Source organism: Melospiza georgiana, chromosome 1 (genome assembly GCF_028018845.1).
Source record: "Melospiza georgiana isolate bMelGeo1 chromosome 1, bMelGeo1.pri, whole genome shotgun sequence".
Lineage (NCBI taxonomy): Eukaryota > Metazoa > Chordata > Aves > Passeriformes > Passerellidae > Melospiza > Melospiza georgiana.
In genome coordinates this window covers 15,139,418-15,200,365 of record NC_080430.1, presented here as the reverse complement: position 1 = coordinate 15,200,365, position 60,948 = coordinate 15,139,418, and the positions used below count along the sequence as shown (strand labels likewise).

Sequence of the window (60,948 nt, the reverse complement as noted above, 5' to 3'; positions counted from 1 at the left end):
CAGGGAGTGCAGTATGCCCCAGGCAGGAGCTGAAATAGCTGCCGAGGAGGGTAGAGTCCACCCCTGCTCCTCATGAGAGCTTAAGCAATTGTGTTTTGCAAATATTCTTTCTAAACTCAGCTTTAAAATATTTTTAAAAGGGAGGAGGGTTTTTACAGTTCTTTGAAGGTATATGGGAAGTGGGAATGGGAAATTCTGTGGAGACCCATACACCATAAATGAGTCATGACTTTCTGTTTCAGTTCATTTAGCTCCTGGGTTTGGTTTTCATTGCTGCTGCATTCACCCTCTGGTTTAGGAGTTTTTTGTGGTTAAAACAGCCAAGACATGGGAACTCCTGGTCTGGCCCTTCCTCTGCCCAAGGGCAGTGTCAAGCTCCTGTTGCCCTCTCAGCTCCACTGGTGGAAGTTCTCCACTGCTGCATGGAGTCCATAAATATTCCTTGGATCAAGCCAGTGTGAGTCCCTGGCCTAGAGGCCACCACTCATCAGCAGATGTTGAAAAGCCCTTTCCCATCCTCACTCCTGAAAATGCTGAATGTCAAATAATGTAACCTGTAATTGCCTGCAGCACATTCTGGGACACTGAGCCCCAATCTGGGTGTGGGTGTCAGCACCTCCCCTCTCCCCAGCTGTGTCCCAGGGGTGACAGACATGCAGGGAGTTTGATGTCTGCAGGTGTGGAACAGGAGGAGGTAACAGAACTAGAACCTCTTGGATTCTAGTTGTGTTGCACCTAAATTTTGGGTTATGGTTTTGTCTGAGGCTCTCTAAGATGTGGGTGGCATGCAATGTGCACAGCTATAAAGACACAATGGGAATTAAAACAAAAGGTGGCCTCATTAATCTTTTCTAAAATATCCAAGGTCTGTATGAGTTCAAAACTCCCCAGTGGGTGCTCGGTTCTCTGCTGATGATCCTGTCAGTGATGCTGCCCACTGCCTGCAGCAGCACCAGGCAAATTCTTCCAGCACTGATGTGCCAGAGCCCCTCAGCTGTGCTAATGCAGCAAAACCTCTGCTTGAGGCTGTGGGGGCCTCTCGCTGCTCAGAGTGACCCCTAGAAAAGTTGGAAGGTCTCTTTTCCCAGCCTGGGCTTGAAGAAGGAGTCACAGCTCTTCATTTCTCAGTCTCAAGATTGTTTATTGTTATTTGTCTATAAAATTCTTTCTCCTGTCCAGCTGAGGTCTGTTCAGCACGACAGTCCAGGCACTCTCCCTGCCCCCGGGGTGGTGTTATGTCTTTATACTAAAAACTACATATACAATATTTACAATTACTTTCCAATACCTATCACCTACGTTAGACAGTGAGCTTCTACTCTAAACCAATCCAAAAGTGCCAACATCACAGCAGAAGATGGAGGCCAAGAAGAAGAAGAAGAAAGGCTGGACACGCCCACATTCCTCCATCTTGCCCCCTGAACCCCCATTGTAAAACCCCAAAATCTACTTTTTCACCTTGTGATAAATTCACTATCATTCTACTTAATTTGTCGTGGCTTGCATATCTTCATCTAAGGCTGGTAATTTGCTCCATGGGTCATAATCAAAACCACACTGGAATTTGGGCTCTGTGCCAGGGTCTCTGAGCCCCCTGGCAGGGGTCCTGGCAATCCAGGACAGCCAGAGGGATGTCCTGGGTCCTGACATAAGGTGAAAGACTTTTGCTGGAATAGCATTCAGGAAATGTAAAGGCAGGAGAAGAAATTGAATTGAGCAAACTCTGTACCCCTTTATTCCTTTCAAGTACAACACCACACTCATTTTCTGAAGTCCCCTCAACTTTCCCCAACCACATGAGTAATTTTGCCTTTGAAATTCTCTCCAGGCACATTGGTTTTGTGTGCTTTTATGGACCTGTTTAATTCTTCCATGTTCAATCTCGCCATATAAAGCACAGACTCTTCACAGTGCTGCACTTGACTGATCAGCAAGCAAAGCCCCACAGGGCCGACCCTTGACCATGGGGCAGATTGGTTGTGGTGTGTCCTCATCTTCCAGAATCCGGGGTGTGAAAGCAGCAGGGACCTGTCCCGGCAGGGATGTGCTCTCCGGGCAGCACAACACTGTGCTGTGTCAAACCCCGGCAGCGCTCACTGCGTGTTTCCCAATGGTTATCTGTTATCTGCTCTCCCAGGGCGCAGCTCGGGGGAGACGGGTTCCACCAAGCCAGCGCCAGCCGTGCCAAGCCACCCTTGCGTTCGGCACAGCCAGGTCTCGGCACGGATTCGGGCATCCTTCCCTGCAGCATCCGTCCCTGCAGCATCCATCCCTGCAGCATCCGTCCCTGCAGCATCCGTCCCTGCAGCATCCATCCCTGCAGCATCCAGCCCTGCAGCATCCATCCCTGCAGCATCCATCCCTGCAGCATCTGTCCCTGGCAACATCCGTCCCTGCAGCATCCATCCCTGCAGCATCCAGGCCTGCATTCCCCGCGGGCGAGGGAAGCGCGGCTCGCCCTGTGCCGTGCCGGGATGGGCGGCGCGGCTCTCCCGGCCCGCCCCGTGCCCGCCGCTCCTGCCTTAGCCCGGCTCGGGAACAATCCTCGCCTTGTTCCCGCTCGGTGACCTGGGCCTGGATCAGCGGCCTGAGCGCCCGCACCGTGCGGGAAACGCCGGGGCGGCCGCGGATCCGGGTGCGGGGGGTTTAGCACAGCCCTGGAGAGATGATGGGGGCAAAAACAACAAAAAACCTCAGTCAAACAAACAAAGCCCAACAAACCAAAACCCAAGCCCCATTGGGTTTTGAGAGGGTGATCTGTGCAGTTCCTTGAAAGGGCACCTGCAGGGACAGCCTTGGGCTGCGCTGCTGTAGAGGACAGCACTGCAAAGAAGGGGCTCAAACAGGCGACATTTAGAGCAGCAGAGCCCCTGAATGGTTTGCCTGTCAGCTGTGAGTTTGACTTCACCACCATCATCATCACCACCAGCATCATCACCATCATCATCATCACCACCTAGGCCCTTTGTAGGGGGCTGCCAAGAACCTCAGCCCTGCCCGAGGCTGTGTGGCCCAGGGAAATTCCCCCACTGGGAGCAGGATTGGGAGAATGCAGTCACCATCTGAGGGAACAAGTTAAGGACACCCAAGTGTTTCGCCATGGAGCTGGTGGGAACATTTTCCAGCCCCTAACTGGAAGCATTTGCAGCCCCTAGGGAAGGTGTCTGCCCTTCACCCTCTGCAATTTTCTCAGGGCTGTGCTCTCCAGCACTTCCAAAGACCTGGGTTTTTTTTCAATTGCTGAGAAGATGATGTGAAGGTTTGAATGTCTAGAAATCTCTTGGAAGTATTGGTTATAACCCTATGCAGCTTCTTGCAGACCTGAAGAAGTCAGGCAGCCACAGCTGGATCTGACTTTCAGCTCTGGCTGGAGGCTAAGGGTGGTTCTCCACTTGCCTTGCTGGGAAGCCCCAAGGGAAAGCAGGGAGGCAACAGCATCCACCCACTGCTGTACTTGGCTGTCCCAGCATCACCATTTTCAAGTGCTAGCAGGATGCTGCTGTAAGGCAGGATGAAGAAACACTGCTGGCTCCCAGAGCCAAGCACTGGAGCTGGAGGCAGAGGAAGGAGCCACCCACAGTGCAGGCCAGGTCACCTGCAGGTCCCACTTGTGCCTGAGCAGACATGGCTGAAAAATCTCTGATGAGAAAACTCAGTGGTGCCAACCTCATAGGGGTCTTTGGGCACCAGAGCACACTCACAGGTAATGATTTCAGTCTGTATCATTTAATCTTAGCTCCCAGGCACGTTTTGGGAGTGCTTCTTGCCCCCAAGAGCAGGAGTGAGCCCTGCTGCTGTGGGCAGTGCTTGGGACCCCTCCTTCACTGGGTATTAGATGTAGGGCTACAATTGCATCCTTTGTACTCTTGTTCCTCCTCCGTGGTCTGTGCCCACAGCCTGCTCATGATCCCTGCAGCCTGGCAGAGGATGGGAGTAATGGGCAATCAGCAAAAAAAGACTCTTGAGACAGCACATCCATGCATTTCACAAGCTTCCACAGCAGAGGTAGTCATTGAAAGATTTAGTTCCTATTCAGTATTTACTGTATCAAACCAGAAATCTCAGAACTGGTTACAGAAGAAGGAGTTATTACAGAAGAAGGTGTTATTAGCTGTCTAGCAATTTAAATTATCTGCTCCCCCTTACTCCACTTTTTGTGGAGCTATGTTGACGTTTGAAAAAAAAAATCTGTTGCTATAGCTACCAAGATGAGCTTCCAACCATGAGATTATGATCAATAAAATATGCCAGATGTGTCTCCAAAAGCTTCCATTAATAAAAAACCAAGTGTGATGAGAATCTTCAGACTAATTCTAGGGGACACAAATGAGATGCTTTTAAATATCTCATCTGATGAAAAGTAAAAAGCAGCCAGCACCCCTAAGATTTGATGCCAAGCACTAACTGAAGCACTGCTCTCACTGAGAATGCATGCACCAAAATAGCCTTTCAGAAACACACAGCCCAGAAAGCTGAGCACAAGTGAAAGGGGAACCCTGTGTTTTCCAAGGCTGCCACCGGTCCTTTCCCTCCTGCAGAACTGCTGATGTGCAGAACAAAACCCCGGGGCATGCTGTAAAAGTGAAGGCTGAGTTTCCTGTCCTTGCAAAATCTCTGCTTCTCTGCAAGTTGTCTCAAAAAGCTCAGTATCCACTTCCCCCCGGAGTGCTTTCCCACGTGTGCTGTGGCTCCAAGGGGAAGATGCACCAGGCAAGCACCAGCAGGAAGGAGCAAGGGCAGCAGGGGGGGAGCAGAGAGGAGCCCCAGGGTCAGGTCCTGCCTGAGGACCAGCATCTCCCTGGTGCTGGGGGGCTCTGCTCGCCCCTCACTGGCCCCTGGAGTCTCCCTGCAGTGGGTCTCTGCTCCTCTCTACTGCAGATCTTTGGTGCAACAGTTCCCAGATGCCTCTGGGTCTCCTCCTCCACAGCCTTGCTCTGTCCTGGCTCTCCAAACTCTGACCAAGAACACGACAAAGCCAAGCTCCATCCTTTCCCAGGCTGGCAGTGCAATTGCTACCAGCTGTATCAGCCCAGCATATGAACCAAGGATCCTTTTCTTCGTGTCCACATGTGCTTACACTCCTGCAGTCAGTTGTGGAAACAGTTCTCCTCCCCTGACAGCTCCTGCATAGGTTTCAGTTAGAACTACATGAAGAGTAGAAATAAAATTTTATTAGATTTGACTCATGCTTTTATGCTTATTTTTATGCATTTTGGCTCTTTTTTATTATTATGCATATTCTCACATTTTGCGCTTCCCAGCTCATTTTCACCAGCTAATAAAGGTTAATAAACTCACTCCAAGTTATGTGGATGCTTTGAGTCCAAATTGAACTCTGCATCACTGATTTAGCCCATAACAGGCGAGGTACATGTCTGCTGAATATTGTTACTGAATTATCCTGTGCTGGAATTGGATGCCACTGTTTGTCACAGTGGGAATGAAACGTTAATTTAATGCCATCTGCATTTATTAGAGAGCAAGCCCATTGTACAGGCTGCCAAGGGAAACTGAGAGTCCTCTACAATAATGAGCGCAGGAGGAAAAAATCCATTTCTCATCAGGAATGACTCTTCCCACCTCTCCTGTGCTGCTCAAGTGCCTGTGGATCAATGGAGACAAGTCAGCTGGAAAAGAGAGAAAAATACAAAAATGTCTCAAGCCTCACCTATGAGTGGATTTGATAATGATTCACCCACTGCACAGGTCTGACTTTCTGCCATAAATTCATACCAGTCATTTTGCAGTTCAAATAAAGTAACCAAATTTTGCGACATTTCCAAGCATCTTCCTGTAAAAAAAAAAAAAAAAGTGGTTTAAACAAAGAGTGGAAAATGCCTAGCACAATATTCTGGTGCTTATTCGGAAACATAACGCGCGTCTCTTCCCGGTGTTTTAACGCCGGGATTCAATCCTGGGCAGCTCGGGGGAAAGGAGCAGCACGGCCGAGGACAGAGGGACCCAGGGTGGGCAGCGGTGCCCAGAGCCCCGGGCCGTGAGGACACCGGGAACCGAGGGCGATCCCGGGAATGCACGGGGAGCCCCGGACACCGGGAACCGAGGGCGATCCTGTGAATGCACGGGGAGCCCCGGACACCGGGAACCGAGGGCGATCCCGGACATGCACGGGGAGCCCCGGACACCGGGAACCCAGGGCGATCCCGGGAATGCACGGGGAGCCCCGGACACCGGGAACAGACGGCGATCCCGGGAATGCACGGGGAGCCCCGGACACCGGGAACAGACGGCGATCCCGGGAATGCACGGGGAGCCCCGGACACCGGGAACCGAGGGCGATCCCGGGAATGCACGGGGAGCCCCGGACACCGGGAACCGAGGGCGATCCCGGGAATGCACGGGGAGCCCCGGACACCGGGAACCGAGGGCGATCCCGGGAATGCACGGGGAGCCCCGGACACCGGGAACCGAGGGCGATCCTGTGAATGCACGGGGAGCCCCGGACACCGGGAACCGAGGGCGATCCCGGGAATGCACGGGGAGCCCGAGCGCCCCCTGGCGCTGAGCGGGCGCCGCGTCCCGGGCGGGTCCGGGCCCGGCTGAGGCCGGGGCTCCGGCCTGAGGGCAGAGGCAGAGCAGAGCGGGGCCCGGCCCGAGGGACGGAGCAATGGATCCTTGGATCGCTGACCCGGCCGTGCCCGGCACACGAGGCCACATCGCCCCCGTGCTCGCTCACGGCCGGGAGGTCTCGGGCAGATTCCTGCAGGGGCCAGGTTAGGGCCGGCTGTCCCTCACTAGCTCGGCACGGCTGGACAATTCTCGGTTTAGTGCCCCGAGCAGGGAGATCACAAGAGCGGCTCACACTTCATCACCACCTTGCAGGCTCATCAACAAAACAGCTCTTTACTGGGCAGGGAGGATGACAGCCCAGGAACTCATTATTTGGCCTGAAGTCAAGCTGAACCTCAGACCTAGAAAGTGTCACAGACCAAACTTAAAACCTTTATTACCCCACCACAGCCTGGCCTGAATTCCTTCCTCTCCATGACCTGTGGCTCAGTTCCTCTCCTGTTGTGTAACCCTGAGCACACGGCCTCGTGTCTGAGAGGAAAGCAGGCCTGGAGGAGCAGCAATACCAAATACCAGCACCTTACAGGAGAGCAGCAATACCAGCACCTTACAGGAGAGCAGCAATACCAGCACCTTTGAGGAGAGCAGCAATACCAGCGCCTTTCAGGAGGAGCAGCAATACCAGCACCTTACAGGAGAGCAGCAATACCAGCACCTTTGAGGAGAGCAGCAATACCAGCGCCTTTCAGGAGGAGCAGCAATGCTAGCACCTTTCAGGAGAGCAGCAATACCAGCACCTTTCAGGAGAGCAGCAATACCAGCGCCTTTCAGGAGGAGCAGCAATACCAGCGCTTTTCAGGAGAAGCAGCAATATCAGCACCTTCCAGGAAAAGGAGGCAGCTCGTCCCTTCCCCCAGCACAGGGACAAGTCACTCACACCCGAGGTGGGCAAAGGGGAGCTCTGCAGCGGCTGAGCCCGGTGTGACAGGACCAGGGCTCTGTTCCCGCGTGTGAGCAGCAGGAGCTGCGCTGCCCCTGCAAGCCAAGACACGGCCAAGTGTGAGAGCACATCCTCTCCTGCAGGAGCAGCAGGAAGGAGGCTCACCCTGCTGCCGCCCCCCGCAAACCAGCCCCGGGCACTGCGGTGACCAGGCTGCTGCAGGCACAGAGAGGCTCGCAGAGCTGTGGCTCAAACGAGCCTTCCTGGGCAGCAGACAAAGCTCTGTCCTGGTTTCTGCTGAAGGGTATTTCCTGTAGAAAAAGCATTCAAAGAATCATTTACACCCTCTCAGGGAAGATCATTACAAAACATCCTCCAAATACTCGCTTGTTTATCGGATGATGAGTGATCACTTAAAACATCTGTCCCGGACGCACAACACGCCCCTGGTCTGTTGATGAGGGCGATAAGCAGACAGGATAACGCCCGACATTTACACTTTGTTGAGCTAATTTACCTTTCCTTTTTAACGCTGCTCCTGACAAAAGCAAAATCAAGAATCCACTGAAAGAGCAAGGGGAGTCACAGGTATCTTCAATACACTGTTATAAGCTGTGAAGTGTATTTGTCTTCAACTGAGGAAACAATCTAGCTGACTTACAGGACAGGGCTTTTCAGGCATTTACACAAGAGCAGCCGTGGAAATAGCTGTAACACACACCCGGGGGCACCTCCGAGTTATTTCCACGCCCAGTTTTGTGGATTCAGGAACGCGGAGAATGTGGGTTATGCTGCTCTCCTTGCTGCAGGTACACATCAAACTTCCCTCGGTACCGGAGGTGGAGACACTCCATGGATTTAGCTCTGTTCCCCAACACCGCCGTGCCCACACCACGCAGAGCACAGCCTGCAGGACATCCCTGGGGGCGGATATGCCCCACCACGCTATGCAACGCCTCAGCTTTCCCTTTATAACCATTAGCCTCTTACTTTCCTTTTCAAATGCAAATAGGCTAAACAGGCTCTTTCTTTTGTGCTGTATTTTCCTTCTTTTCTTCTCCTCTCCCCATTACCCCCGACAGCGCAGCTGACTGATGGCACCCTCTGCCCCTTCAGCTTTGGCAGTGAAACACCCCAAGGAGGCAGCGGCTCCAACTGCCCTGCCCGCACTGCCCCCAGCAAGGGCTGGCTAAAGATAGAACAATGAACAGCCCCGTGCGGAGTTCAGGAAGACTCGGGAGCTCAAAAGTCCCCAGGCAAAAAATGAGCTCAAAACTCCCCAGGCAAAAACTCTGACGTGCCCATCAGTTCACAGTGATCATCTTCCAGAGGTGTTTCCTTCGTCATTTATTTCCTTAATACGTACTTAAGTGGCAGTTTTGCACATAGCACACGTTAAACAGTGATTCATTTTGACACTTCCTAAACGGGTGTTACAACTCCTCGGTGCATTCAAGGGGGAAGGACCTAGGCCGGCCAATGAACTCCTCACCAGTTTGACAGTGCAGGGAACAACAGCTTTCCCCTGGCAGAGATGCAGTCATATTTTCTGCTCACTTTTGAAAGTGATTTTGGACCATTCCATTGCTCATAAGAAACTTCAGAGTGAAAGATTTTCTTTCCTTTCTGAGCATCCCTTAGTGGCTGTCTGCAATTAAAGAGGTCTGAGCTGATCATCCCCTAGCAGATTCAGAGATTTATTCAAAAAGGGAGCTCTGTGACTGAGCCATCTTCTGTTAACAGGGCACACTAGGACATATTTTACAGTCTAGATCAGTTCACTGCTGAACAGTTTTACAGATGGCAATTTCTTCCTCCTGAGATCTTTGCTTTTACAGTAACTGTACAGGCAGACTTAAATCATCACCTCCTTTCTGCTTTTTATATATATATTTATAGATCAAGGCTATACATCTAGCTAAATCTTTTTCTGTGGAAATTATCCAGAAGTTGTTTGCAGCCTTGCATAACCACACTGCTCCATAAAAAACATCAGTTCAATAGCACTAAGAAAAAGCAGAATCAGCTATCACAGATACTGGTAAAGGAAAATGAGTCCCTGGAAAGGAAAACAAGCCTACAAAAATCTAGATGGCACAGAAATACTGGAAACTGATTAATCTGTCTCAACCAGAATGAGGGGTCACCAAATCAGCAAGTTTAAGAAAAGAGAGGCTCACAGAGCAAGTGATAACTCATGGTAATTCCTTTCCAACCAAGTTTACATGGATTCTGGAAACAGCTGTCCAAGCATGTGGATAAAAAGAGAGCTTTGAGCACCACCATACAGACAAGTGACACCACACTCAGGAGAGCCCCAAGCACAACTCAACACGCCTGGAGAAGATTGTTGCACCAACATATTTGAGCACTTGTAGAGATAATAAATGGAATAAATGCACAAAAGTTCAAAGATTTTTCTCCTCTTTATTTAAACACAAATACATTTACAGCATGCAGGTAAGTTAAAACTATATGGCGTCTTCCCCAAACCAATTGTTTTAATGCATCTTAAGTGTACTGAAGTTAAATCAGATTCCACAGGTAGACTTGTCCTCATGTCAAATTTAGAGTTACACACAGTAGTGAGTCAGCATTTAAGTTATGTAAATAATTTAGTTGTTCACCAGAAATAAATATTATTTCACCAAGTTCCTATCCTAAACCATCTTTTAAAAATATGATCTAGAGGAACATAAAAATAAGAACCACTCAAAAACTGCAAGTCGAAATAGCAGTGTTGAACATTCCCTGTATAGACTGAATACTTTCATTTACAAATTACAGTAATTGTCCTGTCTGGCTGACCTATGACAGCCAAACCAGAAAGCACAGAAAGTTGTGTGGTTTTTTTTCATTTTTTACATTTTAAGAGGCAGTTCTTGGTAAACTTCATAAAAGGTTTAAAATAAAAAAAAAGTTTAAATATAAAAAGGTGATGTACACTGAGCTACACACTAGTTTCTATTTAATCTAATTTTTTAAACACAGCAATTTTCAGCACCAAAACCCATGACAATTACCTACAGGAATGAAACCCTCATTCACAGGCATGAGAAAAAATCCTGCTTCATTTGAGTGTGTTGTTTTTATGATTGCACATTGACAAATGAAGGCCTGAAAACCTGTAGTTAACATTGAGAAAGATGATGGACAGTGCTGATTCCATGATGAGAAATTTAATTCAAAATATGTTGTTGTTTCTTTATTTTTTTTCCCTCATTATGCTGCCTTCAACTGTGCTCTAAAACAACTGCAAGTTTGGAGTGTTCGGCGGCCTTAGTGAAGAAAACTGTCTTAAAAGCTGAGAACTCCAAAATAGTGGGATTTCCAACTGATACACTCAACCTTTAAAAATCAAACTACTAAAAATTCAGACTACTGTAGATATAGAAAAAAAGTGGTTCAAGGTCTAAAATTTGACTATACTCCACCATAATATAAATAGTTTGCCTATTTTATAATATAAAAATTGAAAGTGATTTGCTGTCTGAACAGTCACAGAGTTTCTACTGTTTCCACAATAAATGAATACCCAGCAAAAAACTCAAGCCAGAACAAAAAGTTTTATCAACCAGGTCTGAAAAACTCATTGAATTCTTCCAGCAACACTAAGTTTCTTCTTTCTTAAAGACCTGGTAACTAACTAGCTTCTATACAGAAGAAGGCTGTCCTAAAAATTATAGTGGCTAAACCCTATGAATAAGTTAAGTAAATTATACTATAAAACTTTAAACCCTGGATTCAGCTCAGTGAGACTACCAGAGCTCAAAACAAACAAACAAAACAAAACAGAAAAATCAAAACCCCACGTTTTGTTTTGTTAGCCACTTTACAGGACTTTATTGCAAAGAGAAGAAAAATATTCAACAACTACTACTTTGGACATTTCATATACCTACTTACAAATGAATTACAAATACAATTCAGGGTAGCACTTTATTTTATTGTTATTTTAAACACATGCCTCTGGCATTTCTGGATACATCAGTTTTAAAAAGTTGTGTCCTTTATTCATGTATCTGAATTCATTGGCCTGTTGCTGAAAAAGTATTTTTAAATTGAAAATTAAAATTTTAGTCAAAAATTCCAGTACTGTATGTAGTGGAATATAAAGTTACAGTTTAGATTGCCCTCATTTCACTATTACAAAATAGTGAAAGTGAACTGTCACAGATACAGACAAATGGACAGACAGGCTCATCAGAATGAAGCAGAATGTTTTCACTCCACCAGACCATACTGTGTGCAGAACCAGGAACAGGACAGATGGGACAATCCATTGCCAAAGTTCTTTGTTGTAAACTCAGGTTTGCCCTTATTTGTGTACAGTATTTAACTCTAAGTCACCCTGTGGCCGGGCACTGGGTGAGGTAACAGTTACAGAGCCCTGTGCTCACCCAACCCTTCAGTGTCAGCACTCCAGGATGCTCACACTGTCCAAACACAGCCAGCTCCAATGCAGCATTCCAAAGGAACACTGTAATGCAGAGCGCCGCCCTAATTCGGTGGGACATGTAGTGTTATGTCAAGTGATAAAAATGGAAGTATACTTAAACACTGTTGCACATTCCCTAAGACAATAAGATGTACACAAATTAAGCTAGAAAATTGGAACTAAGATTTTTCTCAACATACATTCAGCTTGGCACAGTGCAGACTAAATTTAAGACATGAAAGACAAACTGTGTAATAAGCAGAGCTACACTTTAAGTAACATGTCATTTTTCAAGACGCCAAAATTGCACTCTAGTTGGTTTTTTTTGGGAATCAGTTAGCAGAATTTGTAGAAGGGGGAAGAGCTGTACAGGCCAGGTATAATTTATACAATTTTCAAAAAATAATCCTACAGTCCCCAAAAGGAGAGATTATTGTCATGGAATGACTCCCTCTACACAATATCCAATCCTCCTCATGCTGCATTTACTTTTCAGCAACTGTAAATGAAAAAAAAAAATCACAGAGTTAAGACACAAAAGCAAAGTTATTTACATTTACAGTAGACTGTATCACTATTTACACAGCCTTTAAGAGCCCAGTTCTTAAACCACTCAGATAAATGCTAATAAAAAACCCACTTTAAAATAAGAAATCACACAGCACACAAAGCATTTAAGCAATGCTGTCTGCTACCAACGATTTTACAGCACCACAAACTGACTGGGTATGCAATATGGATTGTAATAATGGAGTAAACATTACAGACAGAAACCACTTAGAGCCCAGCTCCATTTCCCACAACTGTTGCTGCTATTCCTGGCTAGTGGCAACTCCTTGGTCATTCAAGGCAAATGTTATTCAAGGCTGAAGTACCCATCAGTTCAACCTCTTATTTACTAAGAGACATTTCTGAACAGAATCAGGTACCCTGAGTAGTACTACAGCCCTGTTTTCTTTGAACTGGAGAGAAAGCTTGGAAAAGTCAGTCAGCTAATGAAAAGAAACAAATAGAAACAAGATTGACAAACTGTTCTGGAGCCCTTCAGAAGAGGAGCACCCAGATTTCAAGCACCTCACCCCATTTTAGATGTATTTCAAACTGAAGATGCAGATAATTAACTAAGGAAATGTCTAGAAGACATTTATAGACACATGCAAAAGTAAAGATGACAACAGAGAATATAAAGTAAAGCATTACTGTTAGGTGAACAACAGATCAACCAACTATAACACAGATATTAATTAAAAAGAGAGATGATTCTGTAAAGCAACTTAAGCATATTTAATACCATGCAACAAGTAATTACTTTGGAGATTAGAGATGTTTTAAGGTAAGTGTACATTTAATTTCAATTACTGTAACTGCATTTTAGCTAGGCTAACATTTTAAGTTTACTGGATAAGGACACGAATTCTTCCGTTAAATAATTCCAAATCACTGACACACAAAGCAGTGTGCAAACACAGTAAGCAAAGTAAATAAATAACATGTAAAAATAGGGAAAATTTTATTTCATCACTGAATGTTTTCCTGAAGAAAATTGTATTTTAAAAGATACTAGCAAGCCAAAAGAATTTAAAATATCCAACCCTTTCTCCAACAGTGGCTACTGTCTTTGACTGGTAACCATCTCCAGCTGATTGTTTCCACATTTAGTTCTACTCCTGCAGAACACCATCAGAATTACCATTTTACAGCAAACACACTTTAGAAGAAAAGCAGCAGCATCTTTAGTCAGGTGTACATTTTACCATTCCTCTGGGGCTAAAATTCTGAAAAAAGGAGGAGTTAATCTGACTATTCAAGTGGCTTTATGCCACAGAATGAACTGTAACAAACCTAACACAAAGCAGTTTGATCACACATTTTACAAAAAGCTACAGGACAAACTTACACTTTGTCCTGCCGCCCGCCTCCGCGCAGCACAACTGGCTGGCTGTTCTGAGTGAACGCACCTCCGCCGCGAATTGCACTTGGATGAGTTGGAGAAGCTGCTGGATGCTGGCCAGGGCGGATAGGCTTAGCTGCACGACAAGAAATGGGACTTACAAATATACACACAACAGTATCTTGGATTATTCAAATTTACTGATATCATTAGCCAAATGCAATAGTCACAACTGAATGCGCTTGGAATAAGAAAACAAGTTTAGAGGATGGCATTGTGAGAACGTAGCAGATTAGTGTCAACTACAACAAACCCTGGAGGAATAGACAAGATTTTGCTTTTACTGTTCCCTGTTAAAGCTCAAAAAGCTTCTGATAAGGATTATCTTCACAAGAGATATCTGTGCCACCTAATTTATTACCTTCTGTGAATCCTTTTTTTTGGCAATAAGAACTCAAATAAGACACAACACTAAGACAGCTTCCTGAGAGTTATGTATCAGTAAGCAATCATACTTGCTGTCCTTCTCACATCTCCTTATTGATAAAGTCACTAGTTACTCTCTCTGCACATGGTCCTGTGTACCAATACTGCACAGATAACACTGCTTCATCAACCTACCACCACACAAAAATAAAACTTGCTCTATAGCCAAAGTAAAAATCCAGCAGTTTTGGCAGGTTGTTCATAAGCTGCATACACTTAATAAACTGTATTTTCAGTCAATTTTGCACTTAGCTCTTAACAGAACACACATAAGGTATGTGTAGGACTTCACAAAGTTCTGTAATATTAAAGAGAAGCACTTAAAATTTCAGCAGGCAAAAAAGAACCTACAGGTAGCAGCTGCAGCAGAGAAACACTTCTCAATTACTGCCTTATAGGAAACTCATCTCCAGGAGGACATGACTAGTTCATCTAGACATTTAATCACAAGAGGCTGTGTACCTCAGTTCTCACTAGAGAACTGTTTGTTTTCTTGGAGACCATTTGAGAGACAATTAAGACACAAAAGCACCTGTCTGCAAGCTGTCACTTCATGTGACCAAAAAACTTAAACTATTTTGCAACACCTCCTTGCAGACCTGCAGAATATGAGCAAAATTTAACTGCAACACTCATTTTAGTGACATTAACAATTAAGAGACGTGTATTGCTGACTGAAGGCCTTCAGTTCTACAGCTGTAGTGTAATGTGCACAGTTAAGTTCTCCACAGGTCACACACCTTCTTCATCCTCAGCACTTTACAGAGTAATGGTAAGTGGAACAGCAAAGGAATATGACTATTCTGCCTCCACCTTCCCACCCTTTTTTCTGTAATTTTCCCCTAGAGAGGGCTGTGGATACTCTATGTTTTGGAACAAAGAACTGAAAAGGTAATTAAGGATGTTCGGATATTGTGGGTTTCTGTCTGCTCCTCTGCCCCTTAAGATCAGGTAATTTTTGTTGATATTGTTGTTGAAGGTGATGGCTTAATCTTTCTTGTTTCCTTGCAATATCTCTTTAGTCTTAGAAATTGGAATGGAATTATCTAAGAGATTAAGACTCACATGCAGTGTACTGTTTCTTCTAGGAAATATAACATATTCAGACTAGAAATCTAGGTTGGTAAGCCTTTTCCAAGGCCAAATAAAATAAGTAAAAAGGCAAACAACCATAAAGTACCACCTCCACACACAGTCTGTTAACCAAAATATTACTCACAGTAGAAAATAGATCACATTGATATGTGCAGTTTCAGTGATGGCTGAAAGATCACATATACACAAAAACAAAACAAAAGTAGGAGAGATGAAGCTTTGGGGTAGGGGATTCTGTACTCACCAATTTGTGCTGAATGTCCCCTTCTGGCCATATTCTTGGATCTCACAGCTTCCTTTATACGATCTACCTCCTGCTGGTAGCGCTTGCGGTCGCGAGAAGCGTTCTCTTTGGCCTCCTTCAGGGCAGACTCCAAAGCTTTCACCCTTTCAGCCGTGGCTCTGAGGCGCTTCTCCAGTTTAGGAAGTTCGCAGCGCAGATCAGCATTATCCCGTACCAGCTACAAGCCAGAAGTGATTATTTTTGTGCTATCTCCCTTCACAGGGAGAGCCAACCAAACACCCTCCTCACCCCTGAAGAGACAAAGCAGTAGGCTTGCTGTATTAACTCTGTTTAAGCTTTTAGTAAATCTATGGAGGTCAGTGACATTGAGACTGTCATTTGCAAAATCAGTTACTGTGGAAGAACCTGCTACCCAGAGACACCTCTTCCATCTGAGACAGGCAAGCAGCCCTCAGACTCATATATGCAGTCTACACACAAACCTGGATCCCTTTCTGTTTAAATGCAGCTATTTTATCATACACCCACATGTACTTAAAACAGCTAAATAATTTATGTCACAAAACAATAGACTAAAGTTTTCCTGTATCAAGAGACACACTAAAGATGTAGAAGTATTTACCTACAAAAGTTATTTTATGACCAATAGACAGTTGCTGCTGTAATAATGGATCTGGAGTTGTTTCATTAAAATTTGAAATGAAGTCTCACTGTACCTGCTTGTGAACCTTTGTAAGCTGTTCAAGATTATTCTCCAGGAAGGAAATCTTCTGTTTCTGTGCAGCACTGCCTCCTGTATCATCTGAGTCAATCTCAGCACTCTGCAGGGGGAGGGAGACAGGGGGCTGACAACAAATCTGAACTTGCATAGCCATAAAAATTAAACCAAATAAACATCAGCTCCTAACTTAGTTCTAAACTGAAATTCATGCAGCATTCTCAGAAACAACAAGTTTAACTACAGCACCACATTACCTTTTTCACTCTAGTAGCCAGATCTTGAACAAACAGCTTCCGAAGATTGTGAAGAGTCTGAAGTTCTTTTGCCTAGAGTTAAGAACAAGAAATTAACAAAACAACCCAAACAAACTCTGAAAGAAAAAAAAAAAAGACAAATATTGACATTTGCTTTGGAATATATTCTGACTACTTACCACAGTCTCTTCCAAACCCTTTAAATCTTGCCTTGCTTGTTCCCGTCTGTCCTGCATAACCCTAAAAGAAAATAAATTGTTCCTGAAATATCCTAGAAAAATCAGAAATTTTCTTTTAGAGGACTACAGTAATTAACACTCTATGGTACAAATGAAAAAAGTATTTTGGTTGAAGTCTTAAATTAAAGATGGAACCAACAGATGACACTCAGAAATCTGTATGGCATGGGGGTGGTGGGATTGGGGGAGTTGCCAAAGGAAAAGAGGGATGCACTTTTAATATTGAATACAAACAAGTACATTCAGATGCATAAATTGTAAAAGTTTCTGGAATAGTAAAAGACAAAACTCTTAGAGTTCGCTTTGGAGTGATTATTTGGGGAGATCTTATTCTACAAATGTTCTTAGCTGTGACCAGCTGAAATAAGGATCACGTACCAGATTAAAATTGTTCTCTTTGTTTTCTTTAACACCTCACTCTTAACAAGTTGGCAAAACCAGCAATAAACAAAAGTGTCAGTGTACAGGAATAGAACCTGATGATTATCTGTGTACAGAGCTGCTGTCTTGCCAGTTACTCTGAAAGCATTTTCTGCACAGGAAATGTTCTTTCTCAGAACTGTAAGTCAGTGCAGTTACCAAGATGACAGAATACAGGAAAGAAATGTGCACTTTTGTTTTTATGACCTGAGATCAGAACATTAAGTGAAAAAAATGAAGCGTTCCTGTTAAGTAGTTAAAAAAACTTCTTCTCCTCTTGGAATTTCTCCTCACTCAGTCAGTTTCACTACTAGCTCACAGTTAAATGACCAAACATTTGATCTAATAAAATATTCGAAATAATGCCACTATCCTATCCATTGTCCAGGATAAATAGTTTCAGGCATCTCCTACAACTTCAAATTGAAAAAATTAAAGTGAATAATCTGCATTGCTCCTGGTCTGTCATTTGCCATGCACATTTATGATATTCAGTGGAAAACAACTGGACTCAAAAAGTCTAGGGGAGGACACAGAATACAATTTTTAGAACTCTGCAAATCTTTTGAAGAGGAATGAATCTTACAAGAACATCTATTGCAGTTAATGTAAGTTTTGTAATCATTGTGGCAGATAGATAAATCAAAATAAGATGGAATCACAAGATCAGAGTACTGTTAAAAGTTTAGTCAGTTACACAGGACAAACAAAAAGGTAAAAAAAATTAGCAAGCATTACTTCTTGGTTACCAGCACAGATGAGTCAGGTCCCTCTGACTACTTCAAATACCATGATAAAAACCCCTGAAAACCACTGTGTGTTTTAAACATAACCAAAAAGAACTTTTCAAAGAGTACTTTAAGTATAATGTATTTTTAGCTTCTAGAAAGATAAATTTGTATGCACCAGGAAGGGGTTACAACTGATACACTTAGAAAGATTTCCAGGAGACTAAGGTCAGATTTCTAGAAGCTGAGAACTCTTTTCAAGTTTGACTCGGATAGTACCTGCAAGCAGAATGTAATTCCACTTTTCCACTAACTTTCAAGTCTCTAATTCACTAACACATTGTATTTAGTTCATCAATGAAGCATGCAATGTTTAATTTTAAGAATAAACCAATTAAAGCCACCTAACAAGTTAAATCACCTAAGAACTATAAAAAGATTAAGGGAACACAAGAACCACAAAAAGAGTAAGGGGAATTGTTAGAAGACTCTTGCAGTCTTACAGAATGCAACACTTAGCTGCAAATTGAAAAGTTAATTACTCCAAACCATAGCATAATAACAAAAAAGCAGTTGTGGCCTTCATATCTTTCATAATTTTACTCCTTATTTTAAGTATTCATGCAGTGCAAAGGTTCTAAAAAAGTACAGTATGCTCTTTACAAGGATACCATAAAGTGAGAGGCACTGCATCAGTGGCCACTACCTGTAGAGCAAGTGTCCCCACACACATTTGTTTCACACATCACTTTCATTATCACTCACGTAAGCTCATGAAGTTTTCTGCTCTTCTCCTGATCAGTCGCTTTCAGCTTCTCATGCTCAACTCTCAGACGTTCCTGTTCCAGCATCATCTTCTGGTTTTGGCTGAACACAAAGGAAATACTTTATCAGCTGAAGCTCTTAGCCCATTCAGTAACAAAATAGAAGCCAGAAGGACAATTCTGGAGGAAACTCTCACCACTTCCTCCCACTGTACTCTGCTTCTGTACTTGCCCAGTCCAGAGACATTTGGCACCACTAAAATAAAGCCAAGTACTCACTCTTGAAGCTCAGTGATGAGCTTCTCCTTTGCATCAACTTCATCCCTCAAGCTACTGATTTGTTTCTGATGTGTCTCACGATGGCTCTGAATTTGCTGCTCCACAGCTTGCTATTAGAAAAAACCAGAACATATTAAATGCCCTGAGTTACCACCAGGCTTCACTCTGGGGGAAATTTGGGTTTTTAGGGTTTTCTTCTTTTTTAAGGAATGAAATTACCTCACCTTGACTTCATTTGCAGTTTGAACCTTATTTAAGTGCTCTTTCTCCATTTCATGGACCTTTTCTAGAAGGGATAGAGAACAAAAAAAACCATTCAGCCAGGTATCTACACAATCACATGGATGATGGCATTGATTTCCCTTCCCTTGCCAACACCTTACAATTTAGAAAAAGTCTCCTCCCACCACAAAAATTAATTAAATTAGTAACACCTTTAATCCTATCAATAACAATTCTTTCAAGCAGCAAACATGTTTTACCATGGATTAATGCTACATGTTTAGTAGCAAAAAGCCTTTCTATAGCTCTACCTTTCAACCTAAACAGAACAGAGCAATTCCCACTTTACATTTATCACTATTTTGTTAAAATGGTGGTGCTGGGTGGGGTGTAGGAAGGCAAGTCCTACCCTGTGCTCGGAGCTGAACTAATTCTTCATTAAGGGAATCCACAGATTCTTCCAGCTGCCTCTTTTTCTGTTCCACATTCTGAAGATATTCAGTCAGTGACTTGATCTTGGCTTCATGCTTGTGGAATGAAAAGATTCATTTGCTTTGGAACTAGGTACCATGGAATTACATCTGCATAAACGGTTCATACTTATTTTTTACACAACAAGTAACCTCATCTCAAAACAAAAATGGTGCCAGCTAGACTCTTAGAAGAATGTGACTACTCGAGATCTGTAATGCAGCCTTTAAGACAATGTCTTTATTCTGGGTTGGAATGAAATACATTTTTGGTTGGGAGATGTTTTGAATGTTAAAAAATAACAGAGGCAAGAGAGGGCCACTGTATTTATAAAATTGCCCTGAAATGTGCATCTCCTGATTTTAAAAGAGATGATTATCTGTATGAAAAACAATACAGAAATATTAAACTGCATGTCTAGATTACAGTTTTCAGAAGTGTTAGAATTCACATTACTTATCTTTTCTAAAAATCACATTAAAATGGCCTTTCTCACATTAGAAATAAATTTAATCTGCTATACAAACCTCTTGGAATTTTACTCTGCTATTACCTCTCCCACTTCCAGCCTGGGGCATTAGCAGGCAGAGTGCCCACCAGCCACTGCTTCTGTAAGACTTGCATTTGTAAAGAATCCTGTGATGGAGAACATACAGGCTCCAGTATTTAATACAAGTGCTACAAAAGCATTAGCAGGCTACAGATAAATTGCAGGAATTCTGACTTCCTGCCATGCAGAATTACTTAGAAGCATCCACTCTGATGACAGTACTAAGGAAACAGCTGAGTCTTATGGCTGTTCACTCACAGTGTGCTTTGTTAGGTGCCAAAAAAACCCTGCAACTTTTTTTTTCCCTAATAGGTTAATGAATTTAATTTATAAAGAACACTGTGCACTGTAGAGAAATATTTACCTGTGAGATCCGGAGCTGGCAGGCAGCCAACTCCTTTTCATTTTCTTCCATTTTCTTATTGCTTTCAGCTTGTGTGCCTTCTAACTGTTTGCAACGCTTCACCATTGTTTTCACTTCTGATTTCATTTTGCTAATGTACAGCCTTGCAACTGTGAATTCCTCATCTATCATGCCAGTTCCCTCAGGCTGCTGCAAAGGGTGGAATAGCACATTTAGAAAGTTCACATAACAGAAGTGAACTAACAGTGCACTGGAGCATCTTAATGCCCAGGACATATCCCCAGCCTCAACTGATAACCACAGAACTTCAGACAAACAAACAAACAAACAAACAAACTTACATTTTGGTATTTAAGTTTTCTGATTGATTATGGAGAAGTTTGTACAAAGATAATGAGTTGCTTGAAGAAGTAAATGCAATTCACAATTTATTTCTAATACTGCTCAGAATGACTTACTGCAAGTCATTCTTGCCCTACAGCCATCTTCTAGACTTATCTTTTACTTCATGTCCTCATGCTGTTTTTAATACAAGTGTCATCCTGATTGTCACTGTAAGTCAGTATTAGATTTCCAAGACAATGCTGTTGATTATGACCACTTCATACAGCAGTTTGATAACAGGATTGAGTAAGGGTTTCACTGAGAGAAGCACCCTGGAGATCACCAACCATGGGCAGATCCCAGTGTCCTTCCAGATCAATGTATCTGTCCTGGAGAACACAGGTAAGCAGTGCTGGAGACACTTCCTGTGGGGGAGGTGTCTCAGACAGATTAGTTTAAGCCATTGAACTTGGGGAGGTTTCTGAGCTTTTTCTTCTCAGTGCCCCTGCTGAGAGCTTTAGAGACAGAACTCCCCTGGCCAGCCAAGCCCAGGGACCTGGCCTGCCTGTGACTGCCCTAGTGCTCCTGTGTAGAGGCCAGATGGGCTCATCACCCTGGTCACCTCTCAGCATATTCTGCCCTTGGCTCCCATGAGTATCAAGTTTCTTTGGGCACTCTATGGGTTTACTTTGCCAACCAGTGGGGTCTGCTGTGTTTTTGAAGTGCTTTGTTTGAAGTTCACACTGTCACAGCACTTGTATAACACTGCTTCAGAAAAAAATCATTCATGCTCTTCCTCGTCTGTGCATAATCAAATTCTGTCTGGGACGTGATTAAGTCACAATACAAGCAATGGAGAAGCTTATGTCCAAATTATCAATATAGATGAAGCTTCCTATGGTGGTAATTTTTACCATACTAAGAAAATGTCCCCACCTATCCACAATGTATGTGTTTAATACATGGCACTGAAAACAGCAGTGATTAACTCTTACCTTGACATCATTATTTCCTACTGCAATTCCAATCTCTGCAAGATCCTTTAGTAAGGAAGCCATCATTTCTGTTGCTCGTTTCTTCTGATGGTTGGTCATTTCTTTAAGTTTCTGAAGCTCTGCATCTATACTGGCTAAAGTGACCTACAGTAAAAGAAGTTACCCTTGATTAAACAAAACAACTCTTGTTCTTGGAACTAGTGTCATACTATTTACAGAGCACCAGCATTTCTTCTGAAAGAACTAAAAAGTACTGGGGACAGAGACCTTCAACTCACAAAATCTTAAAATTCTGCAACAAAATTAGTGTTAACACTGTTAAACAGCATTTAGAGTTATATACAATTAAATATTGCAGGGAATCACATTTACAGAAAAGGGTAAATGGACAGCAAGTCCAACAGTTTCCACCATACTTTGGTAAATTAAAACTATTTCAGTTCTATCTATCTGCAGAGCTCTTAACTCTTCCCTACTTGCAAATCAAAAAATGAGAATACTCTTCCAGTACTGACATTTCATAAGCACAATACTTATTCTTGAACACTTTTTCAGCTGGTTTGAGCTGCTGTGGTGGTAGTGGCTGCAGCTCAGCAGCTTGCATGCTCAAGAGTCTGCTATTAGTCTGCATCTCAGACAGAGATACCAAAGGATGTTTACTGCATGGGTTAGCAGTGCCAGATTGGGATGTCTTCATTTTATGACACCTCTGAACAGTTGCTTTCTTGCAGATTGAGTTATTCATGACACTCACTGGATGTTAGTTTTAATATCTAGAATCAGTACCTAGAACTAAAAACTACACCAATAAAGCAAACAAGAAAAAAAACCCATCAAAAAACAAACCATACACTTCAGAATCATACACACAGAGCAAGCCTATTCCAAGAGCCTTTAAATGCTGCTCATAAGACTCTGACTTTCATAATTCTCTGACTTTGGCCAATCTTCAAGTGATGTAAGTTACCAGTTCAGAACATTCAGAAGATTAAAAAGAAGTTTCATGATCTTGTGAACTTCAATTACATCACTAGTGCTCTCCCATGTCAAATGTTCCTAACTGAAAATTGGAAGACACAGCCACTAGAAGACTCAGATCCTCTTATCTTCGAGAACAGAGACGAGTGAGACTTGTGTCATTGATATTGTCTGCAATGCCAGCAAACATGCTGATCCTTTCCAGTACTTAAAATTTTAGGACAGTAGGTAGAGTATTAACTGCTTAACTTAAAACTGATTGAGGTCTGCCAAAAACTGGCTACCAAAACTGTCAGTTCAGAAATGTAAGGAGGATGTCAGTTCAGGGATGTAAGGAGGTGCAGAGTAGCCTGTGAGACTGAAGCTGCATCTGTATTTGAACAAGGGTCATCTTGTGGAATACATCCCCAACTACTCCTTGCAGAAAGTAAACCAAACTGCTCATTTTTGAAGGTATCAAGGTAAGTTATCTCACATTCCAAACACACAGCAGGCAAATACACATTCCTTTCAAGAGAAACTGCAGCATGCTCACTGCAACTTCAAGATTGGAAGAAGCAGATTCTTAAGTCAGGATTTTCCCATCTGCATCAGAAAGGCAAACAACACCAGCATGTAATGAAAGTTTTAAGTTTTGACACCTAGGATATTTCTGAACACACTTCAGGGAATAAAATGTCACAGGCACTAAAAAGACAAGCACTATCAAGGTCAATAATCACCATACATTTTTTCTTAAGCTTACAGGTTTTAGATAATCATTCCCTGCAAAAATGAAGTAAGTTTTAGACTTAGGATCTCGTTTTCCCTTGTGAAACATTTTCAAATGACTTTAAAAAATACAGGTAAGGAAAGAAAGTCACACTGAAGATTATGAGTAATTTCTTATCCCAATTTCATACCGATTTTTGATTGAGTTCATCACTAAGCAGTTCATATTCCTTTGCCTTATCTTCTACTTCCTGAGACTTCTGATCATAGTTGACAGCTAATTCTTCAAGGGCTTGTAGCACCTCCTTCACTTCCTCTTTAGAAGCATCATTTTCAGCCTGAAGGCGATTCAACTCTGCTTGCAGGTTGTCTTGGTCCCGTCTGGTTGATGCCAGAAGCTGCAACATTGACAGAGGTTTAATAAAAATACAACAATAAATAATCATTAAGAAAACTCCACACATATCTTGAATTTTATTAATGCTTTTAGTTGTACAATAGCTTATATCTACATTCCTAGTGACTAGCTTCATGCAATAAAGATACCAAGAACAGAATATAATGAAGAACTAAATTCACCATCTATATTCACAGTTCTTTAAGTTTTTAAATATCCTAAAAATGGAAGTGATTACAAATGAAGACATAGGAGTAGCAACTAGAAATGCACGTGTAATATTGCAAATTCTCAAAAAAGCCACTGAACACTACTCAGGAGTCTGGAATTCTCAATAGTCTAGGGACTAAACTTCAGCATTTTAACACTGTTAAGTGCTGAAGAATAACTAGACAAAGGATACAATTGCTAAAAAGCAGATTTATTTATTTAAATTAGATTCAACAGTAGCTCCAACTTCCCTAGTCCTTAGCCCATTTCCTTCTGAATATGCACACAAAGATTACTTTAACATTTGTGCTATACAGAAATAATTTTTGTAATATTTTGGCTAAATGAAGTTTTCATTATTAATAGGAATTTCCTCTCATTAATTTATATCCCTGGCAACATGTGCATACAAATAATTTGAATATTTTAGCAAGGATGGTGTGAATTAACACACAGATACTTCCCTTTTCATTATGGGCCAATAGATTTCCCTCCTCTCCCTTCCCTCTGTGTACAGCAACTGATCAGAAGTAAACCTTAGAACAGATTTCTTACATTAAATCAAGTTACCTTCAGTTTTGACAACCTGCTAACTCTGCATAGGGAAGACAACTGCCTTTGCATAAAATACTTCCATTTTACTTCCTGGTCATAAACTGTGACCTATTCCAAATACCAAAGATTTCTTCAATGGAAAGACAATGAAAATAAAATATAGATGCAAAAGCAAAACTCACCTCTTCCTGATCCAACATTTGTGTCTTCAGTTTTTCTACTAGTTGACTCTGCTGATTAATTTCTTCATCCTGTAGTTGAAATAAGACTGTTCATTAAACTGACAAATACCACTCAGAAAAAAAATAATCTACAAGATAGCAGACATAAGGTATCTAACTTTTCTTTATTCCAAGACAATTACACAAAAAAGCAGTAAAAGTAAAAAACAATTCTTCTCACTGGTTGATTCATTAGGCTCTTAACCTGGCATGTATGTGTAATTCACCACGCTTCAGAGACAAAAATCTTATACCTGTGCTTTTGCAAGCCTTCTCCAAGTTGTTCTAAGGAACAATTAATTGTTAATTAACATATTTTTTCTATTCAAATACAGTACACTACTGCTTAAATTTGAGATTTTTTAAATTTCAAATAAAACATTCAAAACAGGAAAAAAATTTGTCTTCAAATTATTAATTTTCCCTCATCTATTGTTTTCCAACTAACAAACAATACTCCCTTAGCACCAGGTAAGGCAGCTTTGATTTCTCTTAATCAGAATTAAGAGGAAGTACTTTCAGCAAATACTTAAACAAGCTGAGCTAACAAATGAATACTGGCAAATTAAACACAGAATCACAAATAAGCTGAGCTGGAAGAGATCCATCAGTATCAACAAGCCCAACTCTCAGCCCTGTGCAGGACACTCTGAGAGTCACATCCTGTGCCAGAGAGCATTGTCCAAAGGCTTCTGGAACTCCATCAGGTTTGATGCTGTGACCACTGCCCTGGGGAGCCTTAGTGCTCAACCTCCCTCTGGATGAAGGACCTTTTCTAATATCCAACCTAAACCTCCCCTGACACAACTTCAGGCCATTCCCTCAGGTCACAAGAGTGAAGAGATCTGTACCTGCCCCTTGGCTTCTCCTCCTGAGAATGATGAAGATGCATTATACAATAATATAGCTCAAGACATATTTTCAAGAGATCTTACATTAAGAAAGAATGGCATACCTTGTCATCCAGTTGTTTGTAAAGTTTGGCAATTTCTTCCTCACATTTCCTTCTCTCAGCATCAGTGAAATTGCCAGTTACTCCAATTGTGGTAGCTGGTTTATCATTAATAACAGTAATATCCTTGTCCACTGCAAAAGCTTCTAAGTTGGCCTTCTCCTTGTCAAACTGTTCATCAACTGGTACAGTCTCCCCTTAGAAGTAAACTTAGTTTTAGTACGGCTAGCCATGACATATTTCCCAAAAAATTACCCTTGAGAAGTATTCCATATTTCCTACTAACAGTTTTACACAGTTCATAAGCAATTGAGTTCAGCTGATTACTTGGTAAAAAAACCCCAAACAAACAAAAACAAACAAAACCCCACTAGATCATCCAAACTATTTCCTGCTTACTACAAAACATCATATTTCACCCAGTTACTCTGCTATGAGCTCCAAACTACACATCAAACCTTATCTTCTAGAAAGTCACCTAATTTTCCCAGAAGACATAAAACTCTGTCTCCCTTGGCACTGTTTTACTAGGTAGTCACATTTACTTTTACATTGCTCTGCTTCTAATGTAAAATCTTTTCCATTACACTTTTATCCTTTCAGGTTCATAAAGATTTTTCTGATGAGAACATTAACTTCACAGAGAAGAAGACAGAACATACCAAGGCACTTCTCTAGTAAATTAAACTAAATTTCTTAGTGCTTTATTCAAAACATTTCATGCAGTCCTTGGAAGGTACAGGCTCTTTCCAACACTCCAGTATCTGATGTTAAGTATAGTTCTTTCAGAATATTTACATTTCAGGTGTGGCCTCATACCAGCTGTACGAAACAATAAAAAAACCCCAACAAAAACAAACAAAAAACCCCCCTACATCCTACCAAACCTATTTCAGCAAACTCTTTTTTTTTTTCAGATTTTTATCAGGATGTGGTGCAGTTGTCAGATTGCAAAATCATATTTTACAGCTGCGAAACTCCAGAGTATATCTGCATGACCTATGTTCTCTTTCCTGAATTTATGGCTTCACTATTAACTTGCATTTTGCCAGCAACTTGAACTGATAAGAAGTTAATCATTCAGGAAGAATTAACAGGCACATATTTGATACTGTCAGCAACTTTGGGGTTTGGATGGGTTTTTTGCCTATCGACATGTTTGAGTTTTAAATGAGGGCAAGATCTTGTAGTATTGTTTTGAATCAGAAAACCCAAACAAAGGAAACATTTTACTTAGTTTCTGCACTTACAGATAATATCAGTTTTTGTGTCCCCCAAAATTTTTATTTTACAATGTAACTCTAGTCCTGCTAGAAAACTAAGTGTTGAACAATCTAACAGGAAAACACTTTCAGACATTTTTGCCACCACACAATTATTAGAAGTTATTTCAGTTGCAATAAAGTGAAAAATATAATGCTCCAAAGCTGACTTACTCCTATAGCTTCAACATCCTTATCACTGCCTTGCATAGTGCTCTCAGCTATTTCTGGTAGCCTGAAGACTAACTCAGTGTGTGTTGTCTTGCCTAAAGTTTGCAGAATAATAAACTTGCTTCTCACCGTTCCTCCATCGGTTGAGCTCATTTTCCAGCCACTGTATGGTGTTACGCAGAGTCTTGTTTTTCTCTTTTTCCTTCTCATACTTTTTCTTCCACTGTTCTGCAGTGAGCTCCACATTCACACAGACTGTGTTCTTAATGGTCTTTGCTCTAAACAGAGAAAGCAAAAAGCTCTGAAAATTCGTTTTTAAAGAAAGGAATTAAAGGTTACTAAATAACATGTTCACATATCACTAGTGAAAATATAAACATTCCCATCTCTTCCAAAACCTTATTTCTATTCCCTGTCAAATTACTATTCTTTCATTTGGATTGATACAACTGTCAAAGGACAGAGCAACACAACTTTTGGAAAGCTGAGAAATCTCAAGCTGATTGAGTTGGAAAAATTAACTGCATACATTCATCTGAAAGAACTGAGGTCAGGACAGTTGTACACAGTTTTGAACAACAGTATTCCTCATCTAGCAAACACTGTCCAATGGAGAGGACACCTCTAGCATGTAAACCATCTGGCTTATCTAATGAACAGCTCATTTCAACCAAAAGCAAAATCTTAGGGACACATTACTACTAAGAGAGATATGCTTTTCTACTATATTATACCATTACTACATAGCCTTCAGTTACTACAGCTGAGGGCTTCAGCATAAATTTGATATCCCTAGGAAGTTGAATTATTGCACTGGACTAACTGTAGTGGCTGAGACTGGAATGCACTCTGTTAATTCCTGAAAACACCAAGAGCACAAGTTAGTGAAACTACATAGCTGCAGCTGTAAGACACTTTCCACCAGCACATTCACTAAATGATAAAAGGAAAAGACCTCCTATCTTCTAAAATGAAACCCAAAAGCTCCACTGCTGCACAACGCAGTCATTACTCCACACTCACTAACTATTCACATTCTGCCAGATTTCTAATCTGATCTATTTTCCATAAAACTTCTCAGAGAAGACCAGTAGGAAACTATCTTGTTGGACTGAAGTGGCAGAGGTGCACTAACATCAAAGACCAGATGGACTAGCAAAACACTGACTGGTTTTGGAATGTGCTCCACTAAATGGTGTGATTCAATCCAGTGTCGAGAACTAGAGTATAAAAAAGCAGCAACAACAATAAAATGGTAAAGAAAAACTACCTAACAAAGTACTTAATTGGAATGAGTATGTATAAATTCAGTTAGAAATGACACAGGAATTCACAAGAATCATTTCAAAGTTTACTGGAGTGTTAGATACAGACCAGACAACAGGCTCTCCTGGCAAATAAAGTTTCAACTTACAAGGGGAGAGCTCCTTCCTACCTACTTTAGGGAGGGCAGGGGACAGGGAAGTACTTCTACCCCTTGAAGATTATACATTAAACCACAATTTGAACCAAATTATATGCTCCTGATAATACAGTCTTCATGATCCTGGCTGGGTTCAGGATTTATATATATTAGAGACAAGACAGATCACAACACTTAGGCATGTATACACTGAAGAATTACAGAAAGAAAGTAAACATCCTAATTAATTTGGTTCAGGAATCTTAATAGAGCAACTGACTTATTTCTCATTGTGCATTTATTCCTATTAAATCACATACTCACCTTTGGCCAAACAGAAGAGTAGATTTAGTTTCAGATTCGTTGTAAGAAGATGGAGAACAGCAAATAACAATAGTGGTTCTGCAATTACCCCCTAGTGAATCTTGAAGGATTCTGGTCATTTTGCTATCACGATATGGAACATATGTCTACCAAGGAAGAGGTTAAATGATCAGTCATGGGTTTTCAGACACATTTAATTTGCTGAAATATGAACTACACTCTTGCTAGGTATGACCTCATTAGAAAGACATTAAATTCTACTTTAATTCATTAATCATAAGACTGAAGATGCATGGGATGACAAAATTGTATTTCTATGTTGGTAACTATTAGAGCACAAGGAAATTTTCAGTATAATGCTCAGGTCCCTCAGCATTAAATGTAACTTATTAATCTTTACTGTCAATAGAGTACAAGAGTAGTGGCCACCTGCAATGCACTGGCTCATATCACTGAGACTGGTGGGAATTTCTGCACAGTATGTTCAGAGATGCAAGCTTTTAACTTTCAAGTAAAAAAAGACGAAAGAGAACACTTACACTGCTTTCAGCCAGGGCTGAGATGACATTTCCAAGAGCAGACAAAGACTTGTTGATGTTCTTGGCCTCATCCAGCACAGCACCTTCTGCTCCAGTTTTACTAACCTATACAATATTTCAGGACATTACTAAATGCATCTTCAAAACATACCTTCAAAATTTAAGAGGAAACTTATATAATTTCCCCACTTAGAAGTCAGTCTCCCTGGCTTTATGAGGTACACATAAGCCAACTCTTAGTCAGACTTTCCCCAATTCATTATCAATTTCTCATTCAAAACTCAGTGTCTGAAGACATTTCTCATGTTTTTAACTGAAGTGAATATTCTCCCTGCAAAATATACCTTTTTGTAACATATAAATGTATAGTTAGTAACTTCTGTCAAATTAACAACTTCAAAAGTTTTTTGAAGTCTGTAAAAAAGATTAATTCCTTAAAAGTAAATAAGTATTATGAATAGTTTGTCCAGAGATCATCCTTGAAACCAAACTACCTCTCCCCTTAAAAAACCCTAACAAAACAAAGCATAAAACCCAAACCACATACCACTACTACCCCTAGAAAACAACAGAAAATCTTCACAAGCAGAAATCTGTGAGAACAGATTTTAGAGGCAGAATCTGACCTATATGAGTGCTCTAGGAGCTTCAGTAGGTAGCAGAAACATGAAAAAAAATCTGACCTGATGCCATTCTATACACCTTGCCTCTTTTGCCTCAAGGGCTGAATTTGACTTACAGTTCCATAACATTCCCTTTAACTATTTCCACCCAGCTGTGACCATGACTACAATGAAACAATTCTACTTTCCTGTGCACAAACTGATACAAGCCATTAGAAAACTGCATGCATTTCAAAGGGACTGGGGAAATGCATCAATGTAAAGTTTGAAATAAACACTGAAAGGAACTACAGAGAAGGAGACCTGCAACCCAGCTCTCTTCTTAAAAAAGACTGACTGAAGAAACACATTTCAGAATAAATATAGGATCAGAGGCAACAATAAGGTCATAGAACAATGATGTAAGGAAAAACAACAGCAAGCCTGGAGGTAAAGACAGGGATAAACCCAGAAGCAAAGATGAAAAGCATGTCAGAAATCCAGCTTTCAGAAGACTAATAACAGTATGTATTTCCTTCTCTGCTTTAAGCTACTGATATAGGAAAGCAAGCAGTCAACCAATGTTGATCAGATTTTCAGATTAAGAAACTTGGTATCACTACATAAGAAAATCCAGATATTCCACAACCATAAAAGTTGATTCCTGTACTTGGCTAACCCACACATCTCAGATACTGAAACTGAACTTTACCCTCTTTCCCCACCCTAGTCTAGATTTACAAATCCTCACTTGCAGAAATCAAGTGTGGATCAGCTTAAAGCATCTAACAGCCAAGCCAGCCTAGGATTCAGAAACCATATTTCAACATCAAAACTGACACACCTCACAGATGACAACTGAACCATGTAAAATACTTGAATGTAAAGAAAAAACACAGTTTCAGAGCAGAAAGAGAAACTTATAATTACCTTCTCACTACCTGCCAAGTCCACAAGGTAAAGTTTTCCACTTAGTTTCTGTTCTGTTTGAGTATTCTCTTGTTTTACATTAATAAGAAAAATACTATGACTTCGGGAGCTGTGTTCATTCATATCTATAATTCAAAATAAACACATCAAAAAGATTTGTACAACCAGTCTCACTTAAAACAACACCTCCCCACAGTGCAGAGATCCAAAGCTAATGAAGCTGTATAGTGTAATCCCTCAATGACAGCAGACCTAGAGGCAGCAAAACCAATGGTATCATCTAATTGGGTAAGAAAGATCCAGTTTTCCCTTGGGCTCTTATTAATATCACATAAGTTCACTCATCAGGTTTGCTAGCTTGTCAACCATGGATTTCACACATTAATTTACTTTATTAGAACAGAAAGTATATTTAGTTCTTGATAAGAGAGTCTTTTGAAGACTTCCAGTGTACCCCATTTTATCCCTCTTTGAAAATTTAACTGGCCACAGCCTTTCATTCCTGTCTTCTGTTGTCCCCTCTGCTGTGAAACATTAAGAGAAAACAAGACGTGTTGAATTTAAAGTATTATTTTAATCCAGTAACAACATTGAACCTGAATGAGAACATCTGGCCATTTCTTCTTCCTTTTAAGTATAAATCTCTCACAGTTCTAAAAGTACCAGCTTACTGATCTTAAAGAAGCACAGAACACAAAATAATATTCTATTCAAATTTTCTTAGTGCAGTCCCCACTTGAACCTTTTTACTTAGGAGCAAGGAAGCAAAACCACAAGACTGAAAAATTCCTTAAAAGGAAAATATAATTTTTGATTTTGATCCTTAACCTAAGAAATGAGAAGAAAATGCTTCTATTTTCTTAATGACTGTATAATCTCCTCCTGAATAAAGAACTAAACACAAGAAGATTGTGAAACATCCTGAAATTGGCTCTGAAACTTCTGACAGTCACCTCAGCTGCTAAGAGCTCAAGTTTTACTTTGCATGCACCTACATCTTCCCTTGTCTTCCCTAACCTCTCTGTCATTTCCAAATCTTGCTTTTTGTGGGAATTTGGAGACCTATGGCATGGCTCCTTGCAACTCAATTGCATGCTACAGCCAAATATCTTGGGATGCTGTTTACATCTGCAGCAGGTCTGAATTCTGATCAGCTATTATTGGAATATCTGATCAGAACAGCAACAGAATGATCAAACTGTGGACAAGCCCCACTTGCAGATTTCTAGGTTAATTAAAACAAATTCCACAAACTGGGATTTTGCATTATTCCTAAAGCAGAACTACACCCTTTTCTCCAGTGATGCACAGTTCCTCACTGATGACTTACTTTCTCCTTTCAATCCCAGTGTAAGCAACATGATCTAACCAGAAATGAACTGAAATGCTTGTTTATGAAACACATCCTGAAACTGCTTATGCCAGACCCTTTCACACACCTGAATTATTTCACTCACTGTCTGTGCCTCCCCTATACCAGAAGCAAACAGATAAATCACTAAAAGGAAACAGAAGATGATACTTACTTGTCACTGCTACATGTCGATTGGATTTTCCTTCATCTATAGTATCCATAACTTCCTCTGGACTACATACAAACCGCTCCGTGCAACCCTTGGGAAAAAAAGGGGATTGTGAAAAATAACACCACATAAACAAAGCACAAATAAATGTGCACAGGAGAGGAGTGCAAGATGAAAATACATCAGACTGATGCTCACCTTTACATAGGGAACTCTATTTTTGTCCTCATGAACAGAAAGATTGGTCTTTGAAACTGGAAGAGAAAACATTCCAAAGCTATGGCAAAACTGAATGAGTGCACTGCATACAATGCATGCCCGAGTCAGAAATGTTCCCTCTCAGCAACACCTGACAAAAGATTAACACACAGGAAAGCACCACCACTGCAGCTCTAGTAATATCATATAGATGAGCTCCATGCTTTCCCATTATGATATACCCTTATCATGCAAAGTTATTACCATAATGAATATCTAGGTAACATAAGGGGTTTTTATTATGTCCCTACAGAATAATTTATTTTATATGTTCAAAACAAATAAAACTCTTACCATCCAAAAGGTCCCTTATTTTATCCAAGTATATTTCAAAATATGACACCTAGAAGTAAGAAGAGGAAAAGGGATACATCAGAAGGCAAAAATGCTTTGCATCTTTTTCACAAGGATTCAGCATGATTACTACGACCTCCCACATAACACTACATCCAGCTCAAGTTCTTCAGGCTGAATTAAAATGTATCTTTAGGAAGAAACTGTTTTGATCAGAAGTTTCAATCACTATCAGCACTGCCACAGGTTATCAGCATTGTTTCCATCAATATTGAATGGAACAAAATGAAAGTTTTAACATAATTCTTCTTTAGGAAAAACCAGTTACATCAGTAATAACCCAGGTTATCAGTTTCCAGGTTACAGGCATTTGAAACAGATACAGAATATCCATTCACACATAGACTACCTTTGAATTTTAATACAGATTAAAGTAAAAATGAAGAAAAGTTTACCTTAATATGAAACTCAAGATTCTCATCCATGGAGTAAATATAATTAAAAATATCTTGCACTATTCTTGGAATAATGCCCATTCCATCTGGGTCATGAAGCTTCCCCTTAACAGAAAAAGAATGTAACAAAAAATTCATACTCAATCCAGCATTACAAACAGTACTCAGACACAAAACATCTGGGTCAGTTCAACTGACAAAATACTGACAGGTACAATGCACTTATTCCATGAAGTAAAGTGAGCCCCCCAGTTTCCCAAAAGTGAAAAGAACAGCTGCAGAATTCTCCCAAACTACAACTGAAATGATGCTATTGATATAATTCCTGTGTTTCTCATCCTGCTACTGAATGTGAAAAAAAAAAAAAAAACCCACACTGCCATTCTCAGTCCTAAAAAAATAATGGGCTATCAAAATATTGCAAGAAGAAAACAAGCTGACATCTTATTTCTACAAAGCAAAGACTATTGTGATGAAAAGACATGACAGTGACAGTAAGAGAAAATTATTTTAACATTCTTACTTCCATAGTGTGTGTCTTTCCAGATGATGTTTGCCCATATGCAAATATTGTACCATTGTATCCCTCAAGTACATCTAAAGGGAAAGAGTATTTTCATTAGTGTTCATTTCCTTCTTCTAAAGATAAGTTGAATTAAATAGAATTAAAGCAAGCAGGTCCTAAAATGCCCAACAAGTTAAATCACTCAGTGTCTGGGAACCTTGTGCTAGAGTTAGGGGGAGGGAGGTGTTCCTCCCTAAATCTTTGAATGCATTTTGCCATCACTGACTGTGCCTTAGAAGTTCCTGTTTCTTCAACCAGAAAAATCAGGACTTCACATTTAGGAACAAAAAGGAAATCAATGCAATTGCCAGACTGAACAGATGGTCTTTGATACCCCAGAAGAAACCAAACAGGAGAACATCATGTTTTCTGCCTACAGGAAAGTTTAATTGTCCAATTGTGATGCAAACGGATGACACCTTAAGTGTCAAGCATTTTATTCTTAGGGCATAAGCTTCTATTTCAAATTATGAATGAACCAAGCAAAGTTTAGATTGAGGGGTGAGAGGCTGGTGGCCTGGCCTGTTTATGTGTAAGTTACTCTAGAATCACATCCTGCAAGCAAACTTTTATTTTCCAAAAACAAGCACGAGGAGATACTCCAGTTGGGGAGGGCTTTGCCACTCCACCATACCTGTAAATCCATTTGTCTCACCACTAGAGCTCATTTGCCACTTGATGCAGCACAGGTGAGAAATGCCACACAGAGCTCAGAGTCTTACATGAGCATAAAAGGGGCAGCATTACAACTCTTAGCTAAATTCAATGAGCAACCTCCTGATCTGAGCCTGATTATTATTTAACTCATTAAAGGGTTAAATACTTGCAGCAGCCTGCATTTCCCACAGCAATTTACTTTTCTAATGATGAAAAACACAGTATGTTCACCCAATATTCCATTGGTATTAACTAATAGTCGGTATTTCAGGGATTTCTGGCAAGGCTCTGTAAAGCTGTTTTGAAAGTTGGGTCAATTAAAATTTATTGATGCCCTCAAGAAATTAATCAATTTTATTTTCAGGGAACTAGCTAATTGCTTACTACAAAAACTTACTGTGGCATATCCTTCTTTGTCACAAGACTTGATTTTCTGAAGGTACTAGGCCAAATCTGAGAATTCAGGTTTGGAGAAATTGCACACCCTAGCATGCACAGCAATAACTCGTATTTCACAATTTTCATTTCCTCCTGCATTCCTCCAAACAAAGTTCTGTATGATGTTTCTCACCAGTAAATTTGTGGGGCATGGTGAGGGTAGATGACACATCTCAAAATTATTATTAATAGTTATTATGTTTAATTTCTGACAAATTGTTTTAAACAATCATTGCAGAGAACTGTAAAAAAAAACCCTAAAACATAACAGGTAACATTACCAAATGCTGCAGTCAACTGCAACAGCAAGTTTAATTACAGCACTGACATAATTTATTAGCTCAACTACAGGATGACTGTATGGTGCTACAATCCATGCTGGCACATTTTAAACATTCCAAAGATAAAAAGCAGCAATAGAAGTATTAGTTTTCAACACTGAAATCCACAGGAATATGAGATTTTCTTGTGGTAAATTTGCTCTTCCACCTTACCTTTGACAATCTTTTTAGCACAGTCATTGTACACTTGTTCTTGTGATGTGTTTGACTGGAATACACGGTCAAATATATATGGCTTGGACTGTAAAAAAAAACCAAACCAAAACAGAAGAGTTATCAAAAACGGCTGGAAGTGGAATGGAAGGTGTTTGTTAATAGTTTAGAAGTACTCTACACTGTCTCAGCCCAATCTTCTATTTAAAGCACTTGAAGACTGTTGTGTGGAAATCAGCTTAAACAGTGCTGCCTAAATCTTCACACGCCTGCTTACAAGGAAGGCCTTGAATGAAACATATTTGGTTTCAGAGTGTTCTCTACATAGTTCTGCAAAGCTGCTCTGCACGTGACCTCAAGTTACTTGATTTACCAGGAAAGCCAATGCCTGGTCTGCACATCTAAGAACCCCTTATTCTCACCTACCCTGGCAGTAGGCTCACTCTGGTAAACTACCATTATTAAAAACATATCCCATGACATAGAGTACCTGTCTTGGTAGTGTTTCTTGAAAAAAATCAAACCAAAAAGAAACATTCAACATAAACTATTGTGCCATGTAAGACATCCTTAAAATAAAGCTCCCCAATAAGCAGAATAAAAGGTGATATCGGGGAAGGAAACCTTCCACAAGACTCATTTTGGAAAAGACTACATGAGGAAGATCTGACAGAATTTTGAGAGGAACACTGGTTATTGCTTTGTTTTAGAGAAGAGATTCTCATAACAGTTCTAAGCAGCTGACAATCTACTAGGATATAAATGATTACACTCATCTTACAAAGCTCAAATTTCTTGTAGCTCTTTCAGAGTTTGATTTTGTAGGTAGCCAAGCAGGTGGGCAAAGTTTACAAAAAACCTAGGTCAGTTAACACTGTTAGACTCCCTGCAACTGTTAAGTGTTCCATTCTGCCTAAATTTAATTCATTACTATCCTCCCACAAGGATATTCTGGAATTGCCTCTCTGGCAAAGAAACAAGTATGGCTTCCATCTTTTACCCACCCACTTTGCCTTTCCTGGACTGGCCTTACATTTGTGTTCTAATAATATCTAGCCCCATACCAAACAAAGCTTTTTCAGACTAAACATATTTATCTGAGGCCTTGAAATCAGGTGGATGAGTGCTCTCTTGGAAAAATAATTACAGAGTTCACTGTATAAATATGTTCAAGAAACCACAAGGCTCAGTAGGCAGAACTGTCCCTAAGGGGCTGAAGTTTGCCAGAACACTTGTTTCACAGCAGGGAAAACACCACCCTCCTCCATTACTCATTTCAGCTTCAAAGACACCTCAAATCCCTGTGTTCTACAGGTAGAACTGAGGCTGTTAGATCCACCAGGAGGGAAACAACAAGTAACCCTGAGGTAAGAAAATGAAGACTGAGAGCACATTACACAAAAAGGAAGATCCTGTAGAAAAGATAACACCATCTTTCTCACTAGCAGCTGTAGTTTCAATAAGCTTCCAGTTTCACAGATATCAGCTACACTACACACTGCAAGTCAGCTACACCACAAAACATTAATCAGCTGTTTCGTGCTCCAGTGCATATTTATATGCACTGAAATAATTCCATTGTGGAACAGAAAATCAAGCTGCAAGGTCTTCACTTGGGCACTATTGCCTTTAATTGATCTTGTTTATTTATACAGTGAAAGCTGCTGAGCACAAGCACAATATCGATTTCCCTCAAGTTACCAATTGCTACCAATACACAAAACTCTGTAATTTTGGCCAAGAGAATCCTCACAAGGGGTCCTGCTGTCACTTGTCACTTCCCCATCCTTTGCACCTGGAAAGTGGAATATTCGCTCACATGTCCTCATTTTTATCACACCTATGAAAATCCATATTAGTGGCATGTCCCTGCTCCATCATCACTGAGTCACTACCTAATCAAGGAAGTTTAGACAAGCAGGTTCCAGGATAATTATGTTTTAAGAATGCAAATTACTCCCACTCAGTATGATTTCACATCTTTGATATCTACAATGTCTTATCACTTCTCTTTACAGTCTACTTTCTGCAGTAAACAAAGCTAAAACAGCATTGCACGGATTACCATGCCCCAGAATGTCTCCTCATTACCTTTAAGAGATTAATCAAGAAAGATTAAAGTGTCAGATATTTTTTCTGCACCAGATGCCTTTTCTTCCCCAAGCAGTAAACAATCAGATCTAATGATGAACTGAAGACACAAAAGGCCCAAGCAGCATTGTGTCCCTGACAGGGGTAGTAGCAGTGTCACTAACACAGTAGGAGGCTGCTTTGACACACTCTAGAGATTTTTAGAAACTGCTGCTCAAATGTTAAAAATTTAACACAAGGGTTTATAAGCAACAGATAAAATACCAAGCAAACAAGCAGAACTTCTAACTTCCTCTCTCAGAATCTTTTAGTTCCTTGCCTAGCATTTCTTTTGTCTGTAGTCAACCACAGGACAACTGCAGCTCCCACAGTTGCCTTGCACTCGAAGGGATGTGGTCTCACAGCAAAACTTCCCAAGTGCTCTCACAGCCTTCACAAAGGTGCAGCTGCCAACATGATTCAGCAGTAGTTTAACTGAATCTTAATAAAGGGATGATGCTGAAGTAGTTCCATAGCTAACTTAAAGACTAGTTACCCATTATATAAAAGGATGCTCAGCCAATTTAAATTATACAAAATTTGGAGTACATGTGAGTTTCTGTGGAAAAGTTTTTTGTCAATATATCCAATGAGGACTACAGAAAAATCTGCAATCACAACATCCACAGTCTGAGAAATACTAAAGGTTATCTCCATAGATGTAATTTTAAAAACCCTTATTACTATTGCAACTTTCCATAAAGTACAGAATTGGTTATTCTTAAGATCACCTGAGTTTATCTTACTTCTCATGCACTGATATCTGAAGCAAAGTCAGCAGTAGAAAATTCACTTGAAAAATCAGTGGCATGTTTTTCTACCACAACACATGCAGAAGTTCTTGAATGTTTCTTGCTAGAATGGCCACAGTGCTACAACACCTACCCACGCTCAGCCTATTCCTGGTGAGAGGTTAAAGGGGCACATAATGGGCTTACTTTGCCTTTAAGAGCTGCATCTGTACTAAAGAATGTTCTTCCCATCAGCACTAAATATGCTAAAAGATTTATCCAAAATGGAATAGTTTCTGGAAAGTATGATGTCAGACACCTGACTCACTTCTTCCTATTACTAAGCTAAGGTATTGCTGCTTTGACACACCTAATCCAGTCCAACACTGCCAATGGGGGAAAAGGCACAGCTACAAATTAGGATTTTAATTTCAGGATAAACAAAGAGGATTTTCTTCTTGTCTCAGCCCCGTGCACACAAAAGTGCAGATGATACAGAACAGTCAGTGAATATCAGCTTTTTTCCCCTTTTTCTTATTTCTGTGGAAGTACTGCAATTCAAGTATTAACTATTACAGCAGTTATTGTTCGCTATAGAATTACTAAAATATGGGATTTATAACACTGTGACTAGAAACTCAATTTCCAGAATAGAGATAGAATATTTTTTGAATAAATGTTTCAGCCAAACTTTTTACTTTAGTAGGAAGGTTCTTCTAAAGAGAAAAGCAAGTACTGCTGTTTACAAAAATGGTCACTGAATTTCAGGACAATAAAACCCAGCAAATATGAGCAAGGTGTTTCTGCACAACTGGCACTGCAGCCAGGGAGAAGAGCTTTGCCTTTACAGACTCCAGCAAACCAGAATATTTCCTTTCTGTTAAATCATCACACCACTGTCACCTGAAAAGCACCTTTGTTACCCAACATTTAATGGAATGAAGTAAGAAAAAGAAACAGAGGGTAACACTGGAATAACAGTATTATTTCAGCTACAGATTACAATTCCTGATTCATATTTATAGTACCACTGTAGACATGATGCCTTTTTTTTGTCTCTAATTAAACACTGCTTTCTTTCTGCATTAGCAAATAATAATAATAAACTTAAAGAATGCATTTCATTTCTTGCATTTATACAGTCCAGTACAGCCTTCAGCATTTTTCTTTTGAAAATCCAATTACCAAAAGCTGCAGTAGTAGAAGTGACCTTCATTACCTGATTCTAACAACTTTCTAACCTAGCCTTGTCTCATTTACAATCCAACACTTGTTTAAAAGATGATGAAAAAGAAAGTCAAATGTCTCAAGCTCTTTCCAGGATCACATCTTAAATATGAAAACACAGACAAGCAGCCACAATTCTTTCCTGAAAGCCATACAAATAAGGAATGGACAATGACTGTCACTAAAAACCATTTGCCAATGAGGCACACTGCCCACTCCTGTGCACACCCAGCAGGCCCCAGCACTGCAGCCACTGGGTAATGCTGCTTTTGCTTCAGGCTCCAGTCCCAAACCCCAGAGTGTCACTGCACTCAGCAATGTGTGTCTTGTGGGTAGCTTTAAGATGAACAAGACTAGATATAGAAAGGTTTTTAAAGAAGATCTACAGATACATTATGCAGAACTATAAAGCTACTCAGCTGCAAGCAGTTTTATATTTGATAAAACAAAGGAGATAATCCCACATCAAACTGCTCTTCCTCTCTCTTCTATCTTACTCAAAAGGCTGAAATCCACTAGCAAATTGCTGTCAATTTTCACATAGGGTACATTTCTAATGTTTAACATAAAAGTCATATAATGAGTAATCCTATCATATGTTTTAACAAAATCTTTATACTTAATTAACAGGATAAGCCATTAGGAAAAAATAATTAAAACAATATTAAGATAGAAAGAAGCAACCTGCAATTAAAAAATTAAAAGCCCTTTACTAGTTAAAAAGTTTCATTCTGTGGAAAGAAAATACTTTGTTTCAGAGTCTGCTCTGTAAAGCAGACCAACACCATATGTCCCCTCAAACTGCTGTTACACACCAGCTACAGTTAAAACCATTGTTTTATCTAACACAGCTCAAACGGACTCACTGGTCCAGAAAGACAAGGATGAAGTTGACTTCAGAGGAGCTTGGAAAAGAAGGGAAGACAGCTAGCTCAGAGATGACAGGGGAGTCAAGGCAGGACGAGGGTTTGGTTATAGTCACTGATTTTCCTCCCCAGCCTCCTCCAGAAGAGTCAAATCTGCAGCCTGGGATCAGCTCTGCTTCCGCTGCCTCCCAGGGCTCACCTCCCATCGACCATTACAGGCAACTCCCATCCCAAGTTTTTAATATTATTATTGTTATTATTATTGTTATTATTATTGCAGCCTGCACTGCTGCAGGCGCAGCCAGGCACCCACGGGAGGTGCAAGTCCTTCAGGCAGCTGAGGGAAGCAGCTATAAAAAACCAAAAGTGGCTCAATTACTGCTCAACAGGCAGCAACGAGGCCAGCAAGCAGGGAGTGAGGTAAGCAAACACACAGCTTATGGAGGAAGCCTTTCAGCCACTGTTTCACGAGCTCTGCTCTGTTATCCTCCCTCGGGCAGTTCTGCAGCACACGGAAACAAGCGGTGCCTGGCCACGGGCTCAGGTCAGAGGGGCCCTGAATTTGTAAAAACTCAGTCAAGTTATTAAAAACAAAACGACTAAACACAAGTTATTGTCAAGAGTTTTAGAGATTCAAGTCATAATTTTGAGGATACCAATCTTGTAGCCACCATTACAAAGACAGAGTATCAAACTTTTATTCAAATTTTGTGAAACAATACAGGAATACGGTCACTGCTAGCCAACTTAATAATTCTGGGGGCATTTTTCTTCAAGTCAGACATAGCAAGTCCTGGATCCAGGACAACTGGGAAATTTGTTGTGATTTTTAGCAAGGTGAAATAACCAAGGTACAGTTGGCAACACTGAACATCAATCCTGAGCAGAAAGCTCCACACGATCCTGCAGGAGCACACCATCAGATTGTTCTACTCAGATACAGAACCACCTCAGCACAATCTACATTTCAGATAATTTCAAAGTGCACCTAAAAAGTATTTTAAAAAGATAAGCTTTCAATTATACCAGGGCTACCAAAAGAAAATTTATTTTTTAAGTCAGAACACGTGAAAGTTTCTACACTAAACTGTGAATTTTAAACAGACTATGCAGTGTCACAATGAATGGGTATTCACTGATGAAAGTGAGATTATCCACTCTAGTTAAATTTTCTATTTTCCAGGACTGGTTCCTTACTCTGAGGTTACCTGTACAACCTCAGGAAGAAGTGATGTACTCCAAGATAGTAACTTGCCAGCTGAAACGAGCCCAAATTACCTCATTTCACAAGCATGCTATTGTTCTTGTCATTCCAGACTCATGGCATTCCATATTTTATTGACAAATTCAGCCGAATATTAACAGACTAAAGCATTACTATTTAGTAACTTCTCTTACAAAAAAGTCGTTTATTATATTCCCTCCTGCAACTTCAGATATTGTGCAAAAAAGCTATTATTGGTAGCCTCAAAAAAACAAAACAAACCCCGAATTTTTAGACAGATAACTGGCCTCTAAGTTACTTTCAGCAAGCAACTAGTCTCTCATGAAATATATTTACACGAAAACACAAATTAAGAGTTAACAAAAACAAAACAAACATCGGGGCTAAAGCGTGTTTGTACAACACCGACCAAACCAGGCAACAAACTACCGTACTTTATTTTTATATTCCAGCTCCACTTTGTAGCTAGCTATGATCCACTGAAGAAAAAGGAAAGGATTATCTTTTCCCCTGCAACATCCGTATTGTTTTTAACGGGCTTCATAACTTTCAAGGAGACTCCAGTTAAAATACATTTACGAACACGTAGTAAGGCAAATGATCTGTTTATTCTGATTTAACAACAACAAAAAAGAAGCTGTCAGCTGAAGACTGATGCACAGATCTTGAGCACTAATTCTCTGGAGCCTGCACTGTCGTTCGCATTTCTTCCCAGACAGCTACGGGGCGGCAGCTCCCACGCGTGCCCGCACAGTCACACACAGGGCCCGGCGGACACTGCGGGACTGCCTCACCCCGCACTCGGCACTCTTTGCCCGGAGCCTTTGTCACAGGTCCCCCGAGCTGCCCCCACCGCCCTGTCCCCACAGCCCCACGCCCCTCAGCCTTCACCGCCTCCCTGCCCAGACCAGCCCACCCCGCCCGCAGCCGTCCCTGCCCCCTTTCCCCTTCGCCTCGGTCTCCAAGGAGGCCGCTCCCCCTCCCGAGGCGTCCCCGCCCGCGGGCGCTGCCGAGCCTCCCGCCCAGAGCGCGCCCATCCCCGCGGCGCCTGACCCGCCGACCCGGACACCCCCTGCCTGCCTGCCCTGCCTGCCTGCCCTGCCCGCCTCCCCCGCGGCGCTTCCCGCCTCTCCCGCCCGGGGCGGCCCCTCACCGCGATGACGACGGTGTCTTCGCCCTGGAACTTAGCGATGTACTTGTCCCCTCGGGCCACTTCGGACTCGTTGAGGGGCCTGAAGCGACACATCACTTTGATGTTACACTCCGCCGGGTCCGCCATCTTAGGCCACCGCCGCCTCCGGGGCGCTCGGCTCCCCCGCCGCCAGCTGCCGCCGCCGCACCGCCCGCGCCGGGGGTCTCGCAAGCCGCCGTGGCCGAGAAACCCGCGCCCGCCCCGGCAGGAGGGAAAAGGGAAGGGCTCCTTCCTGGCCGCCGCCGCCGCCTCCCGCTCTCACTTCCTCCCCAACATGGCACCGGCCATGGCGGCTGCGGCCGCGGCTCCCGCCCCGCCCCGCCGGTGGGGCGGGCGGGTGACGTCACCCACCGCAGCGCCCGCCCCGCCCCCAGCCCCGCCCTGTGCGCAGGCGCGGCACCGCCCTCGGGCGGGCGGGGCGGTGCCCGCGGGGCCGCCGGGGGCGCTGGCAGGGGCGGGGCTGCCTCAGGCGGGCGGGGCGGCCATGGCACCGCCCGCGGCCGCCGCTCCTGTCGCGGCGCGCCTGGACTCGTGGAACCGTAAACTCATAGAATTGTAGAATTATAGGCTCATGGAATCATCAAGGCTGGAAGAGACCCTTAAGATCATCAAGTCCAACCGCCAACCCAGCACTGCACTTCCCCTGTGACCCCTAAAGCGCCTCTTGAACACCTCCAGGGATGGTGACTCCACCACGTTCCTGGGCAACCTGGCATCATCCACACAGAATCACAGAATCAGGCTGGAAAAGCCCTGAGGTCATCAAGTACAACTTCTACATGTCAATTAAATGCCACATCCAGTCTTTCCTTAAATGCATCCAGGGACAGCCGCCACAGCCTCTCTGAGCAGCTCATTCCAATGTCTAACAACCATTTCTGTGAAGAAATTCTTTCTACTGTCCAACCTGAACCTCCTATGGGCCATCTTAAGGCTAAGTCCCCTTGCCCTGTCACTGGTTGCCTGGGAGTAGAGGCTGACCTCACCTGGCTGCAGCTCCTTTCAGGTGGTTATAGAGTGAAAAAATCACCCCTGAGCCTCCTTTTCTCCAGGCTAAACACCCCCAGCTCCCTCAGGTTATTGGCCAAGGGCTGCAGAGGTGAGGCCTCGCTGGCCACCCTGGTGAGGAGTGTTGGGCACCGATCTGCACTGCCACCTCAGCTCTGCTGGTACCTGGTGTCAGACGGGTGACATGGCCATGTCGGGCACCGACCTGCACTGCCACCTCAGCTCTGCTGGTACCTGGTGTCAGACGGGTGACATGGCCATGTTGGGCACCGATCTGCACTGCCACCTCAGCTCCACTGGCACCTGGTGTCAGACAGGTGACATGGCCGTGTCACCAAGGTTGCCAATACAGGTGTGCTGTGTGATGAGGGCAATTCATTTGCTCAATGTGGCCTTGGTGGCATGGTGGGTAGAGGGAACCTTACATTTAAACATCTACCCCAGCACTGGCATGGCAGCGCTGAGGACAACACTGTGTGTGTGACAAAACTGAGGGGCCGAGTGTGAGGTAAAGGCTTAAAGCAGGTGGTTGAGATAGGAACCTGTGATATTTGGGATTTTTAGTGTGTTTGTTTACATTTCTTTTCCTCTGCTGTCTAAAAGGGGGAAAATCCAAATCCCTGAGGTGCTCACAGATGCCAGGGAGATACCAGTGTGCCTTTGTTGCTTGTGTGCATCCTGGAGCTGGAACCCAGTAAGGGGGATCAGAGAACACGCAGCCCACAGCTTGTTGTGTCCTCCAGGATGGAGACTGTCACCTCCTCTCCATCCCAAATGAAAAAAAAAATCTGGACAGCAGTTTTTTAAAGCTTAATTTATTGCAAGTTTTGTTTATGTTATTAATTACAGGGGCTCTAAATCTAGTTGACCAAAACTTAGGGACTGTATCTAGACAAAAACATCAGGCGAGCCATTCTGATAGAGAGCCCCAAGAGTCTCACACTTTTACAACTGTGCCTTTTACATCCAGGCGTGAACTTTCAGATTGGAACAAAGTACAAACTCACAGCTTGGCTGAGTTCAGCCAGTTTCCTGACAGAAATAATGATTTGTACTGGTAATTTTTCGAATACCCTTGAACTTCATTAAAAAAAAAAAAAAAACAACAACAACAAAAAAACCCAGAAAAAATGATAGGGCCTTTCTCTTAAGTTAGAATGACTCAGAAGAGCAGTATGCTTCCCTCAAAAGTACTCATTTTTCATTTTAAAAAGGGAGGAACTACTGTGAATTTTAACAGGGACTACCTGTAGTCAGGCATTCCCCATTTTTAAGACTTCTCTGTTTAGGGATTTTAGTGATGTGTTTTAACTTAGTATAGGTGTGCAAGGCAAACACTTCAAAAGTGCTCCACATGACAGAAAAATGGCCTAATAATCTAGTTGTACTTATAGGTTCTTTTCACACAGTAATGCAAAAAATATTTCTGTGCCTAGTTTATCTTATGAGGTAAGCTAAATATTCTAAACCAAGTTCATGTTGCAACAAGTTTATTTTTCCTCTGTGATTAAAAATGCAGCAGGACTGTTCTGTCTTATGCAGGGCAGCAACAATGGTGTGTCCACACCTATGAGCACATGTGGAAATAGCTGTGTGGAAAAGCCAAGATACAGCCTCAGTCTGTAGAAGGTGCAGTGCTAGTCCACAATATCTAGCATACGAGATATACACAGACGTCTGTCTACAGTTTTCAATCAAATGTTTTAAACATAATTGTTACTAGGTTTTGCATGTCAGAAAACCTGTTGTAGTTGGTTGCTGTTTTAGCAATTGTTACATTGTATCTCAAGCAGCAAGATGTATAAATACTTCTATGTCATCTATTTCTGGGATTATTCACAAGTTTATGGCCAGCAATGTTCTTATGCAGCTGCAGGATTTAGATCCTCAAAGATTTCCTGGGACAGAAGGTTATCGCTTTTATGAAAGGAGTGTGAATTATTTACTACTTTTTCAATTAATTTACCTTTCTACATAAGGAAAAAGAAATATTAGCTGCATAATATTTCTGCTTTGTGATTATTACTCACAGAAGTACATGCTTCATCTGCCAAACATCCTTTACCCTAATGTGTTGAGGAAACCTCTGGTTCTTGTTATCCATAAGCAGAGGGGGTGTACCTTTAGCTGCATTTACTGATGTGTAGTGCCCAATGTAAGAACATCTCAGTCAAAGAAGAAACCTCATAATTACATGATTGTCAAGAAAACAGGGGCTTGGCCTTGCTTACCTGTTGGATGTTTGACAGAGCAGACACTCCAGAATGACAACAGATGCATGAGTAGATAATTACTCATTTCACCTATGTTGAAACAAAAATTGCCAGCATGTGTGACCTCTGTAGTGGGATCTGGCCACTCTGAAGCTGTTGGTTCTGTGCAAGCCCACAGGAGAAGTGGCTGGGATGGTGTCCCATCCCTGCTGTGGGAGCCCTTGGTGAAAGCTCTGCTGAACCACACGTGTGCTCTCAGATCCCTGACAGCGACTCAGGCATGAAGTTTCTCTTCTCTGATCTGTTGTTCAAAATAGCAACTGCTCCTTGGCATGACCTACTTAAAGGCTGACACAACAAAGCCGTGTGCTCAAAGAGAGCACTGTGCTATCACTGCTGGCGCCAAGATGTGTCAGAAGAGCAGCCTTGAGGACTTGTGTTTAAAGATGTGGTCTCATGGGAACATGGCAGAGGCCAAGCATCCTGGAAAGTTTCCCATTTTGTGGCAATAACAGAATGTGCTTTCTTTGCCAATTGAGAATATATTTGCTGTCTTCTATGTTGTTATGTAATGTCTGTAGCATACATTTTTTGGCACTGAGGATAAGAGACTCTGTTTAAAAGTAATATATTATAATGAGAAAAAATGATATCTCTGTTGTCATTAAAAGTGAATTGTTCTGTGTTTGCTGTTTAAGCCTAGTATGCCCTATGTAGCTGACAATAAGTTTGGTAAAGTTTCTTAGTAAAGACCAATGTGTTTTATTGAAGCAATTTATGTAAGGAATTTGTGTTGTTAGTTCACTAACCGTATTTCTTTCCATTTATGAACTGTGCAATAAACCCCTACAAATTCTTTTATGACTTATGGCTCTTTTAGACCTTCAGTCTTTCCTAGCAATAAAACCATGTTAAGCAAAGGGAATTGGCAAACTTAAGCCTTACAGGGAAGCTATATCAGGATAATAATATAAATAACCACCAAAATTGTTCCAGCAGAGCAAAAGTGATCTTGATTTGGTTTTAAAAGAACATTACATATTTGAATAAGTCTTTAAACCAGGTGTCTGTAGAGAAGTAAATTAAAGCTGCTTCCTCCTGCCCTTTCAAGTATTAAATTCTGAGATTCATTGTTTGACAGCACTTGTTGACATTCAGTGTGCCTAATGCAAACACAAGTACTCTTCTCATTTTAATTTGCAGTGTGCTGGGAAAATATATTATATGACTTCTGAGAATTTAAGGTGCATTCCAGGCCAAATTTATTCCAAATTTGCAAGTCAATTTTCAGGACAAAAGAGCAATTAATCTGCCAGATATAGTGTACCTCAAACAGAATTATTGGTTGCTTGTAGCACACTCTGTAAATAAAGGCTATTAAGATGACTTATGAAGTCTAGCAACATTGTCTGACACTGGAACAGTGCAATTAAAATTAACAAAGTGTTATGGTTCAAACAGCTTGTGCAAATATATTTTAAATAATATAAATATATTTTAAGTCTCTTTACCAAGAGGCTGTGTCTGGTCAACTCAGCTTGAGGAACTCACTGACTGGTTTATTGAGATTAGAAGGTTGGTGGATGAAGTTCAATGGCCTAAGAACCTGTTGGAGTCCAACTAGATCATTTTAAACTCTTATCTGGTTGCAAAACACCAAAGTTTCTTTTCAACAATATGATATGGAATGTGTCTCCTGTCCAAATCAAGTTTTGGATTTTATGTGAGCTAGAAGGATGAAATGTGTGTTGAGAGTGTTTCTGCTGATACACAGTAACTTCTTCTTGGGAAAAAATGTAATTAATTAAAAAATCAGTTTTATTTCACTTTTTAGCTGGAAATGCATAAAACCTGAAAACCTTCTAATTTGTTCCTAATCAGCAAGATCATATTTAATATTCTGATAGTGATACACTAATTAAAAGCAAAAGCAAGCTCTGGGAATAATGTCACATTTTAGATGTTTATTTCAGCTAATTTGTGCAAATTCATGCAAAAAATCTGTCTGCTCACTACCTAAAGCATTGACTCCAATTCTCTTTGAAGAAGAAACACACTTTTGGACCTTGTTTATATTCTTAACCATTAAAAGCATCCAGCATATGTTGTCTGAAACATCCTGTCATAAATCTCTATTCTCAGTTGCTTTTCATTGTTTATAACGTTTACCAAACTCACCACTGGATTGTATCTTAGCTTGCTGGGTGCCTGCCTGCAGCAAGTTTTTTATAGTTTTGCAAAAATTGATAATTTATTTCTTAAAAAAAAAAGCCTTGTTTTCCATTGTTGCAAAAGGAAAACTTAGAATCCTTTCATGTGAGAATTATAAAAGAGAACCTAAAGACTGAAATTTGGTGGGGACACTTTTGTAGGGCTCTGATTTTGATTGTCAAAAACCAAGGCTGACATTGGGGGAAAAACCTCATATGAACATATTCTTTAGAGTCCTGCAGAATCTTGTACTGGAATTAAACCCCCCAGCCCATGCCCCATGCTGCAGTCTGTGCTTGTGTGTGAACCACTGAACAAATGATCTCACTCCATGTCTTGGCTGGGGGTTTAGCAGCCTTTGCTTTTTTAGTCTGTTTGATCTGAGAGCCAGAGCTGAAGGCAAGGAGCAGCACTGTCTTGAATTTACAGAAGGAAACGAGAAAAGTAGTTGGGATAGAAGAGGAAAAGCAGAAAAGAGGTTTGGGAACACAGAAGAGCCATGCAAAAAGGCCTGTGATTTCTGCAGGAGCTCTGTCAGCATCAGGAATGGGATTTATGATCCCTCACTTTCTACTGTGAGCAAAGAAATGTGGAACAAGCAAGTGAAGCTTGGCACACTCAGAGGGACACCATCCTACAGCTGCCATAGGCTTTGTTAGTGGGAGGGGCAGGGCCAAGTGTGATCATGAGAGTCTCTGTGGTTTATTGAGGTACTCCAGAAAAGAGCTGGCTCGGGTGTTGCAGAACAAAATTCATGCTGGCACTATAATATAGCAATATATAGAAATAGAGAGAAATTTCCAAGCTTTTTAAAGACAAAGAAATTATTCACTGAACAAGCTTTGCAAAAATTAGCATCCAAAGGGTTCAAAAGAGCATAAAATTGTTCTTGGCTGATCCACCAGTAAAGATCTGGTATTTACAGGAGTGGTGGTCTCACAACAACCTCATTTTAAACCACCGGTGGCTATGAACATCATTGCTTTGCACCTCAGGTCTCATACAGAAATGGCAAGAGATCCCACTGAGATGATCACTCTGTTACATATGTATCTGGTGGGGAAACTGCAATTTCACAGGAAGCAGCTACTACAACCTTACCTGAAATGTGAAATGAAAGTCAGCCTTAACTATCTAACACCAGTGTAATCTGAATGCTACACTTTTCTTTGACTCCATTCTGGATTTGCTCTTCTCTCCCCCCCCCCCCCCCATTTGTTCTCAATTTTGTTTTCTTCTTCTCTTCACTGAAGCATTTTTCTTCTGAAGGAGCATACCCTGATAACCTTGCCTGGAAGCAGCAAAATCATAGATTTGAAACCAAAGCCTTGCTTATTTCTTCAAAATGCAGCCTTGCTTTTTTTCTCAACTTTTAAATGGCACACAAAAATATAGGGAGCACAAGTTACATTGTGAACTTTAAAGGATGCTCAATCTTTGGATCTATTCTTGATTGTAAAGTGCCAGTCACAGCTCCTCATGTGTATGGTCTATAGATAGCCTTGCTTTATTAATGTAAGTGCTTTTATGTGCCAAAAACCCCCGCCACTCTAATATAATTTATATAATTTGGGTTAGGTCATAGCTAATTTACAGTCCTTCAGACCCCAAACTTGGAGATAGAGGAGTACAAAAAGTAGGTTGAATGATAGGAAATGTCAAGCTATGTATTTTATGACCAGAAATCTATATGACATGTATTATCTATCAAAATTATATCTATCTATTATATCTATCAAAATACATTAGTCATATATCCTGTGTAGTTCCAAGCACATCAGAGTCTGTCCAGTGGTCTTATATAGCTGGCTGTAAGAAAAAAGGCTTTTGATGGACTTTAAGGAGTCTTCTCTGACACTTTTTCCTCTACTGTTGTTAAGGATATTTTATTGGGCCCTTTCAAGAAAAAAAAAAATCTAAATTTTCATGTGTCCATTCATATATTTTTTGAATTTGAATTTAGAAGTATTAAAGGAATAAAAAGCCCCTAAATGTAGCAGTTAAAGCCCCATCTCTTCGTATGCTTCTTTAAAATCTAAAGCTTAAAAGACAGTAATATTTGAGAAAGCCTTTTTGATTTCTTAGAGAAGGACCTAAAAAGCCTGCTTGAACAGAGGTCCCATCTTGCTTTCTTCTTGTTTCTCAAATATTGCAGCAAACCAGCCAAGCTTCTCATGCTCCTATTAGCCAGTGAAAATTAAAGTCAGAATCAGTTTAAAATAAATGAGATTTTCCTCCCATGGATATTGTCCGAAAAATTATACCTGGCTAGATCTTTTTGTCCAATTTAATCATCAAAAACCATCAAACATCAGAAGTGTGACTATTGAAGTAACCTGTGTTTTTCACAGTCATTACACACACACACACACACACACACACACACAAAGTGACAAAGTGTAAAATCCAAATGTATTTTGTAGGGCTAATTCTGTTTAAAAAGATGACTGCACACAGCTTTTTACTCAACAAGTTTGAAATATGCTTATACTCAAATTCATGTCTAAAATCTCTTAGCAAAATTATATATTGTGAGTCTCTACTTTAAAGCTTTGAAGAAATAATGTTGGAAGGGAAGAATCTAACCGTTTTTTTAGTTCTTTTATCAGCATAAATTTTTCAGTTCTGACATTTATCATTGGTGACAGTACATGTGATAGGCAGAACAGAGCTGACTTTCAGAATTCAGTTTAAAACTGCCTGGCTGAAAGTTCTTTTTCAAGTTGCACACTGAAGAAACTTCTCTGGCAATGGTAAACAGACTATTCATGAGGTTTGAGAGGCTGGGACAACTGCGCCTCCAAAATCAGCCTTTCCTGTGAAGTTCCTGCTGACCTCACACAGACTCACCATCCTGACTCCCACTGCTCCCATAAATGGATGTGTGCTGCCCTAGGTGGAGGGAGTGAGGGCTGTGGGGGAGTCTGTGCTTGCATGCAGATGTGTGTGTCACGGTGCAATTCAGCAATTCATGCTGTTTTCTCCAGCTCACATTTTTATCAAGCTCATTTGCCATGCCCTCCACCAGAAACTGCACAGAGGGTACACCAGATTTTCAAACTGTTTAGTAAAAATCTCCCTTTTTTTTTTTTTTTTTTTTTTTTTTTTTTTTTTTTTTAAATTTTGTTCCTTTAGTTGTTTGCCAGCTCTTACAACATGGATTTAGTATGTGGGAAAGCTGCAGTTCTTAGTGGTTATTCTGGAGCTTTGGTGCTAAAGTGCTGATTTAGCACACTAGGAGTGGCTGAGTAAAGAAAAGAAAATCAGGTAAGGGATGAGACAGGTACTAATCACTGTTTTTGGCAACATCTAAAGAGCTTTTGTCATCCTAAGTAAACTTCTGTCTCATCCCTATTGCATTCATGAAGGTGGTCACTTTTCAGCTTTAACACAGCTCTACCCTGGTCTAACCAGCCCTGTAATGCTTTTCTGTGATACATTTGTTGCTTTCCCAATGTTCATCAGGCATCTCAATTTAAAAAAAAGTATAGCTATTAATAAAGCCTTTCTTGCCCCCACAAATTTAATTTTCTCTTTCTCAAGTACCTTCATGACATTAAAGGTCATTGGTTTTGTGTTTCATTGTCTGTATGAGTTTGCTGCTCTTTTTTAATCTGTCCTTGCCTCTGCTCATGATTTCCTGTTCTCTTTTCTCCCATGTTGAGCACAGGGTACAGTTTGTGTCCTGGATTGCAGCAATGCTTTCTACTGCATCATCCTAGCTATTAAATAACCTGGAAGAATGACTTCTGTCATGCTGTCTACCAAAATGGCGAATAATATGGGTAAAGACAAAAGAACAGTGAGAACTATTTATGGAACCCTTTTATTTCTGATATTAAGAAAACATCAATTTGTCTTAAAAGCCATTAATCTTTTTGACTGTGGTACTTTGAGTTTCTTTTTCCATAGACATCAATGACCTTGTTGTTTTCTTAATTGTTTGTAGAAAATTTCAAGACATTGCCAGAAATACAGAGAAAAAATGGAATAGTGAAACTGAAATTGCCTTTGTGATTCCCACGCCTCTTGAATAATTGTATTCTGATTTGTCCATATGCATCTCTTTCAGAAACAATAGTATCATCATTCCTGGCAAAGAATACTTCCTTCCTTGGTTACAGCTCTGAAGAGAGGGCTTGTACTTGGATAGAAAAATAAGGAAATGGATTCCTCAGTTGGTGCAGTCTTTATTTTTGGAGCCCCCCAAAAGCATTAGACTTGTCACCAGCTAAAAATGAAGAATTCATAATAAATTTTTCAGTAAGGTTTATGTCTTTAAAATGAAAAACAGTACCCCTTGAAATAGCTGGAATTTACATAGCATAGTGTGATTAAAACTAAAATTTTCTTTTTCTTTGTGCCCTTTGCTCTGTCCAAGCATTTAGCAGGCAGCACACAAGGGTGATAGATCACTGCATTCATCTGAATCCAGTTCAATAGTGTGGGATTAAAGGTTTACCTTGCAGAGTGTGTGAGGGTTAGGATGAAAGAAGAGGGTTGGGAGCTTAGAGTGAGGCAGCTGAAGCTTTAGCATGTGGTTCATTGGTCGTTGCAATTTGGCAGATCAGCCTGTAGAAGGCTGTGAAGGACACTGGAGGTTTGAAGCCTTATGTCTCCTTTCATTCCCCTTCCCTCATCCACCAGCCCTCTACCCAGCCACGGCTCTACAGAATGGTTACTGCACATGGACCTCATCATCACTGAGGTACTTTTAGAATAAGTTGGAAAATAATTTTATACAAAGACTTGAACATTTTCCAGAATATTTTCTAAAGTGAAAATCTATTTGAAACTAATTTAGTAATGTCAAAATTGTAGTGTGAACCATCAATTGTCCTTTTATGCTGTGGCCTCATTTACCTTGTACCTGACACTTGTCAGAGTTAGCAGCCTTGGAACAACTACCTTTATGGATATCAGAGTCCTTTTTCAAGTGTTTTCCCTGTAATAGGCCGTACTGTGTTTCTGTTATAGAATTCCATCTTTGTTTACCTCTTAATTCTAAGCCTCATCAACATAATCTCCCTTTCTACTTACAAATCAATAGTATTGGTATTTTCCATTTTCAGCAGTTAAATTCCTCCTGTTTTCAGAGATATCATCAACCACATTAACAATCTGCTGAAGTAATTTTAGTGGAGAAAATTTCCATTTCTATTTTTACAGGTATTTGTCATTATTGAAAAGAAAATTATTTGCATTTATTTACTTTGTAAATATGCTATCATTATTTTATGTGTGATATTTTAAAGTCATATATAAATTTCTCACTGTTAATGAAATTGATGATCAAGTATCCAGAGAGGATATAATTCCCCAAATTCATTTAAAAATGGAAGAGGAAGGAATACCTCTGTAATCCTGTCACTGTTTCTGAAAATCCTCCCTCTTGAACATTATCATCATCTCGTGGGTCACAGTGGCTTATGTGGGTACCTAATATGTCTTGAAAAAAACTATACTTGGATGTGTTTTACATTTAATCTAGGACTTATGAATTCAGTTGTAGCAGTGTTTTGTGCATGAATTGATTATCTGGAGCAGCTGCCCTTTCTGTGTAAGGATTACAGGTCACACTGGTTACAGACACATCAGCCCTACTTCCATGGCACGAAGGTACAGCCTGGTCTGTAGAAAACAGCAGTGGAGTCTATTATTTTAGATTTATAATATTTAGCAGAATGATGTAAGGGTTAACACAGAAGTTTATGCTGTTTAAAAAAAAAAAAAAGTGTATCACATTCCTGCTGTATTCCCCAAGGCTAGCTTTCCCTGGGAAAGGTAGACAACAATGGTACATTGTTATAAGAAACTCAAAGTGTTTTAAGATGGAGGTTGATAAGTTTATGGATGGGGATCCCAAAACAAGATAAGAATGACTGTGGAGTTAGAATTAAACCTTGAGATCACTGCTCAAGTGATCAATCAATTTATTTGTAGGGCTGGTAACCAAATGTTGGTTAGAGAGGAGATTCTGTGTGTTTGCAATGCTTTGGCCTCCCATTACAGGACTTCTGCTCTTAGCTCTGCCAGTCAGGTGGGTCCTGGGCTGGTGCTCAGTGAGAGGCACTGCTGCTGTTTCTGGGGTAGGAGCTCTTGGAGCATCTTAGGAGCTTTTGTTCAATTTACTTCCAATTCTTACTGCAGTGAGGGTGCTTGGAAATGGCCACTCCTGCTTACTTCTCATGGTATCCCAGATGTACAACTTTACTCCTTTTTCTTTGTGTCTCAGGGAATCAGGAATAGCTTGCAAGCTGAGGTATGGAGTTGTACAGATCTTTTCAGACTAAATATCTGTCGCAGTTGTTCTTGGATTGCCTGGGACATCGTTCAGTGACCCAAGAAGTCTTTTCAATCTTCTATTACTATGTTCTAGACTGTGCTGGGACCTGGACCCAGAGAAGAACAAGCAGTGCTTGTAAGCTTGGAAGGCTTTTGGTTGTGCCTCTTACCTGCCTGGGGCTCTTTTTCTTGGCCAAATTAAAGATTTCTCCAGAAATCCCTATTGAGCATTTTGTGGATGTTGAATGTCACAAGAGCTGGTTTTGGCTTTGAGTGCAAAGTACATTTTTCCTTTCTCTTCTTTGTATCCAGGTGTAGGTAGTGGCACAGCTCTTTCCCAGAGAGACAGGAATTTCCTTTCTTGCACTTCCCAGCTCAACAGCATGACTTGGATTTAAAAAAGACAAGTACTGGCATGTACTTGTAAAGCAATTCTAAGGAGATCACATCACCTTAGAATTAACTAAAAAGTCCAATGTGATATAAGTCTTCCTTAAGATCACTGAAGGTTTTATGCGATCTACAAGATTGCCAAGGAAACCCTTTCAGAAAATCTCGTATGCGTTAATCAAAGTGCTCACACCAGTGTGTTCTGATGTGTAGAAGATTTTTACTTTAAAGAGCATTTCTGCTCTGAGAAAAAAATTATATGAACCTGAGAGGTTTTCATTTAGCAAATCCATTTCTTTGTTCTGTAAGGATTTTATCTGCACACACAAGCAACAAAAGCAATTTTGCTTTGTTTTTTATTCCTGCTAGACAGGGTAATTATGTCTTAGGTAATAAGCTGAATTCTGTTCCTTTTTACACATAGCAAACAGAATTTACTGCATTGCTAGCAAGGATATTTATGTAACTTAATGAGAACACAGAAAAAGGAGCAAAGGTTTGGTTTGCTTCAGACAGGCTTCCCGTGAGATCACCAATATTTATTGCTTTGATCTTTCCTCAACTTTCAACATTAAAAGAGGCAAAATCATATAAACAAGACTTTAAAGTTGCTGTCAACTGGTTAATTGATTATTAATTTTTTGAGATTACTTTGCTCCTGCAAAGAAAAAACAGCCAAAATAATAATCTTTTATCTATGGAAACACTGTTCTCCTGCCAATAACTTTTTCTTGAAGAAATAGCAAGGGAAAACAATTGTCTAAGGAAACATCATATACCACAGAATATAGAAACCTTGGTATTCATGTTCTGTATTCTGGTTGGTGTCCAGGAAAGTCTCTTCAGCATTCTGACTGAGGAAGGCTGAAGTTCTGTCTGCCAGAGAGATATTATTTTCTTTTTTTTTGACCTTGTCTTGGGCAGGAGGATTTCTAGAGTGTTTAACAGAACTGTTAAAACCTAGAAGAGGTTTCACCTTACCTGTTTAAGCATCTATAAGCTAGCACACGGTCTAGTGTTCCTAGTCTCCTCTTGTAGTCAATGAACAAATTTAAATAGCCCAGAAGGTGATTTGTGTCACTGCAAGGTAGGTCAGATAAATTATCTTCTGGAGAGGGCCACGTACCTTCTATTTACTGTAAAAGAGTGCAAGTAATCCAATTTAGCTTTGGATATCCAAGTCCTAGATGCCTAAAGCTTAGACAGCATGAAGACTGAGCTGGACCCCTCAGTGGGGTAATTTTAGTCAGGTGCTCAAGTTTACCCACAGAACCCTTAAATGTAAATTTGGACCCACCTTAAGTAGACTTCCAGAAAACTGCAGTAAGATATGCAGCAATGTGCAATATATTGATAACAGCAACACATCGGGCTCAGAACAACATTTCTAATCACATGAGAGTCTGAGATGTGCTGCACACATTTAGTACCCTCCTCAGAGCAGTTTTTTCCAAAGCAGTGGCTGTATTTGGCACTCACTTGAAGGAAAGCATTGAAATGATGTAGAATTGGATTGGTTCTCTGTATCTTGCAAAGATCAAATAGAATCCACTAAAACATTATTGATTCAGACTTAGTGCTGAAGTGCTGTCTGTAAGAGCTCTGCCATTAGCCCTTTGAAAGGGCTGATTAGACTCTGGCATGAGTTATTAGCAGAGAGAAGCCACCAAATGGTGTTAATGTGCACAGTGAAAGGCACTGGGCATTAGCAGGGGCAGGACCAGATCCTCTGCAGAGCTCCCTTCCAGCGTCAGCTATTCCATGATTCTGGGATATCTGCACTTTTGGCATTCATGTACATCCCCTCTTCCCCATGCCTGAGTTCTCAATTGCTTTTCCCACCCTATTATTGCATTTTCTCTACAAAAAAAAAAAAAAAAAACCACAAAAACAAACAAACAAACAAAAAAAACCCCCCCAAAAAACAAAAACCAAAAAAACCAAACTGAAACTAGATTTTTAAATATTTTTTAAAAACCTTCTACTTTTATGCCAAAGAGACAAATTTGCCTGGTGCCTGTGGTATATTTGAAAGAAGAGTAAGGAGCAATTGGATTCAAAATGGAATCCTTCAAAGACTGGCTAACCAGCCTGCCAGTAATGGGCTGGTCTGTGCTTTCCCCACCAGGTGGGAACAGAAACATCAATTCAATGGATGCAGGTCAGATTGAGTGGAAACAAGCCCTAAGGACAGAATAGTGTGGTGAAATTATCTACTCACACAGCATCAAAAAAAATTGATCAGCCAGTGTATTATAAGTATTTAACTGACACTTTGCAATGATCAAAATCAGACATTCCATTGGCAGAGCACAGCATGCACTTTTCCTTTTAGTTTATATATTGTTTTATGTGATTAAGAAAGTAATCAGCTTTTTTTTGGAAGGGATAATAAAGAGAATTGCATGAAAAATAAGCTACCACATAGTATGTTAGAGGGTATTTTTGCTCTTTTCTTTGTCTTTAAATAAACAGTTCATTTTCATAAAATTTAGCTTATAAAATGGTCCTTACTATAATTTAAAATATTTCAATAATTTAGAACCAAATAATAAAATTCTTAGCACATGCAATCAAAATTAAATTAAAATAGAAGGGCAACATCAATATTTTTTAAATTTCTGCAGTCTTTCCAAGTTCATTTTGCCCAGTAAGAGGATGTTTTCTCTGCTGAGTTAAAAGTGAAAATAATGAATTCCATTCAAGATACAGGATTTGAAGACAGAAAATTGTTTACTATTCTATTTCCAGACTCCCTAAGTAAGCACTCACAGTCTGATTCATCTAAATGCAATGGTCCTCATTCAAACCATCTCCATTATTTTTTTGGTCCAGTTTTAACCCTGCAGCAATGCTTTTGATTTCCAAAAGAATCAAAGAAAGTTGATGAATAAGGGTATGGAATTTTTATTTACTGAAATCAAAAGATAAAAGGATTATTTTGATTGGATGGATTTCCTTTCAATTTTTCCTTCTGCTTTGGCATATGTTGTTTTTAATGAGTCAAACTGATGATTGATTAATAAATGTCATCTCTTAACATTATGTGCATATGATGACACTGCCAAAATTCAAACTCCTTGACTGCATTACACTAACTTACATTTTCAAATAATGTTAATGGAGCTCTGTGTCACAGAGATAATCAATCAGAGGAGAGATGATTTGCCTTCCAACTGCGCAAATAAATGCGTTGGATGTGTGTCAGAGATGATTTGTTATTTCTGAGGCTGCCACAATAAAATACTCTTTTTAACAGAATGCTTAATTATTTTGTCAGAAGAGCAAAGGTATCACTAACAAAACTTGAAACATTTGCTCTGTCAAGCCATATAATTTCAAGTCACAAACACCAGGTCTGTACAGCTGACTGTATTTATTGTTTTGGCAATTTGCTGATTGCCAGGTGTCTGACAATCTACCTCAGGCAGATCTGCACAAACTGCCATGAGTCAGTGAAGGAAATAATTTCCTTCAATTTGGAATGTACAGAATGTTTTGTTTTCTTTTCTTAGGGCATGTATTTTAGCTTCTCAAGCTGAAATTATGGTTGTCATCTCTGATATTGCAATTGAAGCTGGGAATGTAACAGAAAGAATGTGTAGACTCAGCCAAGCTCAGAATCATTCTGTGTGCCCTGCACCCAGCCTGGTTTTCATCAGCAAACCCAAGAGCTGTTTTTTGACTTTAGCTAGTGGCTACCTTAGGATGCAGATATAGAACCTTTCAATATCAAAATGTTAATTAATAGAATAAGTCTACCTGCAGGTCAACTGAAATACTTTGCAGATGCATTTTCCTCTTCCCTTGTATGTCTGTATAAAGTTTGTAAAGCAATACAAGGCCCATCAGTGTTGAGACTGCTTGGGTATTCACCCAGTCTTCATGAAAAAAGCATTCCCAATGCCTTTACAAGGCAAGAACTGCTATTTGCAGAGGCATTAATGAGCCTTTCCAGCACTTTTCTCCCTTGCATGCCATTTCTCTGCCTGGGTTACAAGTGCAAAGAGAAATTCCCAGTGGCACAACTGGCAAAGGATCAAACACAGAGCCACACTGCTGATCTCTAGTTACAGATGCAGATCAACTTATTTTAATCCATTTATTGAGATGTCACACTTTTGCTGATGAAGTCTTTCTTAAATTTAACATTTCTCAGTGATTTTCTGCTAGGTGAGATAATATCCAAACCCATAAGCTGTTCAGAAAGAGTTGCAGAGGGTTCTGCTTTATTTGACCTGCTAACACAAGCCATTAGGCATAGAGCTGTTTGGGTTTTTTTACATTGTATTTTACTTTGCTTTTTCTGCCTATTACTTAGGAGAGCAAAATATCTGTATTACTTAAACAAGAGATGAATCAAAAGCCGACCAAATATTGCCTGTTTGTATTTAGCAGGCATAGCAGGTTCACTTAGTATGAAATATTCATGGTAGTTTTTAAATTCTGATTTTTTTTAGTTTTATTTACATTATTTCAAGTTTTTTATCAAAAGAGAGATGTTGAACAGGAGCCAGTTTTTTCTTTTTATAAGGCCAGTATTAGTTTCACCATACAGGTTCTGAAACAAAAAATTGCACTTGTTTGAGGAGTTTCCTTTTGTGGTTAAACGGTACCAAAAAAAGCACTTCTGAATTTCTAAATGCCCGGGTGCTTTGCAATGGGAGGCACAATTCATGCTTCTAACAAACAGTTGGGGTCAATTCTCCCATGGGCAGCAGCAGGTTGCTGCCAGGCATTTGCTTGGTGTTCTGCAAGGAGCCGTGGGCCAGCTCCCAGCACAGAGGTGTCCCCAGAACCCAAACTGCCTCTTCTGTCACACATGGCAGCAGCCTGGGCAGCAGCAAGTGAAGCCTGAACACCAGAGTGACATCAATTTCTCATCCTACCTGTGCTCTTTTCAAGTTAGGTTTGAGATGCATTAGAAATGGGTGAAAATGCTTCTGCTGCTGCTCCCTTCATTGTGGCAGCTGCAGCCCCAAATGCAGCGAGGGCAGAGGGCCCAAGACACTGACACTGAATTCCCCAGCTCTCAGTTGGACACAGTGGGACTGAAAGGAATGCCATTGATCCCAATGCCCCGGAGCACAGCACATCTCCAGCCTAAGGAATGGAGATTTGCAATTGTCCTCTGAACACAATGTTCTCCTGCTGACCACAGCCCATGGCCCAGTGCTTTACCATCTTGCATGGGATCTTTTGCCTGAGAAGCAGAACAGAACACTAGAAGTTCTCTTAATATTTTCTTGTAAATTTTATTTTTCCTTGTCCTGTCTTCATCCCAATTCAGATGAATTCACATTCAGAGAATTCACTAGTATAGAAAAAGAACTGTTGCTATCCTGCTGTTCTGGACTAGATCAAAGTAATTTGAGGAACTAATCAAAGCTAGAATTAATTTCTAATTGAAAGAAGAAAACAGTTCCTTCTTCCTTGGTGACAGGAATATTCCTGCCTTGTAATGCTGAAATGGATCTCAAGGAAGATGCATCTTTGGCATTATGGAAGCCATGAGGATGTTTGACTTTGCTGACAGCAGAGTCACGAGAAAAAAAGAAATAAAAATATCCTCAGTGGCC

General features: G+C 40.8%; 1 protein-coding gene across 1 annotated transcript; it reads right to left on the bottom strand.

Moving 5' to 3' along the window:
- Positions 1 to 9,875: 9,875 nt before the first annotated feature.
- Positions 9,876 to 43,567, bottom strand: KIF5B (kinesin family member 5B). The gene is made up of 26 exons (XM_058020837.1): positions 43,224 to 43,567; positions 35,892 to 35,979; positions 34,261 to 34,334; positions 33,738 to 33,842; positions 33,283 to 33,331; positions 32,929 to 32,984; positions 32,734 to 32,821; positions 31,208 to 31,332; positions 29,676 to 29,780; positions 29,137 to 29,282; positions 27,540 to 27,688; positions 25,981 to 26,174; positions 24,987 to 25,055; positions 23,834 to 24,040; positions 21,954 to 22,097; positions 20,635 to 20,823; positions 19,659 to 19,776; positions 19,252 to 19,313; positions 19,028 to 19,137; positions 18,750 to 18,851; positions 16,777 to 16,837; positions 16,598 to 16,669; positions 16,339 to 16,443; positions 15,623 to 15,839; positions 13,804 to 13,933; positions 9,876 to 12,405 (listed from the first exon to the last, which is right to left on the bottom strand). Exons 1-26 carry the CDS (start codon positions 43,347 to 43,349, stop codon positions 12,399 to 12,401), a joined length of 2,898 nt encoding a protein of 965 aa, XP_057876820.1. The 5' UTR covers positions 43,350 to 43,567; the 3' UTR covers positions 9,876 to 12,398.
- Between the last annotated feature and the right edge of the window lie 17,381 nt (positions 43,568 to 60,948).

Coding starts and splice junctions, on each gene's coding strand:
- KIF5B (XM_058020837.1), bottom strand. CDS start 43,349: ATGGCGGACCCGGCGGAGTGTAACATCAAAGTGATGTGTCGCTTCAGG. Junction 19,777..20,634: donor GCCAGCTCCGGATCTCACAG/GTAAATATTTCT, acceptor TCATTCCACAAG/CATGAAGCCAAGATCAAGTC. Junction 19,314..19,658: donor AGTTCAGCTCCGAGCACAGG/GTAGGACTTGCC, acceptor TATCCCTTCTAG/AAAAGGTCCATGAAATGGAG.